The sequence below is a fragment of the Apium graveolens genome, chromosome 1 (assembly GCF_009905375.1).
Source record: "Apium graveolens cultivar Ventura chromosome 1, ASM990537v1, whole genome shotgun sequence".
In the NCBI taxonomy this organism is placed as follows: domain Eukaryota; kingdom Viridiplantae; phylum Streptophyta; class Magnoliopsida; order Apiales; family Apiaceae; genus Apium; species Apium graveolens.
Window position 1 is genome coordinate 60,201,798 of NC_133647.1, and position 72,089 is coordinate 60,273,886.

Consider the following 72,089-nt stretch of genomic DNA (forward strand, 5'->3'; position numbering starts at 1 on the left):
TTGGATCGTTTTTAAAGGTTAGAAATCGATCCCATATGATTTAATCAGGATTTGTATGCCTTTATTTGGATTTTATATCAAGAAAATTGTTTTACCATGCTTCTGTGATGTATAAAATCCTACAATAAGGTTCAAAGTAAAGAAAACTAGCATCCACTGATATAACGAATAAAAGAATCATAAGAAAACTATGTTTCCTCTTCTTCGTTGCGATGTGCTAAAACGGTCTTCTTCCTTCTCTCCTTGCTCCTTGTTTGATACCACGATTCAACACACGCGAAACGTCTCTGAAAACTACTTATATAGAAGCCCCACAAGTCCCAGCTATCTCAGAAGTCAGAAGTCCAACAGAAATAGAACTCTAAAAATCAGTGTTTTAATTTACAATCCTGAGTGGCCGCCCAGCAATCCTGAGCGGGCACCCAGCTTCCTGAGCGGCCGCCCAGCCAGGCTGAGCGGGCGCCCAGCACGTCACTGGAAAATTTATTAATTTGCTCCTGTTTTCTGCTGTGTTCTGCTCCTAACTTCCCACTTGTGATGCCAAGCACATACTTAGGGTTATTCCTGATGAAATCTCCCCTTAAACACAAGTAATACCCTGAAATGCACAAACACTAGAAAAACACATCAAATACACAAAATACTTGATTTCAAGACATCAATTCAAGCCATTATAAGGTGTTCTAATTGGTATAAAATGCCACTTATCACACCCCCAAACTTAAATCGATGCTTGTCATAAAGCGTCACAGACTCAAAAATAAAACAAAAACATGCATGAATGCAAACTACATGAAATGCAGCGATCCCCCTTGCAACGACTAAACCAACCAACTCATAACATCTCAATAAATGCAATTAGGCAAATAAAGATCAATCAAATCATACAAACTAACATACAACTAGAAACATGGTGTGTGCGGATGCTTAATAGATATGCTTCGAAACTAGATCAATTATCATAACTCGACTATCCTCAAGGCAACCACATGATTATATGATGAATAAATTTTAGGCACAAAATGACTTATTACACTTCAAGATTACTGGAGCTTATTACCGAATCATGCTTTTTATTCAACTCAACAACAAATGCTTATTTGACCGTGCAATGAGTGAGGTCCACAAAAGACTTATGCAATGGCATCCATTTAGCGAGCGTTGGGTTAGCAGATCCCAGACTATAAAAGCCTTAGGTCACTAGGCACAAAGTCCCCTAAGAACTTAATAACTCAAATACCAAAGAGCCCACTCCTGATCAATTATGCATTAACTATTTATTATTTTTCTTCTTTTTTTTCTTTTTTTCTATTTTTTTTCAAATTTCTGAGAAAGTGCGTTTCGCTCCATCTTGCTCAACCCTAGACTACTCACATAAAAATACGAGCCGGCTACTAGCCATTTGACGCCTAGCCACAATTAGCAATGAATTCCAATTTTTACTCCATTTTTTTTCTTTCCATGCCTTTTATCATTAAGAACCTATCATAAATTCTAAGCATAATCAATAGATTAACCTCAAAAACCATCAAACCATGACAACAATCTAGTCCTTAAGCATACTCTAAGACTTAGTGAAATTACAAGAGTTTCTAGCATGCATGTCAACCTACAAGACTCAACATCACTCTAACGCTATCACTACACTTGCATCAATATCACAAATCAATTGGTAAAGCAATGCAAAAGGGATCATGGTATATGCATGAGCTAAATGACATGAAAAATAAAGCTATAAAATAAAATAAAAAAAACTATATGGCAAAAATATGCAATTATATGAACTAAACTATCATGAATATGCAACTACATGACACACACACAAAAATATTCCTTAACTACCACCCCCAAACTTAAATTCTTCACTATCCCCAGTGAAGGTAGTAGAAAGGAACACAGGGTATACCTACTCGGAGAAATCATCATCATCACCCTCAGAGGGTGGAGTATCAGGAGGCAGATAAGCAAAGTCCTCACCAAAAATGGGCCACTGGATGTCAGCTCCAAGGCCTCTGAAAGCAGTCCCAAGTGCAAGGGTGAGATCTTGAGCGAACCTACTCTGCGACTCATACATCGCATCCATCCTCCTCGATAGTCTCCTATATTGGGCATCAGCCATCCCAGCACCCTCCTGAGCTCTAGAAGAGCCTTCCTCATCATGACCCGGCCTAGCCATGGTAGCACCAGCTGCTGGACATCCTCCAGGAAGATGATAACCCAACCCATGCTCCTCGGGCTCTCCACCCGTCCACTCCTGCATTGCATTCAGAGTCGCTGAATCAATAGGAGCAGCCGACATCTGTAACTGCTCGTGAAAAGGCCAATGAACTCCCACTGCTCGGCATAGCTTCGTGACAGTAGATGCATAAGGGATGTTCATGTGCTTCGATCCCCTCAAAAACTTCAGAATCCCTTGGTAGATGAACTCACCAAGGTCCACATAATACTCCTCATTCAAAATACCCCATAACAACCTTGCTCGCTCAACTGTAACCTCATGTGCATGTGAAGTAAGCAAAATATTAGCACAAATAAAGGCATTCAATGCACGGGCATACCTATTCATCGCAATCGCCGGAAAAGAACGATACTCGTTAGTTCCAGTCTTGAACTTCCAAACCGTGCCCGGCTGACAGAGAGTAGCACAAATCAAATCCAAATCAAACTCCTCGGAGGGCTTCTCATTCCAATTCTCCTCTGTGGGCTTTCATTGTCGCTGTCCAATTACACGGTGAATCGCCTCCGGATGATAATCCACAGTAAGCCCACGAACAACAGTAAACCCATTCTTTTCATCCTTTGCGTTCACATAAAACTCGCGAACCAGACTCATCGGAACCTCCTCCGGCGACTCACAAAAAGAAATCCACCACTTTTCAGCAATCATCGGCAATAACTCACCATCCCTCCCCGATGGAAAGAATCCCCTCTCCTTCAAATGAGGTCTCGCAGCAGTTCCCCTCGAAGAATCAGCAGTAGGAACGGTGTTGCTACTATCAATAGTTTGTGATCTCTTGGGTGCCATTGAAACTGAGAAAAAGTGTTTAAGAGTTGTGTTTTTGAATATGGGAGAGAGTTTTAAGGTTGAAAGTATGTGGGAGAGTATATGGAGGAATTGTATGTATATATAGGGTAGGGATTAGGGTTAGAAATTGATTAGGAGTGGGGTTTGAGGGAAAAAATATGGGTTAATGGGAAAAGAATTCGTGGGTTGTGGGTTTATATTTTTATTTTTGGTTTTCCTGATTTTTGTTTTTTGGATTTTTATAAGGCTAAAAAAAATTCAGACAGTCGGGGGCTGAGCGGCCGCTCAGCAAAGCTGCGCGGGCGCCCAACATCCTGAGCGGCCGCCCAGCAGAGCTGAGCGGGCGCCCAGAGGGTGTCTGGAAAAAAAAATTTCTTGCCCAAGTTTTATGATTTTTTTGGTGTTTTTGGATAGGTTACTGACTTCTAAGGGTTCCTATAATAACAAATCTTGGGTTTCCTCCCAAGAAGCGCTTCTTTTACGTCATTAGCTTGACGTAGAGTACCTTGCTCAAGTTGACAATAAAATGGCACTAACCACTTCCCGGTTCGCCGTGTCCCCATAGTAATGCTTCAATCGCTGACCATTAACCTTGAATGCTTGGCCCGGATCATTTTCAAAAATCTCCACCACTCCATGTGGAAACACAGTTTTGACAATAAAAGGTCCAGACCACCTTGATTTCAACTTTCCAGGAAAAAGTAGGAGTCGAGAGTTGAATAAAAGAACTTGCTGCCCTGACACAAATGACTTAGGATATAGCTTCCTGTCGTGCAACCTTTTCACTTTTTCCTGTACATTTTGTTGTTCTCGTACGCTTGGAGTCAAAATTTATCAAGTTCATTTAACTGAAGCATTCGCTTATTCCCAGCTGCATCTAGATCAAGGTTCAACTTCTTCAACGCCTAATAAGCCTTATGCTCCAGCTCCGCAGGTAAATGACATCCCTTACCATAAACAAGTTGAAACGGGGACATTCCAAGTGGAGTCTTGTATGCTGTTCTATAAGCCCAAACAGCTTCATCGAGCTTTAAAGACCAATCCTTCCTTGACGGACAAACAATTTTCTCTAGAATGCGCTTGATTTCTCTATTAGACACTTCAGCTTGACCATTCCTTTGTGGATGATAGGCAGTAGCAACACGATGATTCACATTGTAGCGCTGCATCATAGAAGTGAACTTACGGTTGCAGAAATGCGACCCCTCATCACTTATGATTACTCGTGGCGTTCCAAACCTTGTGAAAATCTGCTTATGAAGAAAATTCAACACTTCCTTTGCATCATTCGTCGGTAGAACCTTGACTTCTACCCATTTTGAGACATAATCGACTGCCAGCAAGATGTACTGATTATTGCAGGGATAAGACAAATGGTCCCATGAAATCGATTCCCTAAACATCAAAGACCTCGACTTCAAGCATCACATTTAACAGCATCTCACCCTTCCTCGTAATATTCCCCACTCTTTGGCAACGATGACACCTTAAAATGAACTGATGTGCATCCTTAAACAAAGTAGGCCAGAAAAAACCTACTTACAGAATACGAGCTGTTGTCTTTTCACCACCATAATGTCCATCATAAACTGTGGAATGGCAGTCTCATAATATCCCCTCTGTCTCACAGATTGGGATACATCTCCTGATGATCTGATCAGCTCCTTGTCTAAACAAATATGGTTCATCCCACATGTACCACTTCACCTCATGCAGAAACTTCTATTTTTGAGTTGTATTCATATTAGGAGGCATTATATTGCTGACAAGATAGTTCACAATATCTGCGAACCATGGTTCTTCCTCCTGAACTGCGAACAAATGTTCATCCGGAAAAGATTCGTTGATCAATGTCTTATCATGTGAAGTAGAATCGGGATTCTCCAATCTAGAGAGATGGTCAGCTACTTGATTCTCAGTACCTTTTTTATCCTTGATCTCTAACTCAAATTCCTGTAGCAAGAGCACCGAACAAATAAGTCTAGGCTTTGAATCCTTCTTTGAGACAAAATAGCGAATGGCAGCATGATCAGTGAATACTGTCACCTTTGTCCCAAGCAGATTAGATCGAAATTTTTTGAAACCAAAGACTATAGCGAAGAGCTCCTTCTAAGTAGTGGTGTAGTTCATTTGAGCTCCATTTAGAGTCTTACTGGCATAGTAGACCACATGAAAAAGATTATTCTTGTGCTTCCCAAGAACTGCTCCCACCGCATAATCACTCGCATCACACATCATCTCAAAAGGCTCTGTCCAATCAGGTGCCGTAATAACTGGTGCAGTTATCAAACTCTTCTTGAGAGTCTCGAATGCCGCCAAGCATTCATCATCAAATTTGAAAGGCACATCCTTCTCGAGCAAGTTGCACAACGGCTTAGATATCTTCGAGAAGTCCTTAATCAAAAGACGATAAAAACCCGCATGACCAAGAAAACTACGGATTCCTTTCACAGAAATAGGTGGTGGAAGATTTTCAATGACTCCCACCTTGGCTTTGTCCACCTCAAGACCCTTGCTAGAGACCTTATGCCCGAGAATAATGCCTTCACGTACCATAAAGTGACATTTTTCCCAATTGAGCACCAAATTAGTTTCCACACACCTTTTGAGCACCGCACGAAGATTATTCAAACATTCATCATACGAATGTCCAAAGACGGAGAAGTCGTCCATGAACACTTCGCCATTATTTCCAATCATATCAGAGAATATAGCCATCATACATCTCTGAAAAGTGGCAGGTGCGCTATATAAGCCAAACGAAACTCTGCGAAAAGCAAACGTGACAAATGGACAAGTGAAGGTAGTCTTTTCTTGATCTTCTGGTGCAATGCAAATCTGATTATACCCCGAATAGCCATCCAGAAGACAATAATACTCATGACCGGCCAACCTATCAAGCATCTGATCAATAAATGGAAGAGGGAAGTGATCCTTTCTCGTGGCCTTGTTCAACTTTCTGTAATCCATGCATACCCTCCATCCTGTGACTGTTCGAGTGGGGATGAGCTCATTCTTCTCATTTGCTACCATAGTTATACCTCCTTTCTTAGATACACACTGCACGGGGCTCACCCAAGAACTGTCAGAAATAGGATGTATGATTCCTGCATCTAGCCACTTTAGAATTTCTTTCTTCACAACTTCTTTCATGATAGGATTAAGTCATCGCTGTTGCTCAATAATCGGCTTACTACCTTTCTCTAGCAGAATTTTATGCATGCAGTACGAAAGGCTGATCCCTTTAATATCTGCTATAGTCCATCCGATAGCCGATTTGAATTCTCTCAAGATCCTCAAGAGCTTGTCCTCCTCACTACCTGAAAGGTCAGATGCAATAATAACAGGCAAAGTAGATGCATCACCTAAAAAGGCATACATCAAGTATTCAGGCAATGGTTTAAGCTCCAAAGTAGGTGTTTCCTCAATAGATGGTTTGAGCTTTCCTTCAGCATTCTTGAGATCAGAAGTACCAAGAGATTTAAATGGCATGTCTAGCTTTCTCCTGCAAGGAGAAGCATTTAGATATTGTAATTGCTTATTGACATCCTCATCATCACTGTCAAACTCCCCCACTAAGGCTTTCTCTTCGTCTTCTGTAAGGAATTCCATCGCCTTGAATACATTGAATGTCACATCCTGATCCTGTACCCTCATAGTAAGTTCACCTTTCTGCATATCTATCAAGGTACGGCCTGTAGCCAAGAAAGGTCTTCTAATCTTCTTATCTTCCTCGAAATCCAAAATGACAAAGTTTGCAGGGAAGAAGAGCTTATCCACCTTCACTAGCACGTCATCCACTATGCCTCGTGGATATGTAATCGAACGATCAGCCAATTGTAGAGACATGTAGGTGGGATTTGGATCAGGAAAATTCAACTTTTTTAAGATAGAAAATGGTATCAGATTGATGCTTGCTCCCAAATTGCACAGGCTTTTTTCAAAAGACAACTTGCCAATGGTGCAAGGAATGGTGAAGCTACCTAGATCTTTAAGCTTTGGAGATAATTTTTGTTGCAGCTCAGCACTGCACTCTTTTGTTAGAGCAACGGTCTCAAGGTCATCCAATTTCACCTTCCTTGAAAGAATACTCTTCATAAATTTCGCATAACTAGGTATTTGTTCCAGAGCCTCAGCGAAAGGTATGTTGATGTGAAGTTTCTTGAACACCTCCAGAAACTTACTGAACTGCTTATCCAGCTTTTGTTGTTGCAATCTCTTAGGGAAATGTGGTGGAGGATAGAGCTGTTTCTCCCCTGTATTACCCTCAGGCAGAGTGTGTTCAACAGTAGTCTTCCTTGGTTCCGCCGCTTTCTCCTTTTGCTTATCTTCTTCATCAACAACTTCAGCTTCTCCTTCTTTCGCTTTTTCAGCTTTAGCAACTTTTCCAGACCTTAAGATAATAGCCTTGACTTGCTCTTCAGCTTCCTTCCTGCCTGGCACTTCAGTATCACTGGGAAGTATGCCAGGTTGACGATTGAGCACTACATTGGCTATTTGACCGATTTGATTTTCCAAGGTCAGCCTGACTTTTGCACAACAGCTTGAGTTCCTCGAAATCAGCACTAGAAGGTGGAGCAGCACCTCCTTATTTAGGATATGATTGCCTTTGAGCATAATGTTGTGGTTGCTGGAATCCAGGTGGATTAAACTGTTTACTTACGCCTTGCTGATATGGTTGCTGAATAGCATTTTGAGTATTGCTCCTGCTGAAATTGGGATGATTTCTGTTGTTACGATGATAAGTTGCTGGCACAGGCTGCTGCTGAACGGTTTTTAGCACATAAACGCAACGAAAACGTAAATTTAAATCTTAAAAAAACCGAAACCCTCCGCAGGATCCATGCGAAAAATAATATTTAATTCGTAGTTCAGTATGTTTACCTTAAGAAGCTTTACGTTAAAGGAAAGATGGAGGGCTTTAATAGCAATCCAAGAACGACGAGCGGAGATCCCTAGCAGCTGCTCCTCAAGTGTGAAGCACTCCACCGGTATCCACCAAGAGATCAATGTAATGGAGGAGGAAGAGGTTGAGAGAATTAGTTGCCTCCCTCTTGTTCTACTTTAGAATTAGGGTTAATTATTTGGATTGAGGCAAAAAGGGTTTATAATAGTATATTTGTAGGCCAAATTTTCAGCTAAAAATTTTCCATAAAATATTATTATTATTAACCCTTTAATTGATTATTCTTATTAACCAATTAACTAATAATTAAAACACCTTTTAATCATTAATCCCTTTTCTAAACACTTTAGAAAAATAAATCTCATTTAATCAATTATTAAATCTGCTAATTAATTATTTATTTCACAAATAAATAATTACCAGCCATTATTAATTAATTCCTCCACCATTAAATCATTCTCTTCTATGGTGTGACCCTGTAGGTTCAATATTAAGCCGATAGTAGAAATAAATAATAATAAAACTATTTTATCATTATTTATATAAGTTCTCTAATTCATTAAATATGATTAATTAATAAATTAATCATATTTATTCTACATCGTGAGGGATACTTCTCAGCATATCGCGAATATTTGGATAATACGAATTCACTGCTTAGAATACCAAGAACCTATTCAGTGAGTAGTTACCGTACAATCAATTCCTTCTACCATGCAATGTCACGATTAAATACAAGGCATGGAACTTGTGTCAAGCCTATCTTATTTAATCATTTGCATTCCCATTCACTATGCTTAGTTATATTTAATGTAAATTTCATTCACTCTGGCCAGAGATTCCTAAACTAGCATAAGTGGATCAGCATTGAACATTCTCTTCCTTCACTGGAAGGGGTAGATCCTTTATTGATCATACACTATCTTCGTGTACAAATTCCTATACCCAGTAGAGCCCTTATAATTGTCCCTGGAGACTAAGAACTAAACCAAAGCATAGTTCAGTGTACACAAGATGACTATGATGACCTCAAGTCTAAGGATACTTGTACAACTATCACTATGTGAACAACTGCTGACACGTGAGTGAACTCCATCAGTTGTTCAGCTGTGTGAGTCATGTTCAGTGAACTTATTCTATAATAAGCACCTACATACTAGCTTTAGTGTCACCACACAAATGTCTATGAGAATAGACATCCTTCATAATGAAGCAAGCATAGTATGTACCGATCTTTGCGGATCACTAATTACCAGTTAGTAATCCTACGACCAGGAAATATTTAAGTTTAGAGTTATCATCTTTTAGGTCTCATTATTATGATCTCATCATAATCCATAAAAAGCTTTACTCTAAACTATGGTATATCTTATTTAAACACTTAAATAGATAAAGCCCGCAATAAAACTAAAACAAGTCTTTTATTAATATCAATGAAATCAAAACAGATTACATAAATATTATTCCTAAATCATCATACATGATTGGACTTAGGACACATCTCTTTCAATCTCCCACTTGTACTAAAGCCAATCACTCTGGTATCTAATACCCATCTTGTCTTTATGACGATCAAAGTGACTTTGAGAAAGTGGCTTTGTGAGTGGGTCTGCTACGTTATTATGTGTGTCAACTCTCTTGACATCTCCTCTTTCAATACAATACAAGAAATGTTACCGCACCCCCATTAACCTTTTTGTAGACACATGGTTCATCTATATTTTTAATAAAACCAAACTCTTTGATTGTCTCATTAAAACGGATGTTCCATCTACGAGAAGCTTGCTTTAAACCATATATGGTTCGCAGCAGCTTACATACTAGGTGTTCATTTCCCTTGGAAAGAAAACCCTCTGGTTGTGTCATATACACTTCCTCTTCAAGTTTCCCATTGAGGAAGGTCGTTTTCACATCCATTTGCCAGATCTCATAGTCGTAGTAAGCAGCAATCGCAAGCAAAATCCGAATTGATTTTAACAGGGCTACAGGAAAAAAAGTTTCATTAAAGTCAATCCCTTGCCTTTGTCCGAATCCTTTTTCCACGAGCCTTGCCTTATAGGTCTCCACCTGCCCATCTGCTCCAATCTTTCTTTTGTATACCTACTTGCACCCAATAGGCTGAACACCTTTAGGCGCCTCAACCAGAGTCCATACTTGGTTGGTATACATAGATTCCATTTCGGATTTCATGGCACTATGCCATTTCTCTGAGTCAACACTACTCATAGCCTCATTATAGGTCACAGGGTCGTCATCATCAATGATTGACAACTCATTGTCATTCTCAATGACAAGGCCATAATACCTCTCAGATTGGCGAGACACTCTCCCTGACCTACGAATGGGCTATTCCACAGAAGGTTGTTCAGTCTGAACAGGTGTTTCCACTTGATCCGTAGTAGTTTGTGCTTCTTGAACTTCATCAAGTTCAATTTTGCTCCCACTATTTCCTTCAAGGATAAACTGCTTTTCCAAGAAGGTAGCATGTCTGGAGACAAACACCCGATGATCGGTGTAAAAGTAATACCCTAAAGTCTCTTTAGGATATCCCATAAAATTACATTTTAGAGATCTAGATTCCAGCTTATCTGGGTCAACTTTCTTGACATAAGCTGGACATCCCCAAATCTTAACGTGTTTAAGACTCGGTTTCCTTTCTTTCCATATCTCATATGGAGTTTGAGGAACAGATTTGGAAGGCACCTTATTCAGTAAATATGCTGAGGTTTCCAATGCATAACCCCACAGGAATACTGGAAGATTCGCATAGCTCATCATGGACCGAACCATGTCTAACAAAGTTCGATTTCTCCTTTCAAATACCCCATTCAACCGTGGAGTATATGGAGGAGTCCACTGGGAGACTATACCATTTTCTTTGAGATAAGCTAGAAACTCTCCATTCAAGTATTCACCACCTCGATCTGATCGAAGAGTTATAATACTATGTTTGGTTTATTTCTCCACTTCATACTTATATTCTTTGAACTTTTCAAAGGCTTCAGACTTGTGTTTCATCAAATACACATATCTGAATCTAGATCGATCATCTATGAAAGCAATGAAGTATGAAAATCCACCCATGGCTTGCGTACACATTGGTCCACATACATCTGCGTGTACCAATCCAAGCAAATCTGCATCTCTCTCTCCATGTCCACTAAATGGAGATTTGGTCATTTTACCCAATAGAAAAGACTCGCATGTAGGATATGATTCAAAATCAAAGGGGTCAAGTAACCCTTCCTTATGCAATGTCTGCGGTCTATTTTCACTAATATGACCAAGTTCGCAGTGCCACAAGAAAGTGAGATTTTCATCATCCCTTTTTCTTTTATTAGTATGTTCAATTTGTAGTAAATTATGCTCTACGTCACATACATACAGACCATTGTTTAAAATACCACTTCCATAAAGAACGTTATCTCTAAGAATTAAAGATTTATTATTCTAAATTACAAACGAAAATCCAGCCAAGTCTAACATGGAATAGAAATAATATTCCTCACAATCGAGGGAACAAAATAACAATTATTTAGAACAATAGTCTTGCCCGTAGGCATATGTAAATGAAATGATCTTATAGCTTCAGCAGCAACTCTTGCTCCATTTCCCATCCGTAGAATCACCTACTCTTCTTCAAGAGTCCTACTTCTCCTTAGTCCCTGCAACGAATTGCAAATATGAGAACCACATGTGGTATCTAATACCCAAGTAGAAATTTGACTTAGTGGCATATTAACTTCGATCATGAACATACCTGAATCAGAAGCGGTAGTCTCACTACCCTTCTTCTTCTTCAATTCTGCAAGGTAAACCTTGCAGTTCCTCTTCCAGTGCCCCACCTTGTTACAGTGAAAGCAAAAAGCTTTGCTCTTGGGGTCTTCAGCTTTTGGTGGAACCGGCTTTTTCTCACCTACTTTCTTCTTCTTGGAAGGGTTCTTCTTCCTTTTTTTAGGATTGGAACCTTCACCAATTAGAAGAACAGAACTCTTCTTAGGGGAAAATTCGATTCCGCAGTCTTCAACATGTTGTGGAGTTCAGGCAGGCTGACATCCAGCTTGGTCATGTGAAAGTTCACAACAAACTGCGAGAAGGAACTCGGAAGTGATTGCAAGACCAAGTCTTGGCCCAGCTCCCCATCCATGGCAAAACCAAGTTGTCCAAGACGTTCAATCAAATTGATCATCTTAAGTACATGGTCATTCACAGATGATCCCTCAGACATCCTACAACCGAACAGTTCCTTTGATATGTCATATCGAGCTGTCCTCCCTGCCACATCATACAACTCTTGTAGATGCATAAGGATAGTGTGAGCATCCATATGCTCATGTTGCTTTTGTAGCTCAATGTTCATGGAAGCTAGCATGATACATTGAGAAATATTTGCATCATCTATCCACTTACGGTACACAACATGTTCATCATTATGTGCATCGCTAGCAGGTTCAGTAGGCTTAGGATAGTCAAGCACATATTCCAGCTTCTCAACCCTGAGAACAATTCTCAAGTTTCGAAGCCAGTCAACAAAATTAGGACCAGTCAACTTGTGAGCATCTAGTATACTCCGGAGTGATAGTGCAGAAGACATAACGAATATAGTAAATCTGTAAATGATGAACACATAACAACACTTAGCCAATATTCAATTTCATTTCAAGACACTATATGAATCGGGTCTTTATTCATAAGTGGCTCCCACTAGTTTATCTAATTTATACAACCCCTAAGTGAAAATTAAGCATTCATAATGCTAGTGGGAATAGGGATCCTACATTCCATCACACAACCTCGGCTGTAGCACGAAACGTCATGTGATGTTCAATAGGCAGACAACTCTTTTCAATTACATCTTATGTTATTCCCTAATAAAACTTTAGCCTCTTGAATAATTGAGTCACGGCTGTAGCACGACAAACTCAATATTCTGAGTCAAGTCTAACCCAACATTTCGTATAATTGAATCAGTCTCCAACGGCCACGGCTGTAGCACGTAACGACCTTTAGATTCTAATTCAATGTACACATCTCTATGTAATAGACAAGTATTTCTTATTTCGAAATCAAAGCCCTCGGCTGTAGCACGAAACGACAATGATTTAAAAATAAGAACCACTTTCTACCATGTTGGAAGGCTATGACCGACACAAGCCCGTTGTGTCATTCGCCAATTACTACTTGATATTATTTAATTTTAGAGGGATTATATTATGTTACAATCATAATCATATTATAAAGAGATTCTTCCTTTTAAATTAAATATTTCAAATCAATAATCGATAATCAAATGATTCCCAGATCGGGGGGAGCATTGTCAAGAGGCGTCACTTAATACCCCTTTCTTACAGATAGAAATCTGCTTTTGACATAATCATCCTTTCTCTCAATATTGAAAATTCATATTTAATTACGTGTTTCATAAATACAAGAATCTCATGATTGTATTCATAATATTATTGTTAAGGCAAGAAACGATTTTTATTCTAGATTTTCTAGAGCACGCCTTATATTGATTTAAGTTCACCTAAATCTATCATCACATGGTAAACATAGGCATATATCTCATATATAAAATTAAATAAACAAGTAAATGTAGAGTGAAATAAAGTAAATATGTTTGGTTATGGCCCCATCCTATGTGATCTTTATCAAGCTCATGATAAAGACCAAGGTCAATCTAATATGGTGATGGAAATAAATATAACTACTTATTACATAAGTCTTCTTCTTTGTTTAGACTTCTTGTATGCCTCGTCTTCTTCTTTGTATCACCTCCATTGGATAGCCTTCTTGAGTCTTCAATTACATTACATAGATTGAAAGTAAAACAAATCTAATGAACTTACAAGAATAACTCGAGTTATATTCGAGATTTATGATTACAAAGATTGACAACATGCAAGTCGTATTTAAAACCAAAACCAAAACCATTATACTAAGGTCGAAAGGCCATAACCATCCACCATGCTCATACAACACATAAAATCATGTTAAAACACATAATCCGATCTTAACATATCATATTATCCATGATCTAATCATAAAAAAAATATGACAAAAATCAGAAAAATCAGAATCAAATTAGAAAAACAAGAATCACTGTTTACGGGCAGTAAACTACGTAAAACGCCTTACAGACGAGTCGCTGATAGCTATAGCTATCAATTTTGTTCAGACGCTCGTTTACCTATGGAATAGGGTATTCGTTTGCGTAAATCGGACACCAGACCCAGATTTCAGCAAATCTGCAGCAGCCAATTCAGAATCCGTATCTAATATGATTCTCATAATTAGAACAAACATAAATCATGTATATATCAGTATATATACAGATTACATAATCATCTTATGATTATACAACTCACATGAATATCATATATTCAAAACCATACATATATAAGCATATTATATCAACATCAAATCATGGCGACTCACGTACATGCTCATATATCGAAAACAGTTAAACACATAAGCGAATTAAAAACTTTTCGCAAGTAGCTCTGATGTCATTGAAGGGTTTTTAGCACATAAACGCAACGAAAACATAAATTTAAATCTTAAAAAAACTGAAACCCTCCTCAGGATCCATGCGAAAAATAATATTTAAGTCGTAGTTCAGTATGTTTATCTTAAGAAGCTTTACGTTAATGGAAAGATGAAGGTCTTTAATAGCGATCCAAGAACGACGAGCGGAGATCCCTAGCAGCTGCTCCTCAAGTGTGAAGCACTCCACCGGTATCCACGAAGAGATCAATGTAATGGAGGAGGAAGAGGTTGAGAGAATTAGTTGCCTCCCTCTTGTTCTACTTTAGAATTAGGGTTAATTATTTGGGTTGAGGCAAATAGGGTTTATAATAGTATATTTATAGGCACAATTTTCAGCTGAACATTTTCCATAAAATATTATTATCATTAACCCTTTAATTGATTATTCTTATTAACCAATTAACTAATAATTAAAATACCTTTTAATCATTAATCCCTTTTCTAAACACTTTAGAAAAATAATTCTCTCACTTGATTTAATTTCCAAAATTAAATTCTTAATTAATAATATTAAGAATTAATTAAATATCATTTAATCAATTATTAAATTTGCTAATTAATTATTTATTTCACAAATAAATAATTTCCAGCCATTATTAATTAATCCCTCCACCATTAAATCATTCTCTTTTATGGTGTGACCCTGTAGGTTCAATATTAAGCCGGTAGTAGAAATAAATAATAATAAAACTATTTTATAATTATTTATAAAAATTCTCTAATTCATTAAATATGATTAATTAATAAATTAATCATATTTATTCTACATCGTGAGGGATACTTCTCAGCATATCGCGATTATCCGGATAATACGAATTCACTGCTTAGAATACCAAGAACCTATTCAGTGAGTAGTTACCGTATAATCAATTCTTTCTACCCTGCAATGTTATGATTAAATACAAGGCATGGAACTTGTGTCAAGCCTATCTTATTTAATCATTTGCTTTCCCATTCACTGTGTTTAGTTCTATTTAATATAAATTAGAAACTCCTTTCTAATTTCATTCACTCTGGCCAGAGATTCCTGAACTAGCATAAGTGGATCAGCATTGAACATTCTCTTCCTTCACTGGAAGGGGTAGATCCTTTATTGATCATATACTATCTTCGTGTACAAATTCTTATACCCAGTAGAGCCCTTATAATTGTCCCGGGAGACTAAGAACTAAACTAAAGCATAGTTCAGTGTACACAAGATGACTATGATGACCTCAAGTCTAAGGATACTTGTACAACTATCACTATGTGAATAACTGCTGACACGTGAGTGAACTCCATCAGTGGTTCAGCTGTGTGAGTCATGTTCAGTGAACTTATTATATAATAAGCACCTATATACTAGCTTTAGTGTCAGCACAAAAATGTCTATGAGAATAGACATCCTTCATAATGAAGCAATCATAGTATGTACCGATCTTTGCGGATTACTAATTACCAGTTAGTAATCCTACGACCAGGAAATATTTAAGTTTAGAGTTATCATCTTTTAGGTCTCATCATTATGATCTCATCATAATCCATAAAAAGCTTTACTCTAAACTATGGTATATCTTATTTAAACACTTAAATAGATAAAGCCCGCAATAAAACTAAAACAAGTCTTTTATTAATATCAATGAAATCAAAACAGATTACATAAAAGTTAATCCTAAATCATCATACATGATTGGACTTAGGACACATCTCTTTCAGTTGCGGTCGCTTATAATTGTTCACATACTGAACAGATTCATTAACAAGAGAACATTGATCCGTAGCATAAGAACATGTACAAAGCTCGCAGACCATAGCTATCTGATTGACTCCATAGGTGGCTAAAGAATCAACCTTCAAAGACAACGCTTGGAGCTGCGCTGCAATAGCTGTAGCTGCATCAACTTCCAGAATACCTTCTACCTTCCCAGTCATCATCCTTTGAGTTAGGTTTTGATGCTCATTTGCAGCCATAGTTTCAATAAGATTATAAGCCTCGGTATAGCTTTTGGCGTACAAGGCGCCTCCAGCTGCTGCATCGAGCATGGGTCGAGATTGGGCCCCCAAACCATTATAGAAACCAGTGATCACCATCCAGTCAGGCATACCATGATGTTGACATTTTCTCAACATCTCCTTGTAGCGCTTCGTACATAGATTCTGTTGGTTGCTGCGCAAACTGAGTAAGAGCACTCCTCATAGCTGCAGTCTTTGCCATTGGGTAGAACTTCACCAGAAACTTTTGCGCAAGATCTTGCCAAGTAGTGATGGACCCAGCTGGTTTAGAATGTAACCAGTCCTTAGCTTTATCCCTAAGAGAGAATGGGAAAAGCCTCATCTTGATAGCCTCATCAGTCATACCATTATATTTGAAAGTACTACAGATCTGGACAAAATTCCTGATGTGCATGTTGGGGTCTTCAGTCGCAGCACCTCCGAAAGAAATAGAATTCTGCCCCATCTGAATAGTGTCCGGCTTGATTTCAAAAGTGTTGGCCTGAATAGCCGGATGAAGGATGCTTGACTGAATGTCATCAATTTTAGGCCGAGAAAAGTCCATAAGAGCTGGATCTTCCGGAACTATACGATTACCCATGATTACTGGTTCTTTCTGTTCAATCTCTTTATCCGAATCTTCAAAATCTATCTTCTCCGGAATATCAAGAACTGAGTTTGTCTCCTCAGCCATATCTAAAGTCCTCTTGCGAGTACGAGAACGTGTTTGCATAAACGCTCGCTAAAGTACCTGAAACACAACTGGAAACAATAAGTAACACATCTTAATCAATGAGTCCTAATGACCAGTGATGGTAAGTACATAAACTAAACAAATACGCTGAGTCCCTGGCAGCGGCGCCAAAAACTTGTTAGGCACAAAATACGCGCTAATAATTTACGCAAATATACGCGTTCGCAGGTAATATAGAATAATTTCTAGTTCGTTCCCACAGAGACTCAAACTAATTATGTTCAATTAACACTTACTCACCAATGTATGATTACTTCTCAATGTCAAGACAATAATACATAGAATTGATTAACTAATTATTAACTATAATTAACTACGAGAATTAAACACTTAATTGATACTTGAATTAACAATATTAAACATACATGAGATCATAACTTCATTACTACTTCCTTCAATAGTTATTGTTATTACCCTTAGCATGTAACGGTGATGATATTAATCGAACAACACGAAACTGATAAAAGCCAACTTTTGTTGTACTAATACCATTCTACCAAACATCTACAATTAAGATAGAAGTTGAATAGGCATCAATTATGTTGAGACCCTATATGTCTACAGAATTTGACAACATAACGATTTAAGAACAAATTATTCCTTATGATTATACAGGGTAAGTAAAATGGTTAGAGTTACCCACTAATCATGCATACACATACATGAACCTATACTAGCATGGCAAGTTCTAAACCTCAAGATCCCCTGTCGCTTCACAAGAGATTAACACCCTATCTTATATGTTCGTGACGCACATAAGACAAATAAGCACAACCAATACTAGATATCATACAATCATCACATACTTAGGTATTAAACAACTAACTAAAAAATTCCATAGTAAATCCGTTACGACCCCATGATCACGATTAGCCCATGATTGAACTCATCGTCACCATGGGTTCATATAAAAACATGATAATAACACACAAGAATAACTAATAAAAATACTTATTAAAACCAGAGTACGTCACAAGACTAATAAGGTTTAAAGTAAAGAAAACTAGCATCCACTGATACAACGAATAAAAGAATCACAAGAAAACTATGCTTCCTCTTCTTCGTTGCGATGTGCTAAACCGGTCTTCTTCCTTCTCTCCTTGCTCCTTGTTTGATACCACGATTCAACACACGCAAAACGTCTCTGAAAACTACTTATATAGAAGCCCCACAAGTCCCAGTTATCTCAGAAGTCGGAAGTCCAACAGAAATAGAACTCTAAAAATCAGTGTTTTAATTTACGACCTTGAGCGGTCGCCCAGCAATCCTGAGCGGGCGCCCAGCTTCTTGAGCGGCCGCCCAGCCAGGCTGAGCGGGCGCCCAGCACCTCACTGGAAAATTTATTAATTTGCTCCCGTTTTCTGCTACATTCTGCTTCTAACTTCCCACTTGCAATGCCAAGAACATACTTAGGCTTATTCCTGATGAAATCTCCCCTTAAACACAAGTATACCCTGAAATGCACAAACAGTAAAAAAATGCATCAAATACACAATATACTTGATTTCAAGACATCAATTCAAGTCATTATAAGACGTTCTAAGTGGTATAAAATGCCACTTATCAATGTGCAAGAGTCAAGCTGTTTCTATCAAGACGTTGGAAAATTAAATTGGGCAAATTGCCAAAGCCTTGCTAAATCGTTAGCCTGGTACACTACCTAGTGACACTGAAGTGCCAGGAAAGAAGAAAGCTAAGGAGCAGGTAAAGGAAATCACTTTGAGGTTTGGGAAGGTTGCGAATCCTGAACAAACTCAAGAGTTGACTAAAAAAGCTGAAGCTGAGAAAGAAGTAGAGCAGCAGGATAAAGAAGTGGAACGAAGGAAGATTACTGTTGAGAACACTCCACCTGAGGGTAATACAGGGGAGAAACAGATCTATCCTCCACCGCCTTTTCCCCAGCGACTGCAGAAGAAAAACTGGACAAGCAATTTGAGAAGTTTCTGGAGGTGTTCAAGAAACTTCATATCAACATACCTTTCACTGAGGCTCTCGAGCAGATGCCTAGTTAAGCAAAGTTTGTGAAAGGTATTATATCTCGGAAGGTGAAGCTAGATGATTTAGAGACCGTCACTCTCACAGAGGAATGCAGTGCTATACTGCAGCAGAAGTTGCCTCTAAAGCTTAAAGATCCAGGAAGCTTCACTATTCCATGTACTATTGGAAAAGTGTCTTTTGACAGATGCTTATGTGACTTGGGAGCTAGCATCAATCTGATGCCCTTATCGATCTTCAAAAAGTTCAATTTACCTGATCCAAAGCCTATACATGACTTTGTAGTTGGCCGATCGTTCTGTTACATACCCATGTGGTATTGTGGAGGATTTCTTGGTCAAGGTGGATAAACTCTTCTTCCCTGCTAATTTCGTCATTCTTGATTTTGAGGAGGATAAGAAGATTCCCATAATCTTGGGGAGACCTTTCTTGGCGACTGGCCGAACCTTGATTGATGTGCAGAAGGGTGAGCTCAAAATGCGAGTGTTGGATCAGGATGTGACTTTCAATGTGTTCAATGCAATGAAATTTCCTACTGATAATGAGGAGTGCTTCAAAGCGGAGTTGGTCGATTCGGTGGTCACATCGGAACTTGATCAATTGCTAAGGTCTGATGCCTTAGAAAAAGCCTTATTGGGGAATTCAGATAGTGAAGATGACGAAGGTGAAGAGCAATTGCAATATTTGAATGCTTCTCCCCGAAAGAGGAAGATTGATATGCCTTTTGAATCTCTGGGAATGGAGGAAATGGATAAAGCTCCTAAATGCCTCAAGCCATCTATTGAGGAAGCTCCCACTCTTGAGCTTAAGCCTTTACCTGAACATTTGAGGTATGTGTTTTTAGGTGATGCATCTATTCTGCCTGTTATTATTGCATCTAACCTTTCAGGTAGTGAGGAGGACAAACTTTTGAGGATTTTGAGAGATTTCAAATCGGCAATTGGATGGACTATTAAAGATATTAAGGGAATCGGCCCTTCTTATTGCATGCATAAAATTCTGCTAGAGGAAGGTAGCAAGCCTACAGTCGAGCAAAAAAGAAGACTTAATCCTAACATGAAGGAGGTAGTGAAGAAGGAAATTCTAAAGTGGTTAGATACAGGGATCATTTATCCTATCTCTGACAGTTCATGGCTAAGCCCGGTTCAATGTGTGCCAAAGAAGTGTGGAATTACTGTGGTAGAAAATGAGAAGAATGAGCTTATTCCTACACGGACAGTCACGGGGTGGAGAGTCTGCATGGACTATCGGAAGCTGAACAAAGCCACTAAGAAGGACCATTTTCCATTGCCTTTTATTGATCATATGCTTCACAGGTTGGCTGGTCATGAGTATTACTGTCTTCTGGATGGCTATTCGGGTTACAATCATATTTTTATCGCTCCAGAAGATCAGGAGAAGACTACCTTCACTTGTCCATTTGGTACTTTCGACTTCAGACGAGTTTCTTTTGGTCTGTGTGGTGCACCAGCCACATTTCAGAGATGTATGATGGCAATCTTTTCTGACATGATTGGCCAGAATATGGAGGTGTTCATGGATGACTTCTCAGTCTTTGGCGATTATTTTGATGAATGCTTGCAGAATCTGGGACACGTTTTCAAGAGGTGTGTTGAGACCAATATGGTTCTCAATTGGGAAAAATATCATTTTATGGTGCGTCAAGGCATTATTCTCGGGAACAAGGTTTCTAATAAGGGTCTATAGGTGGACAAGGCTAAGATGGGGGTCATTGAGAATCTTCCTCCACCTATTTATGTCAAGGGGATTCGCAGTTTTCTTGGTCATGCGGGTTTCTACAGGTGTTTCATCAAGGACTTCTCGAAAATTTCAAAGCTTTTGTGCAGTCTGTTAGGGAAAGATGTTCCTTTTAAATTCGATGACGAGTGCCTTGCAGCTTTTAATATATTGAAAAAGAGTTTAATTATGGCACCTGTCATAATTACACCTGATTGGAATGAGCCTTTTGAAATGATGTGTGATGAAAGTGAGTATGCAGTTGGAGCAGTTCTTGGGCAGAGAAAGAACAATATATTTCATGTAGTCTACTACGCTAGTAAGACTCTAAATGGTGCTCAACTTAACTACACTACTACGGAGAAAGAACTTTTGGCTATTGTCTACGGTTTTGAGAAATTTCGATCTTATCTACTTGGGACTGAGGTGACAGTTTTCACTGATCACGCCGCCATTCGATATCTCGTCTCAAAGAAGGACTCGAAGCCTAGATTGATTCGATGGGTTTTTTTGCTCCAAGAATTTGAACTAGAGATCAAGGACAGAAAAGGTACTGAAAATCAAGTTGCTGATCATCTTTAGTGTTTAGAGAATCCTAATGCCACTACATTGGATAAGATATTGATAAATGAGTCTTTTCGCGATGAGCAGCTGTTTGGAGTGCAAGAAGCAGAACCGTGATTTGCAGACATTGTGAACTATCTTGTGAGTAATATCATGCCTCCCGACTTATCTTATGCTCAAAGGAAGAAGTTTATTCATGAGGTAAAGTGGTACATGTGGGATGAGCCGTTTCTTTTTCGCCAAGGAGCTGACCAAATCATCAGGAGATGTATTCCTTATAGCGAAACGAGAGGGATCTTATGAGATTGCCAATCAACGGCTTATAGAGGACATTATGGTGGAGAAAAGACAACAGCTCATGTTCTTCAAGCAGGTATCTTTTGGCCAACATTGTTTAAGGATGCTCATCAGTTCATTTTGAAATTTGATCGATGTCAACGAGTGGGTAATATGTCTAAGAAGAATGAAATGCCTCTTAATGTGCTTCTCGAGGTTTAGGTCTTCGATGTTTGGGGAATTGACTTTATGGGGCTATTTGTCTCATCTTGTAACAATCAGTATATCTTGTTAGCAGTAGATTATGTGTCGAAATGGGTTGAAGTTAAGGCGTTACCAACGAACTATGTGAAAGTGGTGCTTAATTTTCTTCACAAGCAAATATTCACAAGGTTTGGAACTCCAAGAGTCATAATCAGTGATGAGGGGTTGCATTTTTGCATTCGCAAGTTCACCGCTATGATGAAAAGGTATAATGTGAATCATCGCATTGCTACTGCTTATCATCCTCAGACGAATGGTCAAGCTGAAGTATCTAACAGGGAGATCAAGCGAATTTTGGAGAAAGTGGTATGTCCATCAAGGAAGGATTGGTCTTTAAAGCTTGATGAAGTTGTTTGGGCATATAGAACAGCATATAAGACTCCATTGGGTATATCGTCGTTTCAATTAGTGTATGGTAAGGGGTGTCATTTGCCTGTAGAGCTCGAGCATAAAGCATATTGGGCTTTGAAGAAATTGAATCTGGACTTAGATGCAGCTGGAAAGAAGAGAATGTTTCAGTTGAATGAACTTGACAAGTTTCGGCTTCAAGCTTATGAAAACAACAAGATGTATAAGGAGAAAGTCAAGAGGTGGCATGATAGGGGACTAATGCTCAAGAAATCTGTGCCAGGGCAACAAGTTTTTTGTTCAACTCTCGTCTCCGTCTTTTTCCTGGAAAGTTGAAGTCAAGATGGTCAGGGCCCTTCATAATCAAAACTGTGTTTCCACATGGAGCGGTGGAAATTTTTTAGAATGATCCGAGCCAAGCATTTAAGGTAAATGGTCAATGGTTGAAGCATTATTATGGTGACACGATAAACCGCGAGGTGGTTAGTGCCGTTTTATTGTCCATTTGATCTCGAGATTCTACATCAAGCTAATGACGTAAAAGAAGCGCTTCCTGGGAGGCAACCCAAGTTTGTTGTAAATTAGCAAGTAAAGGAAGCAAGAAGATAAGAGAAAATAAAAAAAATCAAAAAATTGGAAAAATTGGAAAAATTCAGGTCTGACTACAGAAGCCTGGCGCGGCCACGCTATCCTAGCGCGCGACCGCGCCATTTTCACAGAAACACCGCGCGCCCGCGCTGTTACAACGCGCGCCCGCGCCGGTTTGGCAGAAGAAGCGCGCGCCCGCGCCGTCCCAGCACACGGCCGCGCTGTGTCCCGATCCTAGAAAAAAATAAAAGGCAGTTTTAAGGGGGAAAATGGGAATTTTGTCCCAAAATCAGTTCCTAACCGAAATTTACTCCCCCACATCCCATAATTCCCTCTCTTAAACAATTCCATTATTTCCATGATCCCCACAATCAATTCCCACTTCTATTCCTTATAGAATTCACACCTCTCCACTTATAAATACATGCACCTCCACCACATCACAAGTTCTCAAACACAAATTCTCTCTAAACACTTAAGCTTTTATTCTCTCTAATCATGTTCCATGGCTCCCAAGAGACAAAGATTTCAAGTCGATAGCAGCACCACCGATTCTTCAACTACGAGTGGTATGAGGCCCGAGTTTTCTACTCCCGAGGCTGAGGAGGAGTACACAAGGCTTCTCACAAAGCCTATTGCTAAGGAGATAGGATTCCTGCCATCTGGGACTGATGGTAACCTTTTGGAGATGATCTTGGAGATGGGATGGGTTCCTTTTTGCGAGGCACCATCCGCTGTGCCTATGAGTGTGGTTCGCGAGTTCTATGCGAATGCCAAGGCCGAGAAGAATGGCTTCACTGTGGTGCGAGGAAGGATAGTGGAGTATAGTACAGAGGCCATCAGGACCTTGATTGAGCAGCCGGCAAGGTGGGGCAGGATACGTGGAATAACAAGACTCCTGAGGATTTTGATCTGGATCTTATTGTTGCTACTCTATGTCGGCCCGACACATATTGGAAGATCAAGAGGGGCACATCCACCGAGTATTCTACGTTTTCGGCGTCCGGTATGAACAGGTTTGCTCGTGCATGGAACGCTTTTATATGTGCTAATATCATGCCATCTTCACATGTGCATGAGTTTACAGTGGAGCGTGCACGTCTCTTATGGGGCATTCTGCGTGGTGATTATGTAGACTTGAGGATGGTGATATACCAGGGGATTCTGGGTCTATTCTGTATGCGTCAGTGGTGACGAAACTATGTGTGACAGTTGGTGTGCATTGGACTGCACATGAGCAGTTGCAAATTTGAAGTACTCCGATCGATAGCACTCTACGATGCAAGAATGGGATGGAGGCAAACCCGATCTGAAGGGGCTTGGTTATTTTTTTGACCACTTACCTAGTGGGAGGCCAGCTGCTGGTCAGGCGAGCAGGACTGCATGGAGATCTCAGCTAGGAGATGAATGAGGACCATCGCAACAGCAGCAGGAGGCAGAATGAGTAGACGTGAGAGCTGGTTTGAGTTCGACGCAGTATAGGCGTCTAGCGAAGAGGATGGATTGGATGCACGACATCCATAGTCATTTTGCACAGGATCTCACCCAGGTATTTGGGACTGCATTTAGAGCCATCGGGATTGACATTCAGTGGCCAGAATTTGGTGAGGGCTCTGTGTATCCGCCTCTAGACACACCTGACACTCCACCCCTTGAGGGTGAGGACTCTGATTCAAAGTAGGTATGCCTGATTCTTTACTATTAACTTCACTGAGGACAGTGAATATTTTAAGTTTGGGGATAGTAGTTGAAGGAATAGTTTATGTGAGTCTCATATAGGTTTGCATATTCATGATAGTTTAGTTCATATAGTTTACATATTTTGCCATGTAGTTTTTTTTTAATTTTTGGTAGTTTTTATGTTAGTTTGTTCATGTAGTTTCATGCATTTGCATTATAACATGATTCCTTAGATAATTTTTCTGATTGACTTGTGATATTGATGCTAGTGTAGTGATGTCGTATTTAGTGATGTTGAGTCTTATTAAGTTGATTTTCATGCTAGAGACAATTGTATTTCACTAAGTCTTATAGGTTGCTAGAGTAATAGATCATGATCATGGTTTATTTGATTTATCGAGGCTTAATCGCTTGTTTATATTTAGAATTTAGGGTATTCTATTAATAATAAAAGACAAGGATATATAAAAATTGGAGAATCTGGATTTCATTGCTAGATGTGTGTCTAGGTGTCAAATGGCTAGTAGCCGGCTCATATTTATATGAGTAATCTAGGGTTGAACGAGATGGAGCGAAACACACTCATTCAGAAATTTGTAAAAAAAAGAAAAGAAAAAAAAAGAAAAAAAGAAAAAAAAAATTAGTGTTATGTATAATTGATCACGACTGGGCTCTTTAGTACTTGAGTTATTAAGTTCTTAGGGACTTTGTGCCTAGTGACCTAAGGCTTTGTATAGTCTAGGATCCGCTAACCTAACGCTCGCTACATGGGTACTATTGTATAAGTCTTTTGTAGAGCTCACTCATTGCACGATCAAATAAGCATATATGTGTTGTTTTGTGTGAATAACAGCATGATTCCGTATAAACTCCAATATAAGAATTGAAGTGTTATAAGTTATTTTGAGTCTATCTTTTTATTCAATTTATAACCCTGCGATTGCCTTGATGAGTAGTGAGCCATGATTACTGATCTAGTTGCGAAAGTATATCTGTGAGCATCTTCACACACGCATGTCTCTAGTTTGTAAGTTGATTTGAACGATTTGATTGATCTTCATATGAATAATTGCATTTGTTGATATGTTGCTTGTTGGTTGGTTGAGTTATTCTATGGGGATCGTTGCATTCATATAGTTGCATTCATGCATTTTTGTTTCTTGTTCTTTGAGTCTGTCTATGCTCGAGGACAAGCATCGACTCAAGTTTGGGGGTGTGTTAAGTGGCATTTATGACAGTTATTTATGCTCTAATAAGCTTTGATTTGGTGCATTTGTACTCAAGTTAGTTGTGTTTTAACGTGTTTTCGAGTGTTTTTGCATTTCGGGCTTTACTTCGTGAATCAGATGAATTAGCATTGTTTTAATGCTAATATGGTGTTTAGGATGTGTTTGAGTAAAAGCTTGAAAGATTGGCTCGAAGCTACAAGGAATAAAGGAGAATAAATAAAAAATTTCTAGCAGAAGACCGGAGCGCCCGTGCCGATGTTGTGCGCGGCCGCGCCATGAAGCAGAGGCGAAGACGATCTAGTTTATTCTTGTGAATCTTTGTTTTGAGTTGTAATTTGGATGCTTGTTTCTTGTTTTGCTGAACCTATACTCTTGTCTGTACTTGGTTTTATTTATTCGTATAAAGACTACGTTTGCTATATCATGTTTTCATCGGAACCCACGTTGATGATGAGTCCGATTATGGGCTAATCGTTATCGTGGGGTTCTAGCGGATTTATTTATGGATTTATTTAGATAAATTATTTGTATGCCTTAGTATGTGGTGAATGTATGATATCCTAGTATTGGTTGTACTTATTCGTCTTATGAGCGTCGTGAACTTATGAGATATCATGTTAATTCTTTATGAAGCGAAAGTGAATTTAAGGATATAGAACTTGCCATGCTAGCATAGGTTCATGTTATTGTTATGCATGATTCGTAAGTAATTTTAACCATCTTACTTGCCCTATGTAATCAAGATAGATAACTTGTGCTTAAACCGTTATGTTGTCAAATTCTATAGACATATAGTGTCTCAATAGAATTGGTGCCTATTCAGCTTCTATCTTTTTTGTGGATGTCTGGTAGAATGGTACTCGTGCAACGAAAGTTGGCGTTTATCGGTTTCGTGTTATCTGATTAGTGTCATCACCATTGCATGCTAAGGTTAAGAATAATAAGGCTATTGAATGAAATATTTAATAAAGTTAGAATCCCATGTTTGTCATATATATCAATTCAGTCAATCTTATTCTCGTAGTTATAATTGTAGCATAATTCTTAGTTATAATCAACCTCAAATTGGTATCGTCTTAGCATTGGATAATAACTATACATTGTAGCTTAGGTGCATAAATTAGATAGTTAACCAATATAGTCTCTGTAGGAATGAACTAGAAAAATTCTATACTACTTGTGAACTCGTATATTTGCGTGTATTATTAGCGCGTGTTTAGCGACTAACATTTGTATTTATTAGATAAATAAAAATTCAAAATTATTACCCAAAAATTATAAAAATTGGGGCCAATTAATTTTATTAGATGTATAATCAGGGCCTTAATTTTATTTAGGGGTATTATTTTTACTAGTATAAATAGCTAATTATTTACTAATTAATTATTAATTAATTATCGAAAAATCAGAAAAATCAAGAAATTATAGTGTTGGTGAAGAATAGCTCAAGAATTCAACCTCAGATTTGATTGTGATTCTGTTATCCAAATCCTTCATGTAAGTAGTCATTGTGAAGCTTATCAAACCTATTTTATGTTTCTGTTGTTGATTTTAACTGAAGATTAATTGATTTTAATTTCGTAATTTAGGGTTTATGACTGAATTTGGGGATTTTTGAATTAGGAATCGTTGGTTGATTTTAATGATTGGAATAGTTTTGTTATGTAATTTGCAAATGAATCATGCTAATAATTTTCACGTTCTATTACTAGAAGCTATGAACCGAGGTCTTGAGTTTTAATGTTTTTATAATTTGATTATCCGAATTTGATATCGATTATTAGATGTTTATGATTCCAGGAATAGATTAGGCGTGATTAGGGCTTTAATTTCATGTATACCACGTTGAGTTTAGTTGAGAAATGATCGATTTCCACCAACCGCCAAAAGGTCGCGGTGATGGCCGGATTTCTGGCTCGATTCTCGTCAGAATCGACGATTTGCTGATCGTTGGTCACATTTGTTGTTGGATTACTGCTTTTCTGAGATCGTGCAATTGAAAGCAATTCAAAACGATCGAGTTGAGGCCTGTTTCGAGGTGGATCGGCGGTGACCGGCGTTTTCCGTCACCGCCGAAATCTGGGAACGAACTGGAGCTTCAAACCCGGTTGTGTTCTTCACAACCCGGGATTTGACCCGGTTTCGATCCTGAAAACCCAGAATGAAATTCTAAAAGTTGTTTGTGAATTTTTGATTAAATTTTATTTGGTAAAATCATAAAATTAGTTTTTGTTAATTAGAAAAAATAAAATAAAATAATTTGATTTAAATATAAATTATTTTGTAAATAATTTCTGATTTTTTTTTCTGAATTCAGAAATTTGAATAATTATTTATTTATTTATTTATTTATTTATTTATCTATTTATTTAGATATTTACTTATTTATCTAATTAATTAATTATTAGTTGAAACTTAATTATTTAAACGGATTAGTTATTCGATAATTAATCGGTTTAACCTATTAATTCATAATAAATCGAGTTGATTTCTAAATTTTAGAGATTCAGAATATAACCATTTATTTGTTTATTTACTTATTCCCAAATTACTTCTTATTCATTTAAATTGATTAATTAATTATAATTAATCAATTTAACTAAATAATTTGTAATAATTTGTAATTAATTCCAAAAAATAGAGAGAAATTATTTTAAAATATGATAATTCTGGGATAAGTATTTAGAATATAATTAGGGTTTAATTAATTATGAATTGTTTAATAATTGATTTAATCTTGATTATTGTGTAGTAATTAAACCATCTATCCGTTTTAATCGAAAAGAAGACCCTTAGACTTAGAAAAATGACCGGATTCCAATAAAATAGTAATAAACCATAATTTCTTCTGAGAGCAAGTCGGATTATGATACTTATTCATTTGTACACCCTATTATTGATATGTACGAGTCTAATAAATCCCAGAAAAATAAGAATCGAATCAAATATTGTTTGTTACACTACGCGATAAATGGGCTATTGTAATGCCTAAATGGTGTTACAGTGGGCCTAAAAAACGTTAGATTAGGTCTATTATAACACCAAGGAGCGTTACGTATACGAGCATTACAATAGATACCATAATGTAACACTTCACTGATCTATTATAACAGAGAAGAAAATGTTACAATATGCAACTAATGTAACACTAAAAGACCCAAATGTAACGCAAAATGAGTAATACAGTAGCTTGATCAAAATTGCATAAGTGGGGTCCACCTATGGGCCCATATAGCATATTGTAACAGTATATTTTATCTATTGTAACACCATTTTTTTGTAATTAAGTAATACTAGCATTTGTAATGTAATACTATATTTAAACATACAATATAGTAGGATTGACAAATGTAAGAATTAATTTTAAATATTTTGAAATACACGTCATTTTAATCAATATTCCCAACAACAACATAATATCAAAAAAGAAATACATAACAGTCTCATCTCCAAACCAAGTGTAAATGATAAATCTACTTGATTACTACAAGTACATTGACAACCATAACTTTGAGCGATGTACCAATATAAAACTTGTTACAATATCTAAGAAGTTGGTCGCCTTGAGTGACACGGGTGTTATTGTCCTCTTGATCACTTGAATTGAATAAAGAGTAATCCCTAAGAGGTGCATTTTTTAGGTACCTACAAGATGAGTTAAACGATTTAAATAAATACGTAAATATCAGATCATTTAGACAAAGGAATGTACAATAAACAAGTTGGTAATATCACAAAGGTGCTAAGGATCATTTAGACAAGTGCAATTTTAGAGAGCATTTTTCAATGCAAATTATTTGGACCGCGATAACAAATTAAAGACACTTCAAAAAATCAAAAGATTGCATACCATCTACAAGGTTTTCTCCTGGGGCCAATAAAATGTATGTTATCATAACCTCCCTGACAATTGAACATAACATAAGATTTTTGAACATAACATTTATATTCTTCTTAGTTATACTTTAATATAATATAATACTCATGCAGCACAAACATTCATCTATTATAATACATAGGTTGTATTAGTACAAAATTGATCAAAATTAGGCAGCCATCTACTTGATGCGTGAAATTAGGTAGCAATAATTAGTAATCTATAAAATTATGTGTCTGCACAAATTACCAAATATGAAAAAAACACATGGAGAATTTGAATATGTTGCACACTTGACATAATAGTCAATCAGTTAAAACAATGTCAAAATAGAGCAAGCATACCCAAGTATTAGGCAGTTTTAGTAGGTAGCAAATCAAAGATTTTGAGTACATAAATAACACAAAAACTAACCTCAATCAGCTCCTCAATAAGTTCTGAAATTCACCGAGAAAATCTGTTGAATCAGTTCAATTCTGCCCAAAAAATATGCAGAAAAACGAACATAAAAGGTCCAGAAAATCTGCAAAAAAAAACAAACAGAAAATCTATTGGAAAATGGCCACAAAACATGCTGAAAAATGTCTAAACAATCTGCTGAAATGTACTAAAAGACAATCCTGAATCAGTTCTGAAGTTCGTAGAAAAAATCTGCTGAAATGCACTCAAAAACTACCTGAATCGGCTCTTGAATCAGTTCTGAAATTCACCGAGAAAATCTGCTGAATCAGTTCAATTCTGCCCAAAAAATATGTAGAAAAACGAAGGTAAAAGGTCCAGAAAATCTGCAAAAAAACAAACAGAAAATCTGCTGGAAAATGGCCACAAAACCTGCTGAAAAACGTCTAAAAAATCTGCTGAAATGTACTAAAAAATAATCCTGAATCAGTTCTGAAATTTGTAGGAAAAATCTGCTGAAATGCACTCAAAAACTAACTGAAACAGCTCTTGAATCAGTTCTGAAATTCACCGAGAAAATCTGCTGAATCAGTTCAATTCTGCCCAAAAAATATGCAGAAAAACGAAGGTAAAAGGTCCAGAAAAGCTGCAAAAACACAAACAGAAAATCTGCTGGAAAATGGCCATAAAACCTGTTGAAAAACGTCTAAAAAATCTGCTGAAATGTACTAAAAAACAATCTTGAATTAGTTCTGAAATTCGTAGAAAAAATTTGTTGAAATGCACTCAAAAACTAACTGAATCAGCTCTTGAATCAAATACTGAAATTTGCCGAAAAAATTTGCTAAATCAGTTCAATTCTGCCCAAAAAATATGCAGAAAAACGAAGGTAAACGGTCCAGAAAATCTGTACAAAAACAAATAGAAAATCTGCTGGAAAATGGCCACAAAACCTGCTGAAAAACGTTTAAAAAATCTGCTGAAATGTACTAAAAACAATCTTGAATCAGTTCTGAAATTCGTAGAAAAAATCTGCTGAAAATGCACTCAGAAACTAACTGAATCAGCTCTTGAATCAGTTCTGAAATTTTCCAAAAAAATCTGTTGAATCAGTTCAATACTACCCTGAAAATCTGCAGAAAAATGAAGGTGAAAGGTCTAGAAAATCTGCAGAAAAACAAATAGAAAATCTGCTGGAAAATGGCTATAATACATGCTGAAAAATGTATAAAAATCTGCTGAAATTCACTCAAAAACTAACATGAATCAGAATTCACATAACTGGATTTTACAGAGGGTATATTCGTAATAAATTCAGAACGGAAATGGCAAAACTCAAAAACCTCACTACTTACACTTCCAAAATAACGCTCTCAGTCCCTCAAACTTCGTTATTTATCATTCCTCCTCTAAACTTTTTATGTTTCCGTATTGATCAATCAAACTTTCTTAGCTATATTCGTGTTTGTAAACTTTTTACGCATGTTGGTGCTTAATACAATCACTAGTATATAATGCATAAATTTACCTATATGGGGAAGCTAATATGACGGATTTTATATATAAGATACATACCAAATTTACCAAGCGAGGAACCCTTATTAGTGCAATAGGGCGATTGTCAGTGTCATTCTTTAGGGTGGAGTTATACCATATACTCACATTAAAATTGCTCACATCTGAGTTCAACAGAGCATACCCTGGGATGAAAATAATATAAAGGTCATGGCATTTACATAAGACAACATGTTGATGCACATATGTGTGGCAGGATACAAACCTGCTATTATCTCATTAATTTCCCTCCCATAATTTCCTTTCCTGAAACCCTTGTATAGCTCATCATTAATATCAGATGAACTATTGCACCAAAATTGCAAACCTTGAAGACAACTTGCCACTTAAAAAAATAATGAGAGGGTTCAGAAACTTTACGGATATAACCACATAGGGTGAGAACTTATACATGTTAAGCATGACTCATACGTGTGTGTGTAATGGGAAACATATTTAGAGCCAAGGGAGAGGGGGGTGTGGAGATGTATAAATATTAAAATCCATTTATCTCTCATGCTCTGACAATGCAATGCAATTCAACCTCAAGTTCACTAAATACAAGAACAATGAAGTCATAGTTCAAGTCTGTTACCTTGTTCAACTGTAACTGATGATGCTCCACGGATAGTCACAGGAAATGTGGAGTTAGGAGCACACTCAGGCTGAAGATAATAGACCTACAAATCTGAGTGAAAAGCTGGATCAAAAAAATTGGTGAACTCTGTCTGTGACTCTAAACCCTGGTTAAAAAAGGAAAACATAATCTCTAAGTCGCTATAATTTAAGCTATTTCAATATATAACGATACGGGAAGAAATCATTCAGATGTTTCTAAGCAAAAACACAAGGGCTCGACAGAATGCTGATGTCTTGTTAAAAAGGGCAACATCACTTATATTTATCTAAAACCTAATATTCAATTAACATAATTATAAATATGATGAATCAAAACAAAATATCAACATATATCAAATAAAGAGAACCACTAGAACTCATACTTTAGTCCACATATATCAACAATTAATCAGAGCATTTAATTACCTCTAATTGTAGAACTAACCAAGTTTCTATCCTACTTGAGATTCTACCCTAAATCTACACTTACACACATAGTGTTAAGGAGGGTAGTTGTGTTTTGTGTAAAATAGAGAACCCCCAATTTTGAAGCTCTAACCTCCTGCTAGAGATAATTTCCAATTAGTCAAACCAAAACCCGCAATTAATCAAAACGAAACTCAAAATAAACATATATTCTTACCAATTCACTAAGAACCCCATTTCTTAAGTCAAGATTATTTGCAAAATCAATTAAAAATTAGTATTTTCCTCTAAATTGGAGCCATAAATCAGAGCCATATACATGTCCAAGGGGGACAAGGAATTTTGAAGTCTTGAAATACCAAGTATTTGACTTGTTCATCTCAGATTACAAGGAATTCAATGATTTTGGTTGAGAGAGATAGAGAGAGAGAGAGTCGAGGGAGAGTCGAGGGAGTGGCTGAGAACGAAGTACCAAGTGAATTTTCGTTTTGGGGGTAAATTACCGCCCAATATTTTACAATAATATGTATAATTTTATTTTTTTATATAAATTATCTGCTTAAGTATTAAAACTATTATGTATGATATTTGAAATTAAAATATTCTTAAGTATTTATATATAATAAATAAAAATTTGTAAATATTATTATATTTCTTATTCAATATTAAATCATAATAAAATATTATTACTAATTTATGATGGTATTTTCGTTTTAATATTTTTTAAAATTAAAAAATATCTAATGTAACACCAGGTGCTGGTGTTACATATCGTGCAACATCGTTATTTGGCTGCAACACTAGCTTTTTAACTATTGTAACACTAATTGAGAGGTGTTACAATAGGACAAAAATTTCTTAGCTAATATAACACTGCGTGTAACACTTGCATTACAGTAGCCTACTTATGGCGTAGTGTTAATATGGATATCGATTCTAAAATTATTATAAGCCTAAATTAATTATGTGGATTACATGCTATGTGATTTAGTGATTACTCGAACTCTATGTGTTAGATAATTATATACGAGTCAGATAGAATCGTATGGATAGACGATCAGGACCAAGTGGGTTCAGTATGAGATACGAGTACGAAGTGAGTCAACTAAATAAATGTCTTTCTTTGATAGAAACACCACCAGCAAGGCGAATCAAACCAGAGATAGAGAGTTGTGAACTAACCGAGGCGGGACGTATACCAGGCAAGTTTTTCCCCTATTTTAAGTTGAGAATAGTGAATCACTTCACACTTTCCATGACAGCTATACCTTGATAATTCTTGTTCATAAACACTGATACCCTATTGTAGTTCCTTTATTCCTATTTCATTTCGATTCTTGATTTCTCCTAATCCATTGAATCCTTTATGTATGTTTCAATTGTTACATATATACATATATATATACTCTGATATATTCCGATGTTGGGATACATCGAAAGCATACCGATTGTTCCGGATGCTAAGCTATAGACTTGATGGTTACGATACGGGCAGGGTATAAATCGGAACCTTGATTATTAGGCCATAATGCCTGGGTACCCTATATGTTGTTGGGTCTATGCAGTTGGGTATAGATCCAAGCTATATCCTGACTGATCAGCAGGTTATAGTGCATATGTTGGTTTTTGTGTCCAGTCTAATTCATTTGGTAATCGCCAGTAATGGTTTTCATTGTTCATTACAAAAACAGATGGTTGTTCAAACCGGTAGATTACCGGTTCATTTATCTTTCTTTCTTTACACTATATATATATATATATATATATATATATATATGTTGCAGGCTTGTTGAGCAATTATGGCTCACCCCTATTATTGTTATTCACCTTATTTTTTAGTGAAAGCTGAGAATGAAACTCATCTGAACCCGAGTAGTCAAGAAGCGGGCCAAGCAGCGGGACCCTCTGGCACCAAGAGTATTTATTCTAATTCCAGAAGAGAGTTCTGAAATGCCAGAGCAGGTGTAGCATGATAAGTTATAGTTATGGTTTGAATAAAATAGAACCTAGTTTAAAATTTATGTAGAAAGATGGTTTGTAGTAAAGAAGTTTTATAAGACATTTTGTTTAAGTTGTTGTAATAATAATTGGTAAGTTGTTCTTGTTTTCACACCTTAACCTTAAAAGATCCTGAGTGATAGTAATATCCCAAATCTATACCCCATATTTGGAGGGTGTTATAGTGAGTTTTGTGTGTGAGCTGCTTCTGTAGATTTTGGCCGTGAGTCCACATTTATTGAAGCCACATCAATCTGACTTTGGGATGGTATATTAACTGAGTCTTTCACTACAGTTGGTACTGTGTGTGCACCATGTGTATCCCCAATATTTTAGATTTCTTCTTTCTTGTGTAAGTTTGAGGTTGGTCTGTGTCCCTAAACCTATTGGCCTGTGCTCTTGGCTGAGAGATTTGTTCAATACTTATAACCTTTTGGGAGGATGTAACTAGCAATGAGCTTAAATCATTATTAAGCATTACAGTCTGTTGGAATATTGCAATGTGGCTGGTTTGGGTTTCAATTACCTCACTCTCCTTATCCTTAGGGCTTCTTTGATGTTCACCCTGTCCCTCACTATCCTCACTTCCCTTCACACTCCCCTCTGAAGCGTTGGTAGTTTTTGAAACTAGTCCCTTTTGAGAGGAACTAGAGTGGGATCTTTGAGACTTGGATTTAGAAATTTTTTTTTAGAGGCTTGGGTAGGCATCTGTTGAGGCATACTCACAGATGCCATAGCCACAGTTGTCTGCAAAGAAATTTGTGGTATAGAAGTAATAGAGACCGAAGTGTTTACTTCACTTACCTGAGGTCCCTCCATGATTGGCAAGTAGATTAGGGGAACTTCACTCCGATTATCTGCCCTGTTCAGGTCCGCAATAACTCTTCTCTCTTGGACCCAATAATCTAACTTGTTTGCTGGGTTCGCAATTGAGAGAACTTTAGCAACATGGTTAGCTATCATCATAAAGAATCTAGCATAATATATGTTCTTATTCCTCTTCTTAATGTCTCCTAATTTGTAATCCAACTCATACATAACAAACTCACTAAAATTATAATACTTATCACTAAGTAGCATGTATGTGTTAACGAGTGAGTTAGTTATAGCATCAAAATTGCTTATTTTTCCAGAAAAAACCTTAATGAAAGAGTCACATAGAAAGTTCCACTCCTTTCTAAGGCCTTTCCTCCTAACCTCACATAATTTGGAAGGTTTAAGAGAATAGCCCATAGAAATAAGCATATAACTTACATTTGCGTCTGTGTATGAAACTAGTGTATTATTCTCAAGCAGTTGGAAACATACTCGAATTTCATCATAATTTATGCAGTAATCATTACCTTTCAAAGTGAAGGCTATAGTTTTGTCCTTTGAGTTGTATACTATTGTAGTCCATATCCCTTCCACCACCTCATAGTAGATTACTGGTGCTGCCAACATAACATAGCTCAATTGCAGCCTTGAATGAAGTCCATCATCTTGTGATAGTCCTCATAAGCAGTGATACTCTTGTTGACTAGTGCCAAAATATTGTTCTTTTCGTAAACGAGACCAGTTTGAGACATGATCTTTACAACATGTTGTTAGTGTTTGTGTCCTAGAGACAACACTGCGATGTTTTAGTTTAAGACATTAGGATTATTAATGTTTATGTTCTATCAATTATTCCCTTTATAATTTATTAATTCTTAATTTACTGCGATATAAATGTTAGATTAATAAATGTCCTTGGAATATGATATGAAATTCTATATCTCTAAGTACGTGACTTAGAAATGAGATTATGAGAAAAGTTTCAATATTCCTAAAGGTCCCTAGTCGAGTATTATTATTAAGGGACAATAATAATACATTAAGACTGATGCATTCGTTGACTGATGATCACATCTCATTGATCAAAGGTATGATAATACTAAAGTCAAAAATACAGGAAGATGTATATGTACATGGTGCTGGACAGACCCAATATGAGATTCTACATGTCTGTTGTGTCATAAGTAATTCTCATAGTGATAATGATGTAATGGTCCTTAGACTTGAAGTCATTATATTTATATACGAGAAATAATATACATTGATTCCATTAAAATTTATCGTTGACCGGGTAATGATAAAAGTGGACATTGGGTATATTATGAATCGTATGAGAAAAAAATGATCTAGATGGGATTTAACCCTCCTATTTTAGGAGTGATATTATTGACCTCTTGTGTGAGCTAGACTATGAAATGCGTGGCCACGCTCAAATGTTGATTTGATATGATAGTCTACTCATTGATCAAGGAAACTTGGATTATCCTATGATGAGGATGACACATTACATGCCTTTAGTTTAATCTATAATATTTGGTTAAAAGGATTATATTACATTGTAATTATTCACAAAAGGTTTAATCGATCACCGATTCAATTATTATTACTTGGGTAGCAATGATGTATTACTAGATGCCGCTCATTGTTTATGATTTTAAATTAGATTTAAAATTCGTTGCCAACATAATAATAACCTATAGGATCACACACTAAGAATGTTTGAAGGATTATTTAATTTAAATTGGATTTAAATTATTATAAAGTAATTCAATTATTTTTAATATTAATTAAGTATGACTTAATTAATTAAATAAATATTGATATTCGAATTTACTAATATTAATTATGAAATTTATTTGTTAAATAATTAAGTGAGACTTAATTAGAATACAAATAGGAATTTCGAATTAATAATAACTCCTAATTAGTTAAGAGTTATAATTCATTTTTCTACTCTTTATATAATATCTCTTGTGTGGCTGATATTGAGAGCAAGACTTTTACTAAAACCCTAGCCACCAAGGGAGAAGATGGAGAGAGCAAGAAAAAACGAGTTTGTGTTAGTACACATTCAAGCCTTGAATTTAAGCATTCGTGTGGATACCGATAGAGTGTAGATCGCGAGAGCGGGATGCGTGGTATTTGAACAAGCTTTGGATCTCCATTAGTCAACCAATTGGTAAAGCTTCTTAAGGAAAACAATCTGATCTACGAATTAAATATATGTTTTTCGCATGGATCCTGCGGTGGGTTTCAAAAATTCTGATTTTTTACATTTTTAATTACTATTTCCATTGCGTTTATGTGCTCAAAACCTAACACATGTGCCATTGAAGTGACGAAAGTAGTTACAGAAAGGGGGGTTTTGCTTTGGAGACGAAGAGAGTCAGAGAAATTGCTTGAGAAAGATGAAAGTAAAAATGAGAATGAAATAGGCTTTTATAGTTTCATAAATAAATAGTTAAAAAGTAAAAATAAAAATATAAAGTAACCAATGAGATTTTCCCAAAATAGTCGTTTATAAATTAGTAAACTGTTGAAATTCTAATGAATATTCATTAAAATATGCTTACAGGCTGTAAGTAAATTTGACGGATAATACATAGAATGAACGGCTAAGATTGAAAGAAATTCAATGAATAAGGATTAAACAGTTATCCATCAAGATAAAAGTACCCAGAATAATATTTAATATTTAAACAGATGATAAGATCAACAGATATTCATTTTCAAAGAATAATTGACATTCGTCGAGATGTAAATTCTGACTTAGCCAAAATTTCGTCTTTGACAAGAAACATCAAATTTTATTCTGGTTGCATAACAAATTGCTCAGACATCAAAACAAATTAGGAGTAATTAAGCAAACCTAACTCACTTAACAACCTAGAGAAGGTGGATTCATCAAGTGGCTTGGTAAAGATGTCTGCAAGTTGCTTCTCACTTGTAACAAAATGAAATTCCACAGTACCATTCATGACATGTTCTCTAATGAAGTGGTACTTGATGTCAATGTGCATGGTCCTTGAATGCTGTACTGGATTTTCAGTAATTGTAATGGCACTTGTGTTATCACAGAAATAGGAATCTTATCTACCTGTAGACCATAGTCCAACAGTTGATTTTTCATCCATAAAATTTTTGCACAACAATTACCAGCAACAATATATTCAGCCTCAGCTGTAGAAGTAGAGACTAAATTTTGCTTCTTACTGAACCAGGCTACTAGCTTATTTCCTAGAAATTGATAGGTTCCTGTAGTAATTTTTCTATCAATTTTACAACATGCATTATCTGCATCTGAATAACCAGTTAGATCAAAACCAGAATCTCTAGGATACCAAATGCCAAGTTTTGGTGTTCCTTTGAGATATTTGAAAATTCTTATAATAGTTACTAAATGAGATTCTCTATGATCAGCCTAAAATCTAGCACAAAGACAAGTAGCAAACATTATATCAGGCCTACTGGTTGTTAATATAAAAGTGAGCCAACCATGCCTCTATAGCTTGAAATATCCACAGACTTTTCAGTAGTGTTTAATTCAAGTTTAGTTGTAGTGGCCATGTGAGTTTTTGCAGATGTGCAATCCATTAAGTCAAACTTCTTTAAAAGATCATATATATTTGGTTTGACTAATGAATATTCCATCACTAACTTGCTTAACTTGTAAACCAAGAAAGTAAGTTAGTTCTCCCATCATACTCATTTCATACTTTGCATTAATTTGACAAAATTTTTGCAAAGTTTTTCATCTGTAGAGCCAAATATAATATCATCTACATAAATTCAAACAAGTATGCTAGAGCCATTAACATTTCTAAAGAATAGAGTTTTATCAACAGTACCTCTAGTGAATGATTTTCTAAGAGAAACTTTGACAAAGTGTCATACCAGGCTCTAGGCTGTAAAAAGATCCTGATAGATTCAAGTCTTACAACATGAGCAAAAGTCTCATCAAATCTATTCCTTCTTGTTGACGGTAGCCCTTAGCAACCAGTATAGCTTTGTTCCTGACTACTATGCCATTTCATCCATCTTGTTCCTCAATACCCACTTGGTGTCAATAGGATTCTTTCGTTTAGGCTTGGGTACCATCTTCCAAACTTTATTCCTTTCAAATTGGTTTAGCTCCTCTTGCACAGCTAAAACCCAATCAGTATCCAACAGAGCTTCTTCTACCTTTTTAGGCTCTTCCTTAGACAGAAAGCTGTTGTATAGACATTCTTCTTGAGTTGCTTTCCTTGTTTGCACTTTTGAAGATTCATCACCAATAATTAATTTAAATGGGTGATCTATAGTCCATTTTCTCTGTTGAGGTAGATTAGCTCTAGATGAAGAGGCCTCATGGTTGTCTCGATGTGTGATTGAGTTTTGATTAGAAGAAACTTCCCCTGAGTTTGTGGATCTATGACTTGAAGATGGGGTTCTTTCTGATTGTGATCTGTATTGGCTTTCAACTCATATTGATGGCTTAACGGATGTTGACCTTTGCCTATCGAAGGATGATGCGGGTTGTCTGTCAACGGATGTTGTACTTGGTATTTCGACGAATATTGAATTATGTGCTTCATTTGTTATATATTTTTCTGTATTATCCTTAGATATTGTTTCTTGATCACTTTCATCATCACTATCATCACAAATCATCTCAACATTGTCAAATTTGAGTCTTTCATGGAAATCTCCATCTTGCAGTCCCACAATATTCTTATCATCAAACACAACATGTACAGATTCCATAACAATGTTGGTTCTGAGATTGTAGACTCTGTATGTTTTTCCAACTACATACCCAAAAATGCCTTCATCTGCTTTGGATATAGCATTTATAGCCAAAGAAAGGAAGAACGTTTAATGTTGGCTTCCTATTCTTGAACAATTGGTAAGGAGTCATGCATTTTCCTTGATTGACCAAGGAAATATTATGAGTGTAACATGCAGTATTTACAGCTTCTGCCCAAAAATATGTTGGTAACTTTGATTCTTCTAGCATTGTTCTGGCAGCTTCAATAAGAGATCTGCTCTTTATTTCCACTACTCCATTTTGTTGTGGAGTTCTAGCTGCTGAAAACTCATGCATGATTTCATTTTCTTAACAAAACAATCTCATCACAGAATTCTTGAACTCAGTTCCATTGCCACTCCTGATTCTTCTAACTTTGAGATCAGGATGTTTGTTGACTTGCCTTATGTGATTGATGATGATTTCACTAGCTTCATCTTTAGATTTGAGAAAATATGTCCTAGAGATCTTTGAAAAAACATCCATAATTACTAGGAAATATCTTTTCTTTGAGAAAGACAACACATTGACTGGTCCAAATAAGTCTATGTGCATTAATTACAAAGGTTCTTCAATTATTGACTCAAGCTTCTTTTTGAATGATGTCTTGATTTGCTTTCCTTTCTGGCAGGCATCACACAATCCATCCCTTGATAATTCCACTTGAAGAATACCTCTTACCAAATCTTTCCTGACTAGTTCATTCATAGTCTTAAAGTTAAGATGGGACAACTTCTTGTGCCATAACCAACTTTCATCCTGACTAGCCTTGCTGAAAAGACAAGTGACAGATTCTGCATTTGATGAGTTGAAGTGAGCTAAATACACATGTCATTTTCTCGCTCCAGTGAGAACCACTTTGTTGCTTTCCTTGTTGGTCACAACACAGGCTTCATAATTGAATGTTACTGAGTTGTCCTTGTCACAAAGCTGGATGATACTCAATAGATTATTCTTGAGTCCATCCACTAGGGCAACTTCCTCAATGATGACATTATCTTTTGAAATCAAGCCATATCGCACAACATAACCCTTGTTGTCATCTCCAAAAGGGATACTTGGGCCAGCTCTCTCCTTAAACTCAGTGGGCATGGTAGAATCTCCAGTCATGTTCCAGTCATGGACTATCCAAATACCAAAGATTCTTTCTGTTTCCCTACACACAACAAAATCAAATCAAGTTGATTTTAGTACCCAAGTTTCCTTGGGTCCTGCTTGTTTAGCCCTTTTCTTAGGTTTTTAGGCTTGTCCTCATTTGACTTAGGCATCTAAGATTTATCCTTATTCATTTGAGTAGAACCTTTAAAACCATTCATCATTACAGAATTATCATGCACAGGCTGGTTAACATGGAAGGGCATATTCTGTGCAAACATGTTATTCCAGTAAGGCATGCTAAATGGCATTTGTTGCATACTAAATACATCATAGTAAGGATTTTGTGCAAATGGCAAATTAGCAAATTGTGCATTCAAATTATGTGCAGGCATAACATTCACAGGCACTGTAGGCATTTTAGGAAATGAAGAAGGTGCAGACATGGGAGCAGGAATAGCAAGTTTGCAATTAACAGACAAATGATTAACACTACCACACTTCACACAGGTTTTTCTAGGTGCATATTTATCAGGTGTGTAGTTGTTATGTTTGTTAATTCCTACTTTCCCATTTCTATTATTTTTCCTTTTAGATTCTGCTTTAACCTCAATTTTTCTCGAATCTGTCATTCAGTTGCTTGATTGATAGATGCCCTACATTGACTTTCTTTTTCTTTTTTACTTGACTTGTTTCTCCTGAAACAAAGTTCTTGGAAACTGATCCATATGTCTCATTTAACTTAGCTAGCTGGGATTTGCTAACTGGCTTTCTTTCACTCGACGGATGTGGTTCCTTATCTTTCGACGGATAATTCATTTGATCATTCGACGAATAACCTTCATTATCCGTTGAATCAACATCCGTTGAGATTCCTTCTTCCAAATTAGGATTCAGTTTCTCCTTACTCTTTTTCCAGGCTTTATCAAAGAAAGATTTTATACCTTGAACTTTAGTAATTCGAGGATGGACATCTCTAGATGATTTCCATGCCTTAATTACTTCATATTCTTGTTCAAGTTGCTTTATTAAAATCTCCTCTTTCTTTAAGGACTCAGTCAGTTCATCTTTTGCAATCTTACACTCTATCTTCAGTTTCTCAAACTCAACAAATTGAGTTTTTAATACACCGTTTCTTTTACCCAAAAACAAATAATTCTCTTTAATTTTAGTGTTTTCTTTAGTGAGAGATTTAAGTGTAACACGCAAATGATATAATTCAGTAGACATGTCATTTATAGCATCATTACACTCAGCTTTACATAAGTGTGCTAGATTATTAGTGATTACCTGATTACTTCTGATTTGGCCATAAGTGCTAGATTGACATAGCTTGTATCCTCATTCTCCTCTAGTCCATCAGCAACCCAGTCATTTTCCTGAGTTAGAAAGGTCCTTTCCTTCTGTTTGAGCAACTCAAAATATTTCTTTTTGTAATCCACAAGCTCAAACTTCTTTTTATCAGAATCAAGCTTTCTGCATTCATTTGCAAAATGACCACTCAAGCCACACTTGAAACATTTAAATTTTGACTTGCCAACCATGTTTCTGTTTGGCTTGGTTTCTACAAAATTCTTCTTGAATTTGATCTTGGAAAACCTTTTGGATAGAAAATCCATATGCTCATCTATGTCATCCATATCATCTTGACTACGATGGTCTTCATTTTCAGCTACTAGCCCTTTTCCTTTGCCTTCAAAAACTCTAGGGTTTGATGCAGATTCCATAGCTTCAACCTTTATCTCCTTCTCTCTCTCTTGCTCAGCAACCAATAAAATGGATCCTCCCTTCTTTCTTGTAATAACCCCAATTTTTGGAATTTTTGAAACCCTTATGAATAGTGTTTTGCTGAATAAGAAAACTTTTCATGCCACACTATGTAGGGGTTCTTTTATCGATCTTCTGGGATATTATTAGTACTCTATGTGGTATATAAGTGTATGTAAAGATCGTCAGAATCCAAATCCGAACACTTTGATTTTTCCCAGAAATCTACCAGATACAGAAAGAATTGAGTATAATGTAACAGAATAAAAAGGATTTAAATTCAAGGATTATAAGAGAGGATCATAGAAAGGAAAATAATGTATTGAGAAAGGTTAAGGAAACCTAAGTAATAAGATCCCGGGTATGATCCCTCAAACGATAAACGAAAACGAAAGTTAAGCGAACCGTATAACAGATCAGCGGTCATTAGCCAAATAATTAAAAGCTAATCAAAGAGATTAGAGGGGATGATGTCATCAAACCAATGAGAAGAGGGCAAGTAAGGGATGATGACATAACAAGGTGACATAAGCATGACATAAGGGGGAAGGAGGTGTGGTTGATTTAAAACCACACAAAGTAAAAAGGTAATTAACCAAAATCAAGCTAAAAACAACCAACCAACAATCATTTCACCCAAAACACAAAGATTATTTCATTTTCTTCACCTTGCTCTCGGCTTCTTCTTCTTTTCCAAAGCAAGAAAGTCAAAATCATAGTTCCAAGCTTTGTTAAATTACAAGGTAATTATCTAAGACTCCTTATGCATAGTTATGAATATCCTATAAGTTTGAGCTCCTAAATCATCCACAATCTCTTCCTAAAAATCATGGAAGAAGATGGTGAATAGTGTTTTTCAAGAACTAAATTTTTTTGTTCTTGAAGTTTTGTTTAGATTAAGCTTGGATAAGGACTTTAAGGGTGATTCCAAGCCATTCTCTTAATTCTCCACTCTCCAAGAAAGGTATAACCCCTCCAAACCCTAACTTTATTTGAGTAATTAGGTTTAGTTTTGTTGTTATAATTCATGAGAGGTTTGCTAGTTTTAAATGTAGAGATTAGTTAATTTTGTGAAGTTTTTGGAGTGGTAGTTCTTGGATTGTTGATTAATGAACTTAAGTGTAGTTAAATTCAAGTTTAAGAATAAGTATAAATTGTTGATGTTGAGTTGTTGGGGCTGTTATGATGTAGTATGGATGGAGTTTTGATTGGGTTGTGATTGTGGATTGATTGTGGGTTGAATTGGAGTGTTTTAAATTTAGGAAATCGCGAAAACATAGCCGTCGTAATGTCCGATTTACTTTAGGCTGTTTTGTTCTTAACATTAGGACCCGAGAACTCCCTGCTAGGTTTTGACCATTGCCATTATTAGATAGATCATGTTACGAGCTTCGTTTTGATATGTGGTTCGTTTGATTCCGATGTACGGTTTAGGAGAAACGGCCGTTTTAAGTAACGACGTTTCGCGAACGAACCATTACCCCTCGCCTTACTTTGAAACATAGGTTAAAGACCTTAAAGGACTAATTGGAGTATGAAACATTTATGTAAAGTGTAATAGGCAGTTGGAGACACTCGCGAAAGAATTGCCTTAAAACTCGTAATGGTTAATTTATTAAAAATGGTGGAGCCGAGGGTACTCGAGCGACTTAAGTGAATCGTTAAGCGCAAAGCGAGCGTTAGAGTCTAAATTGGTTAAAGTATAGATTTATAAGTGACTTTGGTTTAATTCCAACTTATATGTTGTTTATAGGTTACCAGACTCGTTCCAAGCCATTTGTAACCCCCAGTCGCTCATGCAAGTTTTCTACCCGTATAACTGTTGTTGTGATGTATATGTGTATATGCATGATCTTGTGTGATGTATATGTGTATATGCATGATCTTGTGATAAATGCATGTTTATTATTAGCAAATTCTTGCGATATATTGTAGCATGTGATATGGTATATATGCATGTCTGTTTCATATTCTTGATTAATATATCTGTTGGTACAAATGCTTATTAGTTGCATAATACCTATGCTAGAGATAAGCAGTAGTTGCGTATACCCTGAGGATAGGGGACCCAAAGGTGAACCCTTTTCTAAAACTGGGAGTAGATGTTCCCGAGTATATGATATATATATAGTTATATATATATATATTGATATGTTTTTTTAAAAACTATTAATCGAATAAGGTTTATTCGATAACTTTATATTATTTAATGAATATTACTTGAATATTTATTCGAGGACAGATGACTCCGCTTATATTATTTACTTGAATATTATTTGAATATTCATATGAGGACCTATGACTCCGATTATTTTCTGAGATATAATCTTTATTTTATTAAAGAATAAGGTGTCGATAATCAAACTTATTTTTGATTATTAAAATAAAGATAGTACTTTCGTATAAGTATATCTTTGGTTATTTAATACTCATTTCAAGTATAAGTTTTACAACTTCTACTTCAATTAGTTGTATAAAGATTATTCTTTAAGGGAATTTATTTAAATGATAATATTCAGATATTTTCTAATATATCGGGACTGATTTACTTTATTAAATCAGCATTACTCCAAACATTCTTAAAAATGTTTTCGAGTCTTCAAAATGATTTTAAAAGTTAGAGCGGATCCCAAAACTCATTTTTATAGTTAAGATCTTCCTTTCGAAGGAGATTTAAATACTCGCTCAAAACTTGAGGGATCCGGCTCAGTGGTGTATTTTACATTCGCAACGAGTTTGCTGTTTTGATAAATGAATTGATTATTTACCCAACGTTCGGGAAGTAAGTCCATCTATTGAGTCGGCATAAGCAACATGGGCTCAGTGGGCGTCCATGAAAGTGTAAGTGGCTCAGTGGGAGTCCATCAAATGCGTAAGTGGCTGAGTGGCAGTCCAACATAAGGTCCTATTGCGACCAGGGTGATGACCAGTGGGGAATTCGTCCATCTACTAATAAAAAAAGGTTACTTATTGGTATCTTTGCCTGATTAGCAAGATATTAGGTTTATGCCAAGGTTTTCTCCTTTCCAAATTCATTGGATATTGCAACTCTGTTTATAATTTTCATAACAGAGGTTTTCAAGGAGTGTATGAAATGTATATATATATAAGTGTATATATATATCGGGACTTAATGAAGTACCTCGTAACTTCATTATTTATAATGATATTCAAAGATTGAATCCATTCAAATCTTGTCTTGTAGTCTCATCAGTGTGATGAACTTTTGAAACTGATTCTAACTTGAACGGTGGTAGTTCAAGTAGTACTTGGAAAAGATATAAGTATATTGAAGTATCTTGTAACTTCATCTTTTAAACTTATATCTGGTTAATGATTATGTTATGTATGACAAAGATTTTCACAAAAATGTTGAGACAAGGTTAGATATATGAGATCACCTTGCAACGATATTTTATACAGTTATAAACGGGAACTCTGTGTATATTATACATGTTAGAGGATTTCAAAGATTGTGAAAAGTATATATGTACATATATACTGAATATTTTGCGACTTGGTCGCGGTAAGATATCAAACTTGGTTCATTTCTTCTTGACCAAGACTTTCATGAGTACTATGAGAATGCTCATATATTGTAAATCATTATACATATTATTTTGGTGGGCTTGTTGCTCACCCTTGCTTTCTTCTTTCATCACACAACATCAGCTAGACAAGATGAACAGGACCAAGCTTCCAATTCGCAAGCGGTTAAAAAATGTTCCGCAGTTTGCTGGAAGCGTTGATGTCGCTGTAGCTGAGGTAGGAGCTACCAATAGGCTAGGTTTTCAACTATTGATGAACTAGATTTATGTATATTTATGAATTTTAATAATGGCAAAGAAATGTAAATTTATTCAGAAACCCTTTTAAGGTGTATTGGCATATAATTGTGGAATAAAACGACTTGTGATTATTTTTGGATATTCATCTCTGAGACTATAACTTGTGGTGTGTGTGTTTGTGGTGGGGTCACAGTACAGAATAGTTGATTATTTATTAAGATTGGGTATTATTAAGGGAAATGGAACTCGTGACAACCCGGATCCCCGACCCCGGATTTGGGGGTGTTACAGAAATGGTATCAGAGCGAAGCGTTATAAACCTCAGAGATGATGTGACGTTAAGATAATAAGTTCACTAAGATAATAAGAACTCTTGCCAAGTTCATAGTCGGACTACCTAACGTAGTACTGACAGTTAAAACCCTTATGGGAACCCTTATAAATATTGTGATAGTAACATAGTTCGTTCTCGTATAGGGCAGCGGGGCACCGAACCCTGAGGTTCAGGAGCATCATCATGAGGATGTTTTATTACATGTTGGAGATCAAATTGTGAATCTGATAGAGTACCCTAACGAGGGACCGAATGAGATTCATATTGAGAATGTTGCGGTTGAGGATGTTATCCCAGAAGGGATTGTTGTCGAGGAGGATCTCGTGGAGGATCCTGACGAGAATGAAGAGAGGACCGCTGAGGAATTGATGACCGTAGTCAGGGCGACTACCAGAGCAAGAGTGGCCGCGAGGGTGGCACTAGACAATGAAGAGTTACCAAGGGCACAAAGGTTAATGAGGGCAGAAGGAGTGGGGCCTTCCACGGCACCAATTATACCAGTATCCGACCCTCTTCCCGAGGCTCCTGAAGACATCCATGAGGTTCCACCAATTCATGTTCCCTCCCCTGTACAGAGCCCAGCACCTACTGAGGAAATGCCACATTTATCTCCTGCACCATTGTCACCTGATACCGTGCTTGGTTATCCATTTGGATCCCCTGGGCCTGCACCACCTGCACCCCATGGACTGCTAGATGCAACCACTCAGGCTTCTCTTATCGCCGATTATTACATGACTTTGGGTGGCCTGTCCGAGGCCCGTAATGTTAGGAGTGATCAGTTGGATCGACTTACTGCACCAAGGATTGAGGGCGGGGTACTTCCGGCAGGATTAGCTCATAGCATGGAAAGGATTGAGGCTACCACCCGTGTTATAGCTAGAGGCCATCTTGAGGGTCAGATTGATCCCGCTCTACTTGCCACTATCTTAGACCTCATCATCTCAGTGATGGAGCAGGTTAGGGATGTCGTGCGTGCCCGCATTTCTTGATCCATGGTAGTGTGCAGAGCCAGAGCGATCAGATAAGGGTTTTATGTAGCACCGCTTTTGGAGGATTAGCCTAAGTTATGAATGATTAGTTTTAATGATGAGATGATTATCCATGGTAGTACTTTTGGGATATAAGCGATCAGATCAAATGATGTAATTCTCTTTAATGTGTTCAGTAGTTGTACCCTCGAACAAATGGTTATGTGTATATTCGTTAATTTCAGTTCAGATCAGTTGTTTGTGATAAGTTCATATTGTTAATTACACTATTAACACTTAAGAGAGTGTCATGAAGTTTATAGAACTTGAGAATTCATAATTTGCAATCATGCAAGGACAGAACGAGGGAAAGACTTAAGCAAAGTAAGTAAAATAAATATCCAGAGATTCTTAAAAATTTTCCAAGCATTATGCCCCCATGAGGAATAAGATTAGGGGCAAACCTTGAATGTGATAATTAGGGAGGTCGTAATTAAGATATAAGGAACCCAGAATATAATGAAGTGGAAAATGAAGATTTTAAATTAAAAGATGACCCCAATTATGGGGAGTAGGAAGAAATATTTAGACTGAGAAAACATAAGTCGAGCAAGATAGGAAGAACCAGGATGGTACTCCTATTGGGCAATCCATGGACCTACCTAAAACAAAACTTATACTTTTACCCTAACCACCACCTTGAGGAAACAATGTGGTGTGAAATTTTTTCAGGACCTTTAAGTCGCTAAGCTCTCAGAGTTCCAAGGGAATAGCTGACCCAGCCGAGGCAAGAGCCTGGCTAAAGGAAATACAGGAATCATTTGAGATTCTAAATGATTGACGAATCAGAAAATAGTGTTTTTGTCACTTACCCTCCTAAGAGAGAGACCACCCACTGGTGAAAAACCAAGAAAGGCACGGAGCAAGAGGTTATGATAAACTGATTATAGTTCCGTCAATTGTTTTCAGGAAAGTACTTCCCAAGGTTATGGAGATAGTGTAAAAGCTTTAGAGCCAGAACAAGGCGGACGACTATGATGAATTATGAATCTAAGTTGTAAATGTTGTCAAGATTCGTTTTGAGGACACGAATCCAGAATGACGGGATGTTTGAAATCAATGTTTATGTTGTGTTAGTTCAGGAAATAATGATAAGAGAAAGGAAAATAAAAAGAAACTGAAGTGGAAAGGAATATAAAGGCAATAGAGTTTGAGGAATAATAAGGAATTTGGGTATGAGGAAACCCTAAAGACTCGTAGCAATTGAAATAGAAAAGTAAGTAATCGTCAGGATGAGGGTGATTCACCATGCGTTAAATTGATGGTTGAAGGCATAAGAGATACATATATGTTGTACCCCCTTCAAGTTGGAAGGATTCGGGAAACCTTGAGATAGTTCGAAGGATAAATAATGAGATGCGGATAGACCGAGGAGACAAGAAAGTAAGAAATTAGGAAAATTGGATGAAGGAAGTGACCTTCAAGAATGTGGAGTGTGAGACCGGTGGCTTGATACCCAGGAAGGAAGACGCCAGGAATGAGAGATATCCCAACATTGAGATGACTGTTGAGATAAACAACAAAAGTAAATACGGAATTATTAAGAAGGAGTTCACGTTGAACATGACCAATATCTTCCAGAACATCCTTGTTATCATTACCGAATCAGGAAAGAAAAGTGGATAACCGTTATTGTCTTTTGAGGCCATATGGATTGACCTCATTTTGGATAAGGATATTATTATGAAATTAGGCATATACTATAGAGGTGGGAATGATTGAATAAAGACACCCTCATCAGGGATATATGACTTGATTTATCCATGGAAGGATGCATGTACCTTTTTAAAGGTGGAATTAGGGATAGAATATCGGTAACTTAAAACGAATCCTAGGGGAATGATTAAAGGTTGGCATTTCACCATTAATAGGGACAACATGAGTTTTGACAAGTATGAATTGGAAAGGATCAAAGTAACAACAACCTTTAAAGATCAGTAAAGAAAATTTTCAGAAGTACATAGACAATGGTTCTAGTATTAGTAAATGGTATTTTGATATGCCCCGTATCTAGGGAATACAGGAGGAACGATTCAAGGATAACCTTAGAGGTTTTACAAGGAGAAAGGTAATATTCAAAATTTTCAAAAATAGAAATATTGATAAAGGAAATATGACGTAATTATAATGATGCCAAGTGGGGCACGTGTTAAACCACGAGAAAGTATGGATCGAACCAGTAAAGGTCGAAATTGTTCAGGGAAATTAGGACCTAAGATAAAAGATGTTCTAAGTATGATTGAGAGTCAGTCGTGACAGTGATTAACCTCTAAAGACTGAGGCAATAACTTATGGAAAAATGGTGATATTTTTTTTTACTCATCAGATTTTAAGGAAAACATCTTCACATAAGCAGTGATTGAATTGAGGTAGAAAATTTATTTGGAGGTGATTAAAATGACATTGACTGTAAGGAAATTTTACTATCAGGAAAGGCCAAAAAGGTGGCCGATACTTTAAAGGTAAGAGGATAATTATAGGCGCTTGTGCCAAAGGAATGCAGTGATGATGGTTAAAGCTGTGAAGGTTGTATTATGGTTTGGAAGATTGATATTCCTTCTGATGACTGTGCAATACCCAACCGTAATAGTAGTTGGTAAAGGTTTAATTCGTGTAATCGCCATGAGCGGGCTATCTATCTCAGAAGGTATTATCTTGAGATAAGCCAGGACCATGTTTCAAAAAGGACTAGACGAACCTTTGAGTTAAGTCTTCTATTGAAGGCATATGATTAAGAATGGTATTAACCTGCTATCGTTACTTTGATTGAAACTCTTCTGCAATTTTATCTGCTTCATGTCATGAAAGTACGTCAGGATCTGGAGTGTTCTTCATGAATTATGAATGGTAATTATGTTAACTCCTTAGAAGAATTTGATACGACAGGTATGGACTCTGTATGGTTAGCTATTAAGATTTCAAGGAAAATGAATGACGACAGTAGGTCAGTGGTGGACCATAGTAATGCAGCAACGATTCTTTGAATAATGAGTCGATTACAACCGTGAGAGTTGTAGTGTAATGGATGTTGAGATTGGGTACCCCTAATCGGGTTGTGGTGATGTATAAGTTATCGTTGAATAGACTGGTTAAGTAGATTATCTACCTATTGAATATTTATTCCTTCTTATCAATAGAGAGTCGTATTACTATACGAGGAAGGTTGCGATGCAAGCATAGAATTCTAGTAACGATGGTGTCTAGAATGAGATCCCAGATTCGATTTTCGATGTCGAGGGAGTTTCAAAGGTGATTATGTATAAGCTCGAGGAAGAGCATGGGTCCATAGAATGATGGACGGAATAGCAAAAATATTTAGGCATGTGAAATACGATGCTATAATACTTGATGTTGATATAAATACATATATGTTTTGTTCTCTTATGAAAAACCTCTATAGTTCAGAGGTAGATTCCAAGCCAGATATTTTATGGCAATATTTTTACATATATTCAATTCTCTTCAGTTCGTTCCTTTCTCTTCTTTTCATTTCATGTAAGCTGAGAAGAACAACCCTTCCAGAAGGGGAGGTATTACCGAATGACTATCTATCTGTGTGATAGAAGCCTAGTAGGATACCACATGTCATTTAATTACTTGTCAAGTGCTAAAGGCTGACCACCTTCTGTACTAACTATGCAATAGAACAAGTGTTCATGATCATAGTGATCTCTCAACAAATTCCTTTACTTCTATATGATGGATCAAGCTTTCGAAGATGGAAGCAGCTAAAGGAAGTAGTATCAGTACGATGGTATTCCGATTCTAACGCGTTAGTGATACTAAGGTTGACGTGGTTATTAAAAGGTTATAGAACGCTAATGAGCAAAAGTATAACCAGTATAATATTAGGAACGGAAGGTAGTAGCGATTACGAACTGGAAAAGAATGGGTATTGAGAAGTAAAAGCTCTAATGCTAAAAGCTATAATGAGAGTCTGTGCAATAGACTTGAGAGAATTTGGAATGATCACTTAACGCGGATTGAGTTTTCCCACGATAATAGATCGTATGTCAGGTATCGAGATGTCGTCTTATGAGATCTTTGAGGGAAGAAAATGTCGATCTCCCTTATGTTAGGATGAAGTTGTAGAGCACAAGATGCTCGGACCAGCAGTGGTCCAAAGGACCAAGGATATGATAAATCTAATCAGAGGACGGCTGGTAGTAGCCCAAGATGGACATGAGAAATATGTTAATTTGACACGAAAGGACAAAGAATAGGAAATAGGGGACCTAGTAATGTTAAAGGTATCCCTTGGAAAGGATTGATGAGGTTCAAAAAGAAAGGAAAGCTAAGCCTACGAATTATTGGACCCTTTGAGGTATTAAGACGTATTGGGAAGTTAGCATATGAGCTAGCCCTACCCCCGAACATGTAGTAAGTTCATAACGTGTTCCACATATCAATATTAAGGAAGTGTAGTTCGGATGCCAGACAAATAGGGGCATATGAGTGCATAGACATGCAACCAGACGTAACCTACATGGAGCAACCAGGAAGGGTTATAGATCAAAAATGGACAAATGCTTAGGAAAAGAGTTATCAAACTAGTCAGAGTTTGATGGTAGAACCACAATGTGGGAAAATTACGTAAGAGTTAGAAAGTGCAATGCTAAGAAAGTATCCCTACTCATTTTCTATCTGATTCCGGGATGGAATCCTTTTAAGGAGGGGAGACTGTAATAACCCCAATTTTTAGAATTTTTGAAACCCTTATGAATAGTGTTTTGCTGAATAAGAAAACTTTCCATGCCACACTATGTAGGGGTTCTTTTATCGATCTTCTGGGATATTATTAGTACTCTATGTGGTATATAAGTGTATGTAAAGATTGTCTGAATCCAAATCCGAACACTTTGATTTTTCCCAGAAATCTACCAGATACAGAAAGAATTGAGTATAAGGTAACAGAACAAAAAGGATTTAAATTCAAGGATTATAAGAGAGGATCATAGAAAGGAAAATAATGTATTGAGAAAGGTTAAGGAAACCTAAGTAATAAGATCCCGGGTATGATCCCTCAAATGATAAACGAAAACGAAAGTTAAGCGAACCGTATAATAGATCAGCGGTCATTAGCCAAATAATTAAAAGCTAATCAAAGAGATTAGAGGGGATGATGTCATCAAACCAATGAGAAGAGGGCAAGTAAGGGATGATGACATAACAAGGTGACATAAGCATGACATAAGGGGGAAGGAGGAGTGGTTGATTTAAAACCACACAAAGTTCATGGTTAAAAAGGTAATTAACCAAAATCAAGCTAAAAACAACCAACCAACAATCATTTCACCCAAAACATAAATATTATTTCATTTTCTTCACCTTGCTCTCGGCTTCTTCTTCTTTTCCAAAGCAAGAAAGTCAAAATCATAGTTCCAAGCTTTGTTAAATTATAAGGTAATTATCTAAGACTCCTTATGCATAGTTATGAATATCCTATAAGTTTGAGTTCCTAAATCATCCACAATCTCTTCCTAAAAATCATGGAAGAAGATGGTGAATAGTATTTTTCAAGAACTAAATTTTTTTGTTCTTGAAGTTTTGTTTAGATTAAGCTTGGATAAGGACTTTAAGGGTGATTCCAAGCCATTCTCTTGATTCTCCACTCTCCAAGAAAGGTATAACCCCTCCAAACCCTAACTTTATTTGAGTAATTAGGTTTAGTTTTGTTGTTATAATTTATGAGAGGTTTGCTAGTTTTAAATTTAGAGATTAGTTGATTTTGTGAAGTTTTTGGAGTGGTAGTTCTTGGATTGTTGATTAATGAACTTAAGTGTAGTTAAATTCAAGTTTAAGAATAAGTATAAATTGTTGATGTTGAGTTGTTGGGGCTGTTATGATGTAGTATGGATGGAGTTTTGATTGGTTTGTGATTGTGGATTGATTGTGGGTTGAATTGGAGTGTTTTAAATTTGGGAAATCGCGTAAACATAGCCGTCGTAATGTCCAATTTACTTTAGGCTGTTTTGTTCTTACCATTAGGACCCGAGAACTCCCTGCTAGGTTTTGACCATTGCCATGATTAGATAGTTCATGTTACGAGCTTCGTTTTGATATGTGGTTCGTTTGATTCCGATGTACGGTTTAGGAGAAACGGCCGTTTTAAGTAATGACGTTTCGCGAACGAACCATTACCCCTCGCCTTACTTTGAAACATAGGTTAAAGACCTTAAATGACTAATTGGAGTATGAAACATTTATGTAAAGTGTAATAGGAAGTTGGTAAGACACTCGCGAAAGAATCGCCTTAAAACTCATAATGGTTAATTTATTAAAAATGGTGGAACCGAGGGTACTCGAGCGACTTAAGTGAATCGTTAAGCGCAAAGCGATCGTTAGAGTCTAAATTGGTTAAAGTATAGATTTATAAGTGACTTTGGTTTAATTTCAACTTATATGTTGTTTATAGGTTACCAGACTCGTCCCAAGCCATTTGTAACCCCCAGTCGCTCAGGCAAGTTTTCTACCCGTATAACTGTTGTTGTGATGTATATGTGTATATGCATGATCTTGTGATAAATGCATGTTTGTTATTAGCAAATTCTTGCGATATATTGTAGCATGTGATATGGTATATATGCATGCATGTTTCGTATTCTTGATTTATATATCTGTTGGTACAAATGCTTATTAGTTGCATAATACCTATGCTAGAGATAAGCAGTAGTTGCGTATACCCTGAGGATAGGGGACCCAAAGGTGAACCCTTTTCTAAAACCGGGAGTAGATGTTCCCGAGTATATGATATATATATAGTTATATATATTGATATGATTTTTTTTAAAACTATTAATCGAATAAGGTTTATTCGATAACTTTATATAATTTAATGAATATTACTTGAATATTCATTCGAGGACAGATGACTCCGCTTATATTATTTACTTCAATATTATTCGAATATTCATATGAGGACCTATGACTCCGATTATTTTCTGAGATATATTCTTTATTTTATTAAAGAATAAGGTGTCGATAATCAAACTTATTTTTGATTATTCAAATAAAGATAGTACTTTCGTATAAGTATATCTTTGGTTATTTAATACTCATTTCAAGTATAAGTTTTACAACTTCTACTTCAATTAGTTGTATAAAGATTATTCTTTAAGGGAATATTATTTAAATGATAATATTCAGATATTTTCTAATATATTGGGACTGATTTACTTTATTAAATCAGCATTACTCCAAACATTCTTAAAAAAGTTTTCGAGTCTTCAAAATGATTTTAAAAGTTAGAGCGGATCCCAAAACTCATTTTTATAGTTAAGATCTTCCTTTCGAAGGGGATTTAAATACTCGCTCAAAACTTGAGGGATCCGGCTCAGTGGTGTATTTTACATTCACAACGAGGTTGCTGTTTTGATAAATGAATTGATTACTTACCCAACATTCGGGAAGTAAGTCCATCTATTGAGTCGACATAAGCAACATGGGCTCAGTGGGCGTCCATGAAAGTGTAAGTGGCTCAGTGGGAGTCCATCAAATGCGTAAGTGGTTGAGTGGCAGTCCAGCATAAGGTCCTATTGCGACCAGGGCGATGACCAGTGGGGAATTCGTCCATCTACTAGAAGAAAAGGTTACTTATAGGTATCTTTGCCTGATCAGCAAGATATCAGGTTTATGCCAAGGTTTTCTCCTTTCCAAATTCATTGGATATTGCAACTCTGTTTATAATTTTCATAACAGAGGTTTTCAAGGAGTGTATGAAATATATATATATAAGTGTATATATATATCGGGACTTAATGAAGTACCTCGTAACTTCATTATTTATAATGATATTCAAAGATTGAATCTATTCAAATCTTGTCTTGTAGTCTCATCAGTGTGATGAATTTTTGAAACTGATTATAACTTGAACGGTGGTAGTTCAAGTAGTACTTGGAAAAGATATAAGTATATTGGAGTATCTTGTAACTTCATCTTTTAAACTTATATCTGGTTAATAATTATCTTATGCATGACAAAGATTTTTACAAAAACGTTGAGACAAGGTTAGATATATGAGATCACCTTGCAACGATATTTTATACAGTTATAAACGGGAACTCTGTGTATATTATACATGTCAGAGGATTTCAAAGATTGTGAAAAGTATATACTGAATATTTTGCGACTTGGTCACGGTAAGATATCAATCTTGGTTCATTTCTTCTTGACCAAGACTTTCATGAGTATTATGAGAATGCTCATATATTGTAAATCATTATACATATTATTTTGGTGGGCTTGTTGCTCACCCTTGCTTTCTTCTTTCATCACACAACATCAGCTAGACAAGATGAACAGGACCAAGCTTCCAATTCGCAAGCGGTTAGAAAATATTCTGCAGTTTGCTGGAAGCGTTGATGCCGCCGTAGCTGAGGTATGAGCTACCAATAGGCTAGGTTTTCAACTATTGATGAACCAGATTTATGTAAATTTATGAATTGTAATAATGGCAAAGAAATGTAAATTTATTCAAAAACCCTTTTAAGGTGTATTGGCATATAATTGTGGAATAAAACGACTTGTGATTATTTTTGGATATTCATTTCTGAGACTATAACTTGTGGTGTGTGTGTTTATGGTGGGGTCACAATACAGAATAGTTGATTATTTATTAAGATTGGGTGTTATTAAGGGAAATGGAACTCGTGACAACCCGGATCCCCGACCCCGGATTTGGGGGTGTTACATTTCTTCCTTTCTCCAGCTTTTCATCTTGTTCTATTTGAAGCTCATAGGTCTTTAAAAACCCATACAGTCTGTCCAAGGTAATTTTCTTGTAATCTTGAGAGTTTCTTAGTGAGACTGTCATAGGCTTCCATTCCTTTGGTAGAGATCTAAGTAACTTGAGGTTTGAGTCATTTGTCTGATAGACTCTTCCATGCAGCTTTAGAGCATTTTGCAGTTTATGGAACCTACTAAAAATGTTAGTGAGTGACTCACTTTCTTCACTATGAAAATGCTCATATTGTTGGATCAAGAGTTGCATTTTATTTTCCCTTACTTGCTCAGTTCCATCACATATAACTTGAATTGTATCCCAGACATCCTTAGCAGTTTTGCAATTTATGATGTTGTCAAACATGTCACCATCAACACCATTAAACAAAATGTTTATGGCCTTCTTATCCTTATGAACTTGCTGAATACCTGGATCAGACCATTCTACTCTAGGATTTGGGATAGATGGCTCATTTCCTGTAGCAGCTCTCATAGGGACATAAGGACCTTTCTCAATACAGTCCACATATTCTTTATCTTGAGAGAGGAGATGCAGGTGCATTTTTACCTTCCCGTGGTGATAGTTTTCTTTTTACGAAATGGAATTTTTACTCCAACATCTTTTCTGCTCAACTTGTTAGGTGTTGTGATCTTTAAACTCTTTGTTCTTCAAGAGCTTGCTCTGATACCAATTGTTATTCCCAAACAATCTAACAAAGAATTACAGAAGGGGGGTTGAATGTAATTCTGGTTTCTTTTTCGATTTCAAGAACTATTTTACCTCAAATATATAACAGTGTTTGATTAAGCAAAAGTGCGGAATGAAAGTATTGAAGTAATCAAACACAAAGTAATTAGACACAAGTATTTAAAAACTTTCTGGTGGATTAAACTTTTCCACCAGAGATATATATAAGATCGAGAACTCTGTGATACAAAGATTGTACACAGCTGCTTACAAGTAGAACTACAAAGAACAGAGAAATTCTTTACAGATACAACTTTATCTATTTCTCTTATTGATTACTTGCTTACTTGATTGAATCATTATTTTTTTACTTGCTACACTTGGTTTATATATATCACAAAGTTACATGATAAAAAGACAAACTAATTAGACAAAATGTTTCTTAGTCTAATCACACGTTTCTTCATTTCTCTATCCAGCATCTTTGAATATCTTCAAGTTAGCATGGAAATGGAAATGCTTCTTTGTTCTCTAAAACCTATAAATAGCTTCCACATTCCATTTGCATCTAATCAACCCATGTGAGTGTCAAGTCACTATCAATTGCTTTTTGAATTTGATTATCCGTTGAGTGTCTGGTTGATCATCCGTTGAATGTTTCACTGATCATCCATTGAACCTCTAGTTGATCATCCGTTGAGACCTTGTAGAATCATCCGTTGAAAGTCTTCTATAGCAGTTAACTCCATTTCACTTATACAAAATTACAAGGCATCTAATATATACAATTAGCCAACCTATCGTGCATATCAATCTAGTAGTCAACATGACTTAGAATATCCTACACTTCTAGATCTCTAAGGTATTGTAGAATGTAGGAATGTGTTACAAAACTTATTAAAACATAAGCTACTTTCTCAATAGATGTTAAGTGATCATCCTTTGAAAGCTACAATATCACTGAATTAAATCTACTAAGGTGTTTTATTTAACTTACCATCAAGTACACAATATATTCCTAACAAGCTTCTAAATCCTTTCTAGTGAGCCAAGATCCATATTTCACCATGCGTTAGGTCAGCTTTGGCTTTTCTCCTAAAACATGATGATTTAGGTAGATAACATTTGTCAATTATATCAACTATATAAATCTTGGATAGCTTGGTGGAACAACATTTGTTCATATTTATCTAATAAATCTCGCCAAACTCTATGCCTTTAAGTTCACAATCCTATTGTAGTAACTTAGTTAAGTCAAACCCAATAGTAAAAAAATATCAATATACTTCAAGACATCTCCCAGGATAGATGGGAGTACTTCACTTTGGCGAGCCCACTCCTTATTAATTTAGGGGTTAACGCATTGGACTCTTTGGAAGGCATCTGATCAACTTAATATTAACTTTAGGCTTTTGTTAATTTTAAAACGATCATGATCCCATCATAAAGAGATTTCCAATTTTTCCTTGAATAAAATGCTTCAAATCAATATTCGTCAATGCTTTAAATTCCAGGTAGTGAGGGAGTTACAACGGTCTCTCTTAAAACCCACAACCTTACAAGTTCAATGAACTCGCTTTTGACAAAATCACCCCATGTTAGAAATGAAGAAGATTAGTATTTTATTTCATGTTTCATAAACACGAGAATCTCATAAACGTTTGTTTATTTTAAAATCTTGAATCGTTACAGATTTTATCTTGTTTAGCAAGCATGGCATGGGTGTTGTATATAATACATACATCCTTAATCTAGTTAAACATGCATCATTAAACTACTCTACACATACATTCATCATATGAGCATATATATGTAAAGTACAATAAATTAAACGTGGTTGGTTATCACTTCATCCTATGTGATCTTCATCAAGCTAATGATGAAGATCTAGGTTACTCTAAGGTGGTAAAATAAGTACAAGCTAACTATCACTACACTATAGATTGACTATAGCAACCAGAAATGAAAAAAATCCCAAAAATCGTTGTTATTTCTTGACAAATTTCTAGAAGTTGAGAGATATTGTAACGATTTTAAAAACTGTTACAATTAAATTGTGAAAGTGTTAATTTATGCAAAATTTGTAATCTGTTGTAACGTTTTTAGAAAACGTTACCGTAGGATAACATTTTGGGACAAATTTTAGGTGGGCTCCCAAAAATATTAAATGGGATTTTTTCATTTCATTTCCTGGTAAGCAAAAATTAGCTGAGATTATCAAAAAATGAAAATCAAAAACTAAAAAAATACTTAAACAAAATCCACACATACAAACTAAAATACTAACATATTGAATTGAATTGAAAGAAGGAAAGAGGCACAAGAAGAAAATTAGGGTTCTTCCTCAAATCGAATCATGCTTGAGAATTCAAGATCGACCAATAAACAAACTTGAACAATAAAGGTGTATCTTTGCCCAATTGATTTTTCTTGAATAAAGACCAATATTTGATTTTTTAATTGAGTTTGTGTTTATTGTGTATGTCTTTTGTGCTTACTTTCTTTATGTTTATCTATTTTAATTAGGGTTTATGTGTAAATTTGTTTATGAATTTGTTTTCTCCTGTCTTCATTTCAATAAAAGAGAATGTATTTATCTCTCTTTAGGTTTGTTATTTTTGAGATTTGTTATTATCAGTTTAGTTTAACTTGTTATTATGAATTTTGTTAGTTAATTCAATTTGTTTACTGACATATTTTATATGGGCTCTGTTTTTAGAGTTGGTGTTGTGCTTATGTTTTAAATTATAGGTGTGGCTAAAGCAATTGGGTAAATTAAATCAGCTGGAGTGCAGGTCAGACATATTTTGTATTTTATGTGCTCATACCCTCTCTATTTGTCCTAGGAAACAATGTAATATATTTGAATCTTATCTATGTGAAATATGTAGTCTGAATCTATCAACCTATCATTTTTTATTATTATGAACTTATGGGAATTTTTAGTCTTTAATTTCTGAGTTGAAATTTATACAATAAATTTGACCTTGGAGATGTCATGCTTGTAGGTTCATATATTGTTGCTGCTTATAAGAATATGATCATGGGAGCAGGCATGAGATCTGCAGATATGTTAACAACTTCCAATGAAAAGATAATTTAGGTAATGAATTTAAATTTCATGCACAGGGATTTCCAAAACATATGTCATTGGTTCATGTTGACATGTTTTTCCTTTTTTTGCTTTAAAACTATATACAAGTGTCTACACATTTATCCTCATTTATCTAATGTGTGTCTTTGATTGTGCATGTGTATATTGGGTTAGTTTTTATGCTCAAATATTCATTATCACTACCCTGGTCGGTCCTCTAAGCCTAGAAATATGCAGAAGGAAATAGATCAGAGACAAAGCTCATTTTGCTTTTCTTTTTGATGTTCATGAAAGGGAAAACATGATATTCATTTAGTTTCTTTAACCTTTAACCATGTTTTTTAACATTTGAAATAACATTTTTTTATTCTAATACTACTATGGTCCTTTTGATTTTTTTAGAAATTAAAGGCTTTAAAAGATAGCTTTCTAACAAACTTGCCGCTACTTTACCTGGTAAGAACAACAGTAATAACATACAGTTTGTAATTGTGTTGTATATAATACCAACTAAATTTGGTGGTTGTTAATGATATCTAAAGGTCATGCCCAATTTTTTTAAAAATTTTGTGTTGCACTAGAGAGTAAAATGGTTGCCATATGCTGTGATATCCCATATTTTTCAGAACTATTATTATTATTATTTGAATATGTTTAGGTGATTTTCTGATTAGGAAGGAATAAAATGGTGGATATTTAATTCTTGTTTGACGAGTTCGTGTTATTAAATGGTAATGTGCTAATTGTTAAGTGTTGTATCTATCCTTGTTAATTCCAGAAAATATTCATTTAAATGTATTATTTTCAAAAGTTTATTTGAAAACCGATCATTTTATTGATATCGGTAATTGAGTTCGTTTAGTAATATTAGGGATTGAATGGATATTCTGTCTGATATGTGTTGTATGTAATATTAAATGTGTGGAACTCAGTTGTGATTGAGGGTTATTTGTATTATTAATTACTGAGTCGTATCGTTTTGTTTTTATCTTTAAAAGTGATTTTATTGAAAATTTAATTTCATAAATATTTAAATTATCTTTAAAATTATTTTTATGACTATAATTACAATAATTATTTTTGGGATTTTATAAAATTTAGAATCAATATTTCATCAAATATTTAGCCCTGTGTGATTTTCTGATTTCATTTATTTGTAAAATCCTTATTTAATTCCAAAATTTTTCAAAAATTATGAAACTCATATTTTGTGAAGTTTATAATATTGTAAGAATTTTAAAATTTTTTGAAATTTTTTGGGATTAATTTCACCTCGCGTTGATTCGTTTAATTGATAAAAGCGGGTATAAATTGCATTTCAGAAATTCTTTTAAAATTATGAAAATTACGTTTTTATTTACTTCGGGATATTTATAATATTTTAAAACTATTTTCGTTATTTTCCTAATTTGTTTTATTCACAATTCGATCCGTTAAATTGTGAATTTTGGAACGAGTTTGGGCTTCCAGTCGTAAATAGGGACACGTGGTGCACTCTCCTTATTCTGCAGATACGTGATAGCTGTTGGTTTGCAAAACAGAAAGAAAAAAAATGAATAAACAAAAACACACATAGAGATACAACTCCTCCTCCCCTGAAAATCTCTCCTCTCTCTCGCCTCCCATCTCTTTCTCCAATCTCTCTCTCTCACTTTCTCTTATCTTTTTTGTTTCTTTTTCCCTTCCCCGTTTCCCTGTGTTTCCCCATCTCTTCCACACCCCTCGCGTGCGGCTCCTGGTCAGTTTTTCGGCCATCTGTACTTTTTCGGTGACTGCTGTGATTTTGGGCGCCTGTACATACATATATCGTATGTATATTTTCTGTGTTGCGTTTGTTTTAATCTCGGTTATTGCTCTATTTTGTTCCATCTGATTGTACAACTTGTTCTGTTGTTGGTGTCGCGGTTGCCGGCGGTCGTTTTCTCGGCCAGCCGCGTGTGCGTGCGCGTATTATCAGCTTCGAAACTTCTGAATTGCAGTGATATTGACTCTGTGATTGTATTTTGATGTAATGAATTGCTAAAATTTGAGTAATTATTTTAAGGGTTATTCGATTAGCTTCTGAAAAATTCGAAGGAATATTTACTCGAATGATTTGGTTAACTATTTGAATAAACCCTCATTATTAATTAAATTTTATTTTCTTGAAGGTTGCGAATTAATCGGTGAAACTCGTGATTGGAATCCGAACCGGGTACCTCCGGGTTTTACCGCCATCAGCGATGAACATCGATGAGCTGACGGTGGACCGTGATGATTATTCTGAGTCCTATAATTATAAAACAATATTTAATATTTTATTCGTACAATTATCTTCGAAATGTAAATAGTCGGATAAAATTGTTAAGGTCCGAATTGGAATTGAGAATTTGCATAGTTGGGTTGTGATTGATTAATTGCGATTGGGGGTTTGTGATTGTAATTGTTGGTTGGTATTGTTGTGAATCTGGAGGTTGTTTATGTTTTGACGGGTAGTCCGATAAACAAAGGAGACGCTGCCCGATTTCCGGGAAATTGACCTATAGAAATACGGGAGTGTATCCGATGATTATAGGGACATTGAGTGGCTATATAAATACATATGTGTTTTACACGAAACTTGATTGCACGATGTGATGTAATAATTTGATAAAATCAATAACCCTGATTTCGTAAAATTACGAGTATATGTATTTTCTGGAAACGAACACCGAACCGATTTCCGGGAACGTGAACCCTAATTGTTGTGGGTGTTATTATAATATGAATAATTTTGATTCGGGATATGTTATCGTAGGGGTAAGTTGTTAGTGAGGATATGTCAAGCATAATCGAATGTCCAAATCATATGTTATATGAATTATGTGATACGTGACTTATGTGTTTACATGCTATGTGAATTACGTGTGTGAGTGGGTCAATGATCTTGTATTTGTCTGTTTTCTTTATGTGCGGGCTATCGTATGGGTAGATGATAGGATTTTGACGCGCCGTTCGTCGAGTATTTATCGATTAGACGATTAAAGTTATAACTTTTAATTATAGATGCGGATCGCTCGAGTTGATCAGGACCAGACATTGGGAAAAGTGAAATGGAATAATGATGGTTATCTGGCTTCTAGCAATGGTAGGAACAACACATCAACGAATTATCGAGATAAAGAAATGATGATGTTTTGAGACAGAATGTCAGAATAATTATGTCTCTACGAGTGTGACTAACTGCTAAAATCTCAAAGGCAAGTATCCATATCATCACTTATTGTTCAAGTGATATTTATTTTAAATCCTATAATGCAAGTATTGCTTTCCCTATTCTCAGTTATGAATAGATAAATGTTTTACATATCGCTGAAATAAATGATTTCGTTTATGCAAGTACTTATATGCTATTCTATGTTCAGAATAGTCAAGTGTTTTACTTATCCAACTATCAGATTTATAAATATTTTGGATTTTGAGAAAGATGATGTTGCTTTGGGTTTTCTTCCCAAGTAAATAGGAGAATAAAATTTATAAGGGTGTCGAGTATTATGACCCCTCTCAATAAAACATTTTAAGAATGGATGATCACAAATTGCGTAAGAGGCCGTGGCGGCGGTCCAGCGGAGATTTAGGTATTATACAGGATATAATACCTTTAGGCCGATATGTACCTTGGGTGCCCTATTTGTTTAGTTGGATATGCTTCGGTATACCGGTGTTGCTCCGCGGCTGATCACCGGTGGAAACACACCGTCGTTCGAGAATTCCAATCTAAACTATTATATTGCTTTTGATAATCTTATAAGGAATGATTTATTAAGTATTTTGTTTTTGGATAAAAGATGAAATGCAGTTTTGATTCAGTTTCTGATTTTGTGGATACTTTGTTGTTAAATATCAAAGGTGGTATTAGTACATATGATTGGTGTTGACTTCAGTATGGGATGTTGTGAGCATCAAAGTTCGTAGTGATATCTAATTTGATATGATAAGAAAATGAGTATTAATATCAAGAGTTCGGTTTTGAATAAAGTTTGTGATACATTCCATAATCATTGTTTCATGTTATTGTTGTTTACGATAGTTCTGTAAACACTGTTTTATGAGTTTTATTCTCGTCAAGATCCAAAGTATTGCTAAAGCATTTCGCTCAAAAATATCAAAAGGGTTTTGAATACAGTGAGAAACAATTATCCGATTCTTTAACAAATTTTCTGTTCCAGCAATTATGATTTTAAAATGTTCTGCGCTATTGTAGATGTCGGTTTTATATAAAATGACCCTATAAATGCTATAATGAACTTGCTGAGCATTTCTTTCGCTCATACTTGCCTATTTTCAAATTTAACCTCCAGTGAGGATTAGCTTGCGTTGTTTAGCTGTGTAATTCGAGGAAGCAAAGAAGAAGCTTTTGAAAGGTGGTCGGTCCAGGGTTTGCGAACTAGTGTAAGTTCTATTATATAAAGTTGTTTATATTATATTATATTATAGTTGTGTATTTTATAGTTGGGCCTAGTATACTTCTTTCAAAGTTATACTAGCGGGTTTAGTATTGAGTTGGAATTTGTTAAAAAGAGTTTTAAAAGAAAGAAAAAATTTATTTGTGGAATTTGGAATTCTTGTTTCTAGAACTGTAACCTTATAAGATCTTGGATTAGTTTGGGGTCATAGATACTAAATATCTTCCACTGGCATTTGCATTTTGATTAAACAGGTTAATTTGGATTGAGGTTTCATCGTGACGACCAAATCCTCTGACCCCGGATTTGGGGGCGTTACATATGCCAAAAATCAGAAAATTCAAAAATAAATATGATAACATTAAATCGCAGATTACAGGGTCTAACCAGTGTCATATGCCTTACAGATAAGTTATTAATAGCTTTATCTATCAGTTTTGTTCAGACGCTTGATTCCCTATCGAATAGGGTATTCGTTCGTACGAATCAGACACCATACCCAGATCTCAGCAAATCTGTTGCATCTGATTCATAATTATATCAAATATGATTCATATTATAAGAACAAACATGAATCATGTTTATATCAGTATGTATACATATTATATAATCATCATATGATTATACAACTCACATGAATATCATATATTCAAAACATATACATACATGCATATATGTATAAACATAACAAAATGTAAGATATACAAAATCGCATACATAACAGTCATGAAAGATTGTATACATGATATCATCGTAAAATCAGTAAACACATAAATGAATTAAATACTTTTCGCAAGTATCTCTGATGCCATTGAAGGGTTTCGATCACATAAACGCAACAGAAACAGTAATTAAAAATGTGAAAAACCGGAATTTTGAAACTCACTGCAGGATCCATGCGAAAAATAGATATTTAATTCATAGATAAAATTGTTTACCTTAAGAAGCTTTTCAAATTGGTTGACAAATGGAGATCCAAAGCTTGTTCAATCACCGCGCATCCCGCTCTCGCGATCTACACTCTATCTCTATCCACACAAATGCTTGAACGCAATAATTGAATGTGTACTTGCACAAAATCATATCGTCTTACTCTCTCCCCATCTTCTCTGTTGGTGGCTATTTTATAATTAATATTAGTATATTCGAATATCATTATTTATCTAATTAATTAAATCATACATTGTAACGCCCTCCAGACCCGGGGTATAAGTCTGGGGGTTATGAGCTAATCACCCAACCTGTACAAGCTTATTAATAATTAATAAAGAAATGAAACTAAACCCCTTAACAACTACCAGGACCTTTTTAGGTTGAAGTATGAAAACAAGAACCACTAACTACTTTTATTACAAACCAACATTTAGAATCTCACAAACTTTCTTTATTACAAACCATTGTCTAATTCATTTTAAACTAAGTTCAGCTTTTATTCAAACACACATACTATCTATCAACACTCCACCTGCTCGGGCAACTCAAAGCTTTCTTCCTGGATTGGGATCAACACCTTGGGTATAAGAGGATCCCGAGGCTTGACCCGCTTCGTTACCACTCGTGTCCTAACGAGTTTCATATTCCTTCTTAACTGAAAACAATAAGGTGAATAACAACAAAAGGGGTGAGCCAAAATTGCTCAACAAGTCTACAAAATATACATAATGTTAAAGCAATATAACTGAATCCGTATCCCAGGTATATCTGCAAAGATATAACCTCATAAGAATCAAAAAAAGGCCATTGCTGGCGAATACAAACGAACTACACTGGACTCAAGTTCGCAGCTATACCCTGCTGATCAGCCAGGATACAGTGCAGATCTATATCTCACTATATAGATCCCGTCGGGCACCCAGGCACTACGGCCCATCTCAAGGATCCGGTTATGTCCCGGTCCTTAGGATTAAGTAAACTTAATCCCCAAAAGTAATGTTATCCAGTCCCTGGAATAGCAACCGGAACAATCGGTATACTTTGATATATTCTAATCACCAGAATATATCAATAATTATGAGTAATAATTGGAATATGAATAATAAATTAGATTGAAAAGAATAATTCAAGAATCGAACTGAGATATGAATAAAGGAATTAAAGTAATGCAAATATAATAAGAATCTAAAGAGAATATCACTATTCTGGAAAATAGAATAGGGGAGAAACTTGCCTTCTGTGCGACTTACTGCAACTAAATCACTTCCGTCTATCCCCTACTTGACCTGCCTTGCTGACTTAGTTTCTGTTAGCAAAATAGATTGGTTAAGTCATTTTGTACTTCGGTTGCACCTTAAATCGACTTCATTTTGTTCCTACTATTTACCCATACGTTTATAACCAACTCAAATATTACATATAAGCAAGTAAGACTCGATTAACCACATAATACACATAAGCACATAAGCGCATAATCGTTTTTATATTTAAAATAATTTTTAGAATCAAAATCGATTCGCTGATTGCTCCGTTGATCACCTTCTGCTTCATTTCCTATTTTTCCGGAATTTTTCGAACTCGTCTCGGCACGCAATTCGACTGGTAATCAAGCGATCAATAAAGTCAACTAATTTCGAGAAGAAATTAGGTCTTCATATTATTTTTAGTGAAAAGAATTCATTTTTCTGAGTCAACAGGCTTTCGTTTCGCTCAATTCGGACTAACGGTTGAATTATTATCAATTAAACACTGATAATTCAATTTATTATTCAATATAAATAATTATTGCTAATTTTTAAATCCCAAAATAATTTTTAAATAATTATTTAAGAAAAATCAAAGTCAAAAATAATTTCTCTATAATTTTTGGAGTTAAAATGAAGAAGTTATGATTTATCGAAAATTATGTGATTAACTATCGAAATAATTAATCACTTTTTAAATATTTAATAAATAAATAACTAATAAATAATTAATAGATAATTATTTACTAATTTAAAATAATTAATCCCTAATTATTAGGATTAATCACAATTTATTACAAATATTTACAACTCATCATTATTTATTTGATTAGATCGATTATTTATAAATAATCAATCTATTTAATTAACTGATACGCTATTTATCGAATAACTACGAATTACTCGAATTATAAACCAACTCAACGATTAATCACTCGTATAAATACGAGCTGCGCACTATTCTCGAATACTACCGAATTAATATATTATTATTGGAATTTAAACGATTCGCTAATCAATTAATTATCGGTATTTAATTATACGATACGAACAATTACTGCAATATTATTCGAATAACTAACGCTCGAATAATAATTCTCATTATCGAATCACTATTCGTAATATTAACTAATTATCAAATTATTAATCATATTATTTAATCCTTATCTATTAATTAATTACCTAATTATTAATTAATTACCTAATTATTAATTAATTAGATAACTAATAAATAATTAAATAATTAATTAAATAATTACATTCAAATTTATAATTTAATAAAATAATTCAGAAGTTAATAATATTATTTTTCAGAATTTAAATCTAATTTTTAGCTAATTATTAGAATTATTAAAACTAATTTCTAATTTTCAGAAAATAAAATAAATAAATAAAAATCCAGAAACACAAAATAGCAGTCAGGGTTTGGGTTTTTAGGATTAAACCTGGGTCGTTTCCGGGTTGCAAACCGGGTCGAACCCGGGTCGATCAAGAACAAGGTCGGCCGGATGGAACCCGACACCGGCGGCCTCATTTTCCGGCGAACCAAAACGAAGAGCAACCAACACGATTCCAGGCTCGTTCTGCTGCGTTTTCGTTCGATAATCAAGCCCAGCATCTTCCCTCGTCCATCTCCTTCTTCGTTCAACGAGCACGACGTCGGGAAAACAAGGAACGGCGGCGGCGACGTCGTTTTCCGGCGAGCACGAATTTAACACGAAACCCAGCAAACCCGGTACTAATCGACAGGAAAAACGACGATCTAAACACTCGTACTTATCAAAACATCAAACAATAACCAGAAAATCAAACCTGAATTCAAGATTAAAACCCGAAAATATGAATTTCTATTCGATCAATCAAACACGAAAAACAACTACATAATCGAAAACTAGAGATCATAAGCTTCAAAACGAGTACTCACATGACTAATTTGGACTCCGGAATCACCTTCAAAATCAGCTTTGATTCTCTACTTGTTCTTCACCAACACAAACCCTAATTCCTCTTCTGAATTTTCTTTTTTTATTTTTTTGATTTTTAATTATAATTAATTGAAAAATTAACAGTAAATCAGGTATTTATATTTACGAAAATAATACCCCTAAATAAAATTAAGGGTCTAATTACACTCCTAATAAAAATATTTGGCCCCAATTTTTATAATTTTTGGGTATTAATATTGAATTTTTAAATATCCAATAAATACAAAATTAATGCTAAAAATTCCCAAAAATTATGATTATTACAAAAATACAAAGAAAAATGATATATGATAATTTCATGATCATATAAAAATAAAAATGTGATTTTTGTGGGGTTTTTGGTACCCGAAGGGGCTCGGAAAAGTCATTTTTCGCGAAAAATGTCAATTTGTAAAACGTCTAGGGGTTCAGAATAACGATATGGTATCGGGCATTTTTGGCAAAATAGGGCCAATGATTTTGTTTAAAATACGGGCTTTTAAAACATGGTTTTGAGATGTACGGGTTTTGATATAAGATATCTAACTTGCAATAAAACACTCAATAAATATCCAAAACACGTTTGGATCAAAACAGATAACACGTAACACATAGCAGTTATGGTTTAATGACTCAATACATTTAATCACATATAAATGACATATTAATCCACATATTTTATTATAAATATGATATAATACAACGTAAATTTCCCGGTCGTTACATACATAATTAATATTACAAATCATTCGAATTACTTTAATTTAATTTAATTCCAATTTAAATTAAATAATCCTTTAAGCATTCTTCGTGTGTGACTCTATAGATTATTATTACGTTGGCAACGAATTTTAAATCCAATTTAAATTATAAACAATGAGCGGCATCTAGTAATATATTATTGCTACCCAAGTAATAATAATTGAATTGGTGATCGATTAAAACCTTTCGTGAATAATGTACAATGTAATATAATCCCTTTAACCAAATATTATAGATTAAACTAGAGGCATGTAATGTGTCATCCTCATCATAGTTTAATCCAAGTTTCCTTGATCAATGAGGAGACTATCATATCAAATCAACATTTAAGCGTGACCACGCATTTCATAGTCTAGCTCACACAAGTGGCAAATAAAATCACTCCTAAAATTAGGAGGGTGAAATCCTTTCTAGATCATTCATATTTCTCATACGATTCATAATGTACCCGAAATACACTTTTATCATTTCATAGTCAAAGTAACTTTTAATGTAATCAAAGTACATTAATTATCATTTAAAATATAATGATTTCAAGTATAAGGACCATAACGTCAGTATCACCGTGCGAATTACTTATGACACAATAGACATGTAAAACTCGGATAACACCTGCTCCAGTCGAGATCTCTCCTCACATTGGGTCTGTCCAGCACCATGTCCATTTACATATGCCTATGTTTTTGACTTTAGTATCATTATTCCTATGATCAATGAGATGTGATCATCAGTCAACAAACATACCAGTCTTAATGCATTATTATTGTCCCTTAATAATAATACTCGACTAGGGACCTTTAGGAATATTGATAGCATTCTCATAATCTCATTTCTAAGTCACGTAATTAGAGATATAGAATTCATATCATATTCCAAGGACATTTATTAATCTAATATTTATATCGTAGTAAATTAAGACATAATAAATTATAAAGGGAATAATCGATAGAACATAAGTATTAATAATCCAAATATCTTAAACTAAAACATTATAGTGTTGTCTCTAGGGCACAAACACGAACATCTCCATCCATTCTTCTTGATCATGTGAGAGAATTGGAAAAAGGACCAACATACAAAATGAAGATCATTAGAAGTGATAATGGAACTGAATTCAAGAACAGTACTATAGAAGAATTCTCTAAATACAAGGGGATAAAACAAGAATTCTCTGCCCCTCGAACTCCACAACAAAATGGAGTTATTGAAAGAAAGAAAAGAACTCTCATAGAAGCTAAAACAACCATGCAAGAGGAAGCAAGATTGCCTACCTACTTCTGGGCTGAGGCTATGCAAACTGCATAATTCACACAAAATACAACATTGATCAACAAGCATGGAAAAACACCATTTCAGATGGTGAAGGGAAATAATCCAAATTTGAAGTACTTTCAGATTTATGGCTACAAGTGTTTTGTTCTCAAAACTCATCCATAATAGCTTGCTAAATTTGATCTAAAAGCTGATGAAGGCATTTTTGTTGGCTATCCCTTGTCAATAAAATCTTTCAGAGTGTATAATCTGAGAACAAGGACAATCATGGAATCTATACGTGTATCTTTTGATGACAAGAAAATCGCAGGTCTTGAAGATGCAGATGACCATGATGAGTTGAGATTTGAAAATGAAGTACCATATGTTGAACAGTTAAATCCTGATATACTGACAAATCCTGATACCGTAAATCCTGATCTCACTCTAAACTCTGGTGATCCATATGTCAGTGGAAATTCTGCAAATACTAAAGCACATGTTAAGGGGGATCAACATGATTCACATCAAGAGTCTTCTACAAGTGATTCAACTCAAGGAACATCAATAAATAATTCATCAGACTCTGATTCCTCATATACTGATGGATCAAATACTGATAACACTGGAAAT